This window comes from Lepidochelys olivacea (assembly GCF_965140295.1).
Source record: "Lepidochelys olivacea isolate rLepOli2 genome assembly, chromosome: 2".
Classification (NCBI taxonomy): Eukaryota; Metazoa; Chordata; order Testudines; family Cheloniidae; genus Lepidochelys; species Lepidochelys olivacea.
In genome coordinates this window covers 207,933,267-207,994,214 of record NC_140412.1, presented here as the reverse complement: position 1 = coordinate 207,994,214, position 60,948 = coordinate 207,933,267, and the positions used below count along the sequence as shown (strand labels likewise).

At 37.8% G+C, this 60,948-nt stretch overlaps 4 protein-coding genes across 4 annotated transcripts; all 4 read right to left on the bottom strand.

Annotated features, from left to right (window-relative positions):
* Window positions 1–243: 243 nt before the first annotated feature.
* HOXA9 (homeobox A9) lies at window positions 244–3,466 on the bottom strand. The gene is made up of 2 exons (XM_084618977.1): window positions 2,534–3,466; window positions 244–1,703 (listed from the first exon to the last, which is right to left on the bottom strand). The coding sequence occupies exons 1-2, from the start codon at window positions 3,084–3,086 to the stop codon at window positions 1,465–1,467; spliced, it is 792 nt and encodes a 263-aa protein (XP_084475103.1). The 5' UTR covers window positions 3,087–3,466; the 3' UTR covers window positions 244–1,464.
* A 5,165-nt stretch (window positions 3,467–8,631) lies between these two features.
* On the bottom strand, window positions 8,632–12,009 carry HOXA10 (homeobox A10; the record flags this gene model as incomplete). Its single annotated transcript, XM_084618973.1, has 2 exons — window positions 8,632–10,024; window positions 11,184–12,009. The coding sequence occupies 2 exons, from the start codon at window positions 12,007–12,009 to the stop codon at window positions 9,750–9,752; spliced, it is 1,101 nt and encodes a 366-aa protein (XP_084475099.1). The 3' UTR covers window positions 8,632–9,749.
* Window positions 12,010–20,137: 8,128 nt separating this feature from the next.
* HOXA11 (homeobox A11) lies at window positions 20,138–23,719 on the bottom strand. Its single transcript, XM_084618975.1, has 2 exons — window positions 22,994–23,719; window positions 20,138–21,511 (listed from the first exon to the last, which is right to left on the bottom strand). The coding sequence occupies exons 1-2, from the start codon at window positions 23,673–23,675 to the stop codon at window positions 21,279–21,281; spliced, it is 915 nt and encodes a 304-aa protein (XP_084475101.1). The 5' UTR covers window positions 23,676–23,719; the 3' UTR covers window positions 20,138–21,278.
* A 15,022-nt stretch (window positions 23,720–38,741) lies between these two features.
* On the bottom strand, window positions 38,742–40,361 carry HOXA13 (homeobox A13; the record flags this gene model as incomplete). The annotated part of the gene is made up of 2 exons (XM_084621403.1): window positions 38,742–39,011; window positions 39,689–40,361. The coding sequence occupies 2 exons, from the start codon at window positions 40,359–40,361 to the stop codon at window positions 38,767–38,769; spliced, it is 918 nt and encodes a 305-aa protein (XP_084477529.1). The 3' UTR covers window positions 38,742–38,766.
* Between the last annotated feature and the right edge of the window lie 20,587 nt (window positions 40,362–60,948).

Here is a 60,948-nt window from a genome sequence, read left to right as displayed (position 1 = left end):
CATATGTTTCTAAGCACTAGATTACATAACTGTATCTGGGTGTTTTTATGCACTCTCTAGGTTAAACAAAGAAAATTAGTACATATTATTATACAGGTTTTGCACTCATATATCTGTGCATTTAACCTGGATCAAATAAATGCCTATTCCCACCACAGTTGTTCTAATCATGCAGTTTCTACTGTTTTTTATGTTGCCTTATACAGATGAGCGCCTTCTTAATAATGTTAAAACATCACAAAGTATAAAAGAATCAATATATTTTATTTGGCAAAAAGTTAAATATCATTTCAACACAACAATTTGGTCAGTAGGCCATGAGGTAACTTGCAAAATATACAGTGTATGTTCTGCATAAACATAACTTCCCAGATTTTATACTCGATACAAATCTACAATAACCAAATGTAGCTTTTTATAGTGTATAATTTATTATCAATAAAATTAAACTTCATTACAATAAGCTTCAAATTACTTGATTAAAATTAAAACGTAAACCATAGGTAGTTACCCTTTTCACATATATGTATAGCTCCGAAATCTGATAACTGCTTACTGGTGCAAAAACAATATTTAAGCTAGTCTGATTATTTACTTTTTCCTTAATATATAGATTATATATACAGCTGACAAAGACAGTACTATATATATCAAATTTTCATACTAAAATGACCTGCTTGATAATAGTTTGAGAACCATAATTCTTAGATACCCCGGAGATTTTATTATTATTATTTTTGTTTGTTGAAATTGGTATATATAGATATATATCTATATATATAAGCTGGGGATAGATAGATAGATAGATAGATAGATAGATAGATAGATAGATAGATATTACAATCAAAGGTTTACTGTCTAGTTATACAGAAAAGACTTATTACACTACAGAGCTATACTCTATGTAACTTTTATAATAAACAACCTGAGTTCAAATTGAATTCTAGCTTTCACAATCACATCTGGTACAGCACCCAAGCACATAAGTTGAGTCACAAACATAATTACCACAATAAAACACAGTGTTCAAGTATTACAGCAGACCTCTCTCTGCCGCGCAAAGGGCAAATTAAATTAACTACGTCGTCTAAACTCTACAGTCCGTAAATAGTTGTGCATTACGAAAAGGTAGTTTGTTTTTTTTGTTTGTTTGTTTTTGTTTTGTTTCTTTGTAAGTGAAGAACAGGTAGATTTATACAAGCCCACAAACAGTCTTCCGCACTAATGCCCCCTTTTTCTTTCCTATTATAAAATTAAAAGTAGTACCGTACCTCCGCAGTAGCACTGGCAAACCGACATCTCAATGCCACTGTTACAAGGTACAGTAACGACTAGAATTTGCCATGACAAAAAACAAAAACAAAAAAAAACCCGAGGCCTGAACACAGTCGCATTGTGTGGTGAGGTTGGAGCGGGGGCAGGGAGGGTTTTCTTTTTTAAAAAAAAGTAACCTGTGTGTCCTCATTATTCATCCTTTGCTCTGTCTTTGTTGATTTTCTTCATTTTCATCCTCCTGTTTTGAAACCAGATTTTCACTTGTCTCTCAGTTAAATTAAGGAGTCTCGCCACTTCGTATCTACGGTCCCTAGTGAGATACATATTGAACAAAAACTCCTTTTCCAGTTCCAGCGTTTGGTGCTTGGTGTAAGGGCAGCGCTTTTTCCTGGTGGATCTTGCGTGCAGCCAATTTGCAGCGGGATTATCTGCAATAAAAGAGCAGGAGAAGTTCAGGGGACGGAGGAAGCCACGTCGCGCCACTGTTCGGTGCCCTGACTTTAAAAGCGTAGGTAGCCTGATATTAGGGTTTACGACTTTCCTTTCATTTCAGCAGACATACAGGATGGTTAGGCACAATGGAATCAAAATACAGACACATGGAGAGGTCACACAGAATCGCACGCGGTAAAAGCCCAGCCCCCGCCTACTCTCGCCTGGATATTGTTTATAGAATGTGATTTTAAAATAGACTGTCCCTCCTCCTCACCGCCCGGGAAGGACTAGTGGGCTTACGATGTCATCGGGAAAACGTTTCAGTTTTTAATTTTGACCTTCTCCCGTGTCACCACTGGAAGGTTTCAAGGAGATAGCGAGACACTATACAGCTGGCTCAATTAAGCCGCGGTCGCTTATTCGCCTTATTTGCATACGCATTATTTTTTGTGCGTTAACATGGAGCCGATTGTTCCGTTAGATTTACGGCAAGAAAATGAAGTAAAGGAAGAGGTCTCTGTTTCCATCCTTACAGTAACCACCCTGGGCTGTTTCTTGCAAGATACTCGTGACAAAAGAAGCCCATGCTTCCCAAGGATTTCCCAGAAGTGCGTACAGGGGAGAAACCACGCCTGGCCGTGTTGTGCCCGGACATTCAGGCATTCTAGTTCACGTTTTAAGAGCTTAGACATGCACAGTTCCCTTTAAGATCTAACTACACCCGAGCAGCGGCAACTTCGAGTCATCTAGTTAGCCCGAGATGCTAACCTCCCTGCAGCCTGCTCAGAGACCTGAAGTCCATTACCCTTGTAGTTGCACTTACTTGGATCAATCTGTGGTTTTTCTCCGTTTGTCTCATTTTCTCCATTGGTTTCAGAGAACGCACCTTCGCTGGGTTGCTTATCTCTATCAGCTGGAGGAGAACCACAAGCATAATCAGACAGAGACAACGTGTGAGTGTCAAACGTGGTACAGTCACCCCTTCTGGCCGAGAGCGGTTCAGGTTTAATGCCGTAATGCCTGCTGGAAGGTAACCCAGGGAAAGACAATGAGCCCGGCATAGGCTCGAGCCACGAACGCATGTACCTGCCGTCCGGCGCTGCCATTGGTGCCTGGTGATGCACATATGGATGGTACACAGTGGGCACATTATTAGCGCTCGGAGGGTGAACGGGGCTCCAGGAAGTGCTAAAGACTGAAGTTTTCGACTGAAAACTGCATGGGGTGAATTCAGGGTGCTCGCTCAGGACTGGCTGTCTCGTTGGCGGTGCCAGTGGAGCAGAGGCATATCTGGACTGCACCAGGTCTTCACTCTCGTGAATTATGAAAGAGTCCACATAATAATTGCTGAGCGTCCCTGAAGTCGACATTGCCATTCAACAAACACAGAGCAGGACCTACTGAAATTATGAAACTGCAGATTTCATGTAACTACTTGGTCCTAGCAAGAAGTACAGTCACCTAATAAGTTGAAGGCTGCCTGTCAGCCCATTGGTTGCCGGAGTCACATGGCAGGGTAGCAGAACAATAAAGTATAAATCACTCCGCAGGCTATTAATGGGTCAGTGTTTTCCAGTCATAATTTTTATAGCAAAGCCATATGTTTTTATGCAAAGGGATATTTGAGTTATACGATAAAGTTTGTTTTAATTGTGGCCAACTGAGATTAAAAGATCAGATTTTGTATTATTACCCTTTTTAAACGGACTATTTTATATCATAATTAATCATCCCATCAGTGGTTCGTGTTCCCAGCAAAAACCTTGTGATCGGAGACCTTCACATAAAATTATATAATAATTGAAGTAATAAAAAAGCAAAATAGCAGTTGCGGTATACTGTATTTAAATATATATTTATTATATTTCATAAGGAGTTATTGTTTCAGGAGCCACAGGCATGTTATTAAGTCAGTAACTATGAGCATATTCATTTGCATCGCTGTGTTTCACAGCAGTAAAAATTTACGAGTGCTTGGAAAGGTTAAATTATACTATTGTGTTTAGTTTGGGAACTAACTGTAAATAATACCGTTCCGTTTAGTTCCGAGCTAACTGGAGCTGGCAAAGAAAAGTCAAATTCATCTTAGTCTCTTACCGAAACTGATCTGCAGCGTAGTTCCTTACCACACAGACCAGAGGAGGAATATATAAATATTTTAAATCGATATTTAAATTTGCATTTTTATATACTAGTCTTGGATCTTGGACTTTTCTAAATAATTGTTTTTCACATTTCAAGACAACAAACTCCAGTTCGAAATCCCTAATGCACCAGATTCAAAACCACAAGAAGAATCTCAAAAAAAAAATCATATAACCAGATACAGAAGAATTAATCGATGCATTTGCATTATACTGGGAACACTGTGTTCCTGATAAATTTACCGGGTTTCAAAACTATCTTTTAATAGAAGGTGTCAAAGGAAATTTCAACGAATATGCACCCCGGAACCTTGCCAATGACATTATATTAAAACACCTCACACACACACACACACACACACACACACAAAATTATCATAGGAAAAGTATAATTAAAGCGAGTGAAGTAAAATCGACTTTAATAGAACAGATACAGTGGTTGATTTCGCTACCAAATTGTTTGAATGTATTTAAGCTGTTTGAATCTATTTCCACTTTTACGTCTGTTTGCAAGGAAGAGATTTTTAGACCTGCCTTCCTGAAATGTAGCTAATACTATATCTAGAACGGATCTAAACCAGAACAAGAGAGGAAGAGAGGGGAGAGGGGAGGAGGGGGAGGAGTGTTTATCAAGACGATTAATTGTTAAATATGCACCAAACCAGCAGGGGAAAAAGCATTCTCTTCCTCATCGCCGAAAGGCACCCTTCTTCTCAGTTGTACTGTAAAAAGGGCACTTACATTATGTTGTATCACATTCTGATTAATCAAATTTATGTGCAAATCTAGGCTGGCACGTTCTTTGACTTCTGTGCACACAGTACAGCATGAAAACTAAGCGGAGGGTTACAGTCCTATCCCCCCCCCCACACACACACAAAAAAGTGATACGGCTCTCAGATCAAGTGCAGTATTATGAATTGAACTAATGGCTGAAATTTTTGAAAGTATGAGAATTGATTTCATTATCTTCTTCTGTTTATGTGTGTGCTGCTTATCTCCTGTTGTTGCAAGGGAAAAGAGACCAATGGGAGAGGGAAAACATCTCTGTCAACTGCATTTGAAAAATCTTATTCAGCATAGAGACCAGCAAACGGCAGAGCAACTGCATAATAATTAAATTCATGTGTGAATATTCTGCATGCAAAAATATGTTTCTCATTAGTTTTACATCACTATGTGGTCTCTCTAGCGCGCTCTATTTTTGTTTCTTTTCAACTTTTCCCAACAACTACATCAGAAAGCTTACTGAGATGTAATTTTTCACAACAGTTTCTATCCTGATTTGAAATCACAAGGTATATATGAAACTATTATTTAATACATTACAGTCAGAAAAACTAAAATAAAAAAAAAACCCTAAAGACAGACCAGGCGAATAGCAATCAGTTCTTTTCAAACCATTTTTTAAAATGCAAATAAAGGTCTATATACGCCTTAGAGCTTCTTTTTTTTTTCATGCGTGTACTGACATACCGCAATAGAAAAACAAGTCTATGTCTATTACTGAAAGACGGAACTCCACGTCATTTGTATTTATTATTGAGTCAACTGGGGTGAAATGTGATTGCAGAACTTCCTTTTTCCATTAAGAAAAATAATCTTAACTCCAGGAGTCCTGGATGTTTGTGTTAGAATTTGGGTTCTGAAGCTGCAGCGTGTTTCATTTTTGATTACTCACACATACACAGAATGCAAAAGAATATGGGTTAAACACCCTATGTATTCCGAAAATTGCTCGCTGCAGGATTAAAGGAGCATTAGGAAACTTAAAGACACCTGGAGTTACAATAATAATAAATAACGCTATTTTCAGGTAGGTTTCTGACTAAAACACTCAGTATGATCTCCTTTCTCTCCCCACCCCCCTTTATGGTGAGTTTTTCTTTAATCAATTTTAAATTCTAATATCTACTGAAATTATTAATTTAATATAGTTTGCATCACAAATAATTTTAAACTATAGGAAACATAATCTCGTAGACAGATAGTCACCACCAGAAAAAGTTAATATAAAATTCGCCTGTGTATATGGTATCTCGGGATATTTAGAAAAGGAACATTTTATCTGTAGAAATTTTAAAAAAATGGTTCTGTCCTCCGTATCTGTATAATCACAACAGTAAAGCTGCAATTTAGATGCGATTTTTAAACCCAGTGTAAGGGAAAGGATATTGCTATTTTTAACTGAAGGGAAATAGTAAATGCAATTTATCTGCTAATGCACTATAACGCTTGCATATACGCTATCGCATTTGGATAAACACTCTGTAGGAATATTCAGTCTTGATTGAATGGAAATTGCTGGATCGCCTCTTAAATAACTTATTTCCATTTAAAACTAACCAGTTCCAGAAATTTTATAATGGAAATTTGTATAGAACTTGGGATAAGTTCTCATGAAATTAGAATTATACATTAAAAATTTTAAATAAAGCAGAGGCAAGCCTATGTACACACACTATAACTTGATAGATTGATCGATCGATCGATAGACTATGCTATATATATATATACACATATACATATATACATACATACGTATACATCGCCATACATACAGCGTGTATACAGACATATACACTCAGAGTCATATGTCTGCAATTTAAAGGTCTGACGCTTTCTTTGTAAATGCATCCCTTCATATGAGAATCTAATTATAACACATCTACATAATCAGTGAAAACCCAATTTCCAGACTATTTTTATTCACTGTAGCCTATCTGAGCCCTGAATAGTTTAAAAACGAATGATCAAAAAGGATATTCAATTTTCAAATACTTCCCAGGTCCTTGCAGCCAGAAGAAATCTTGATCATGTACGTTAAGGATAAATGTTGTGCCTGTGATCTAAACAAGGGCTGCAGCTCCTATTTCTGTTTGGTCTATGTACACAATAGCCGGCAGCCCTAGATCCCCTGCACAAGGCCCAATGAGGTCGCTGTTGCTCATTCAGCCTCAATGGAATGTCGGCGCCTGGACACACTGTAATAATGATCGTAACCGAGGCCTTGTGAGCTATAGGGAAATGGGTTTTGGCTGATTTTAAATCACTTCTAGTTACCGGTTCACCTCCGGTAAGGTACTTTTGTGTAATTTATGATTAATCCCTGGACATATGTAGAAGCAGATTTAGATTTTAGGAACACTCAAGGCAGAGATGGACACGGAATAACACAACAGAGTGCAGGCAAAAAAATAAAAAAAAGTGACACAATGACATAAAATATCTTAACAAAAAAACCGAGACTCTGTCTCTGGTCTGGTTGCAATCGGTCCCTTCGTTTACTTAAATTGACGCTACGTTACAGGGACTCGGGATAACAGAGTGTATGAATATTGCCACGCAATTAAACTGTAACGCAATTTAAAAATCCAGCCCCCCCCAAAAAATAAAATAAAAACAGAACAAATGCTGAGCAGAATGTAAAGCGCACCTGACCTTGAATGGAGTCTACAAGATACATTAAAAAAAATTCCATAAGCAAGCAGGCTTACTCAAGAACTAGCTAACCTTGAAGAACTCCCCAAGATTTTCCCCTTGGCTGTTTATTGGGAAGTGAATGAAGCCTTCGTTGTAGATAGGAAACAATGGCATTGGGACTTGACGCCTACAGATAGCTTCAGCTGTAAGATTTCTTCGGTAGTAAGCCAACTCGCACTATTATACCTGGTGATGATTTCAACTGAAGTAATTAAGGCAGTTTCGTGCTGCAGAGAGAAAGGTGGAGCCCCAACAACATGAAACTACCTAAATCACAGAACAGTTCTCAGTGCTCTAATTATTACGCTCCCCATAGCCGTGTTCCTTACGCAAGGATCCCGCTATAAAAATAAAACCAGAAATGTGACCAAAACATTCCACCTCCCCTCGTTCCCCCACAGCCTACACCGGTCACCGACTCCAATCTGGATAGGATTCTTTAAAATGTGTGTGTGGGGGGGAGGGAGATAATCTCTTGTGAGTTTTTCTTCTAATTCTCCATGCACATGAAAAAGTGAAGAAAAGCCGTGAGCCGTAATGGTACATCATAAAAAGCTAAAGACTCGCCATAAGCCCGGGATAAGTCTCTCTCTCTCCTCCCCCCCCCCGCCCCCGCCCAAAAGAAAGAATTAGCTGTAGCCCTTATTCAGGCCCCATATTTTGTTTCGCCCTAGTGCAAAACTCTTTAATACTTAAACATGCAGCAAGAAAAGAGAAAGCATTTTAAATAAGCCCGACAACATGCAGCCAGGTAGAAAGGCAAAGGATACTGATGTGTAAATATGGCTAGAACCTATTTGATAAGAAGAACAAGACCTTAATAATACCCTCATTTACATGTGCTCACCTTTATGATTTTCTTCTGAGCCATCTGCTAAAGCTAGATTTTTCACCGTCCTTTGGAGTCAAAGACGTCTGCATATTTCAAGGTGTTTTATTTTTCCAAAAAAAAAAAATAAAATAAAAAATCAATACGCTACACTCAAGAAATAGTAATTTGCTTCCTCTGTCTATGCAGCTCCTCACTCAACTGAAACCACTCGTCCAAGACAGCAACAATCCAGATATACTAGCAAGTCATAAAACTGAACAAAAGCCGACAAACCTTACTGCACCATTGCTATATGGCCCAGACAAATTACGACCGTCTAGGTAATATTTAAATAGATTCCTAAAGTAATTGCAGGGTGTTTAGGCAACTATTCCTGTTGTAAAAGTTCTTGAAGACATAAAGTAGAACCTGAGGATAAACAGTCACAAAAAGAGGTAAAATTAAAAGGATTCATTCCACTTCTTTTATTCTTCTATGAGAACATAAACATCGTCTTTTCACGCACAGCAGCATTACAATATTAATTTATTCCGATTTAAGGTAAGTACTAGATAGAGCTAGAACTAACATTTATAATAATGATAGAATGCATTTGCTTAAACCAGTACCGTCATTTTTATAATAATAGACATTTATACATATCTGTATTTATATCCCCCCCCTTTTTTTTGCACCTACACGTTTGACCTTTTTAATGCATGTAACTTCACAGTATAAAGGATAGACGGACACATTCTCCCTTGCTCTTTGGCTCAGCAAGTCCTTCTGATGTTCAATGAACTTAGCTAGCAAAAGGGACTATTTTTTTCTCAAGACGGGGGGGATTGTTGTGTGCTTGTCATGCGTTACCAGCGGTAACGTCATTTATAGACAAAAATCCACTAATTCCACATATTTAAGCAAAACTACATTATGGTCAATATCTACACCAGACAGAGTGGGTGAAATTCAGAGGTAAGTGTAATAATTTAGTCCATAAGCAACACGAGATCTTTTATATCCTTAAAGAGAAGAGGTCTCATTTTCCTGGCCAATTTTAAAGCTTCAGATACTGGTTGTTACGTTAAAGGAAAAGAAAAAGAAAACAGAGCCTAACACCAGTTCCCCCGAAGCCCTTCTTTTAAAGTATGCCTGCATTTAATTATTGGAACTCCTGCCATTGAGGGGGGGGGGGGGAGTTTAAGTCCCTTTACATAGAACTATGGTAAGGCTTCAGTTATTCGTTATTAAGCTACACACGGTCCACATATACCCTTTATCGTTTAAAATTGAAACTCGCCTTTAACCGGGTTTGCTTACTTTTTCAAGTGGAAAAAAATATTTGCAGCTCTTGAACTCATATGTCTCTGTTTCATGGTTAAAGAAGCAAATAACATCAAGGCAATTGTAATGGAACAAGGGCGGCACACACACAGAATTTTATTCATCATTATGGCTCCCCCCGCCCCAGAAATAGCTATAAAGAAGTTATGGACACACTGAGAATGTATAAAATCCTTAATCCATACAGGTGCAGATTACTAAAGCCTAGGAAAATGATACTGGCTCTTTAAACCATAAAAAATGTGTTAATAGGTTTATCAAGAAAAATTAAAGTTGGCTGTGAGCTCCCGAATTCTATTCTCTCTGTTCATTTTCTTCAGTTTCATTCTGCGGTTCTGAAACCAGATTTTAACTTGTCTGTCTGTTAGGTGGACTGTGCGGCTGATCTCTAGGCGACGCTCACGAGTCAGGTACATATTGAATAGAAACTCCTTTTCCAGCTCCAGAGTTTGGTGCTTGGTATAGGGGCATCGTTTCTTTCTGCCACTTTTTGCGGTTAGCCAGTTTGCTGCATTTTCTCCTTTTGAATTGCCTAGTTTTAAGAAAGTAAAAAAGGGACATTACCAGATGACACGAGGCAAAGTGGTTCCTCAAGTTGGCCCCCTGGTCATAGTTCTTATTTAGGGAGTCCTTGTGGGCACCTCAGCCTCTTGTTTAGAGTAGCTGGCGTTTCCTTTAAAAATCTAGCCTCCAAAAGCCCGCGGAGATCATTAAAACTGAATGTCTGAGTTTCCATTTTCCTAATGAAACGAACTGTTGGCTCCTACAGTGATAGAGATACGTTAGTGGTCAGTTAATTTAATGGAAGTGGCTTTTTAAATGGCTCCCCCTCCCAACCCTCATATTGCAGTTTAGTTTATTCTTTCTGTTTTTCAAAACTGCTTCAGCAAAAAACTGCGGATTTAAACTTTATAAGCGCGCTTTGCAGCTGGAAGACAAGATGAGCTATTTCGCCTTATTTTCCTCTTAACTAGGAAGCTTCTACCCAGTTTTAAAAACAAACTAAAGTACCTTCGTAGGTGTTTGTTGCTATTATTTAGAGATTGATTTGCTAGTGGGGTAGGTGATGGTTTTGTTTTTCCTTTTTTGTTTAATAGAGCAACTGTATTATATCTAAAAAAAAATCAACTGTAAAATAATCAGCAACTGAAAAGTCTGACAATATCGCCCACTAAGGTTTTATTTTTGCCAAGGGATCACAATAATAAATAATAACAGCCCTGTTATCTGTTGACGACACTGAAGGATATTCGTGGAGCATTCATCAGTCTAATTTGATAGCAGTTCATAGAAAGAACATTTCAACGCGCCAGTTATTTTGAAAAGCATTCTGGATCGTAAAATATAACTTACCCCGTTAATAGGTTTATTTATTGGCACTGCCTATTGCTTATTTTGGATGCTTTACAAACATCTATGTTATCTCTTAGGCACCCTCACATCATCTGGGAAGATGGATCTCTGTTTTTCTATATGTTCAAACCGCATGCAAGTTACGGCTTGCCCAGAGTGGAGGCTTTAACATTTAAACTATAGGATGGACGTTAATTTTTACTACATCCCCACGCCCAAATATTAAAAAGTTCAGAAGGTCAGTCTGAGCGGCGCTTCTTGCCAGCTCTGCAGGCTGCTCAATCCTCCTTTCCATTTGTGATGTAACTATCATCCTCACACGGCTTTTATTTGCTTACCTATGGGTTCTTTCTCAGGAGAGTGTTTGCTGCTTTCTGACGGAGCTGGGGAGAGTTCTTCTGCGGTCGAAGGCGAAGCCTGAGCGTCTTCCTCCCTCTGGGAGACGCAAGCCAAGGTGTTGGGGGAAGCCTCCTCGGTCTCTGTCCTCCCCGCTTCTGTTGGGACTGAAGGCAAAGATGGAGCCGCATCAAAACGAACTTGGGGCTGCGGTGTGAACTGGGAAGCAACAATTTGCCCAGCATTGTAGCTCTTGGAAGTGCCATAAGCTTGAGACAAGCGGAAGTAGCCTGGGACAGGAACCCCACTAGCGTTGCTCATGGGACAGACCTCAGCGTTTAGCCTTGGAAAAGTAGATAGATCTGTGGCAGCTGCACCTTTAGGACATTTGTCTGAATCATAGAGGCAGTAAGAGTTCTCCTCTTTAATGTTTTGAGCAAAAGAGCAGGATGTAGCCTGCTGGCTTTCAGGCTCTTCCAGGCGACAGGACCTTGGGGGCTCTAGCCAGACCTCCATCCCTGACATGTAGGGATGAGAAGTGGGGACCATGCTTTGAGCAGTACCTTCATTGCGTTTGCTCAAAACTGGGAAAAGTCCGCAGCTTTGCAGCCCATAGGACAAATCGGACGCCTGTGGCAAAAAGACACTACTGTTGGGATAGTAGCCGCCGCCGCCTCCGCCTCCTCCGCCTCCTCCTCCTCCTCCTTCCCCTCTGCCTGAGCTGATCAAGGAGTCTACCAAAAAAGAGTTTGCAGCTGGGCTCTCTGAGCATGACATTGTTGTGGAATAATTTGGCGAAGGGAGCCGATAGCCCTTTCTGGCTGACATTTCTTGTGCAAAACATGCTGAATATGATTAGAGATACCCCCGCACCACGGCAAATGCTTACAGCCAATGGAAACCCAAGCCCTACTAGCAACCCCTCCCAGTTTGGTTTCGTATGCAGAGAGCTGGTCTCAGGTCGACCTCTGTATTTAGAATATATATGTATATTAATGTGTAATATCTATTTCCATATAGACCCACACCTAAATCTACCTATATCTATAGGTAGATATAGGGTATACGTGTATGAGGAGATACAGTTGCACACTGAAAAGTATACAACCATTTCCCACCTTATTTTAGTGTTCGCATACTTTATACTCTTCTATTATCACATTCACTGCTATAAAGTAGCAGAGCAGTCTGATGTTTATTATTACCTAACATGAAACGGTATATAAATGAACCTTTTATTATCACTTCTTTTCCTACAGTTGGGCTTTCCGGAAGTAAGGCGTGCTCGCCTCGTTGCACAGCATGTGTTTGTGATGATATTAATAAAGCCCGGAATCCCCTGTTTTTACTGCTAGTCTATGACATTTTATTTGGTTGTCTACTTTTTAAAAATTATTCTTATTTATCTCGCACCATTTGACGCTATAAAGGATTCTGGCTCCTGGAGCCTTAAATTATGAAGAAATTAGCAATTTCCAGAATAACATCTACACCAATGTGAATTACTGTAAACTAATCGGAAATGTACTAGAGATAAACATTTGTTGGCCAGAGTACTGAAGAATCAGTTAATAACTAATGCCATTGGGTCAGAACTGGTATTGTGATTGCATCTTCTCATACTATGGTTCACTTTGGATTTTTCCCTAAATCTGGTTTACATTTCAAATGAAAAGATGGTCGTCACAGAAAGAATCCAAATCTACACAATGAAAATGGTTTCCCACATACCACCCGCCCTACGTGTTTATATGTTGGTAATTATGTTTTAAATTTTCTCATGTGGATGATTCGCTATGAATCTGTGAAAATGTACCGTCCATTTCCTCAGTAAAATACTAAGACAACTAATCCTGGGATATTAGACAATGCTGTACAAGCCAATATGTAATTGTAGCGGAGCCCCTAGGCAGAGCGCAGACAGACAGGCATGCAGACGGAGCGTTAGATAGACTTTCTAATGAAATAGCTGGATGATGGTTCACTTAAAGTTATATCATCTCTCATTTATGCTATTTTAAAATCATACAACTGACTTGGAGAAATTATGGTATTTTGTGCAAGGTCTATGGCTGCGTGGGATTTTTAAATATTTTTAAAGCATTCGGTGACACATTCCCGCTTAGCATATGGGTCTTCTGTGTAAAACACAAAGCTGATTCTCAGATCCTAGAAGCAAATGATCGGTTGTCTTGGCTTCCCGATGAGTACCAATAACCGTTTGAAAAATAAATATTGCTCGTTAAATCTTAATGCTCGCCTCATTCTGGCACCCAGCTCTGCCATAAAGCCAGCCGTAACCAATAAGAATGCCAAGGAAACAGTTAAAGTGGTCATTTGGCTTCCTTTCTGACCACGCTTGACTGTGTCAGTCAGAACCGGCAGGCGTTCAGCCATACACTCCTGCAGCGCATACCCTTGGCGTTCAAAGCATCTAGGAGAATATTACAAGAATAACAGTGTCAACTGTACTCTGTACATTTCCCCTTGATCTATTGATCTGTCGAGCCTCACGTGGTTTAATATTTCAGTGTTTGCCCACAACGAGGCAATTCCTTTCCACATTTTGACATTCCCCTAGACAAGTAATTTTGAAACGTACAGAAAACAGCGGGACACAAATGTTAGTTTCCATGGGCAAATTAAGCTGAAGGGGCCCTCCTAAGGTTCTTTCCCTGTCAGCTGGAAAAGCTGTGAGCTGGTAGAGGTTGTTACAACTTTGCAGTGCTCATAAAATCTTTATGGAAATGCTGCTTATTTTTCAAATGTTATCTAATGAGCATTATACCGTTGCTTACATACGACTGCCAAGCTGGACGTAATGCAGTGATCTGGGGACATCAAGCAGCCTATCGGAACCCCTCTATTTTTTTTCTTTTCCCGCTGTAATATTGTGTGTATTTCCCAAACTCGACTTACCCCACATTGTGTTAATGTGTGATAGACAAACCCTTATCAGATTCCTGTGAGGGCCATATCACTGCTAACAAAATTAATACCATATAAGGAACCAGTTTATTGGCTAGTATACAGGAAGGTTATTATCAATAGGCTTAAAGTTATAAATACAGATCTAAATAAAATGAAATGTGACCCTTAATTCCACGTTCCAAAGGTATTTCTCTTCACAAATCAGGTATAAAATTTACACCGGGGGAGTCTGCTCTTGCCACATGTTTATTTTGTATTTGCCAAATTAAATAGAAATGGATTGCAAATCTATAAACTGTACTAATAGAAGGGTAACGCTTGAAATCCTTCCAAAATTGGTTTTTTTTTAAAATAACCAGCTAGCTTTTAAAATTAAAATTAGCTTTGGAATAAAGTGAAAAAGGATGATAGAAAAAGTATGTAAAATCCTTTTCAGCCTAAATAAAATAATTGCACATTTTATAACAAGAATTGGATTTGCCTTTTTAAAAAAAGCTAAAGCAAAGAAATCAGGGAGATGAAATACAGGACAGAGACTAATCAAAGAAAGAAAACAGGTTTTAAACCAACTCTTTCTTTTATCCTTTGTAGCAAAAGATCTGCCACAGAGGGATGGTTTTTTAGCATTAGTAATGCTGATTACTTTAACCCAAAGGATAGTTATTCACGAATAACTTGCAACAGGAAACAGAAATCTATGCCCTTTATTGTTTTGTTTATAGTAATGAACAGTGTTGCTTTGATGGTCAAAGCACTTAGTCTAGATCATGAACTCAACTCGGCTGTGTATTATCTGTGCTTTCTTTAATCGCTAACAAGGCCAAGGCAAATAGTAACTAACATCATCAAACCCAGTGAAGTAAAACTAATAATGTTCACTTGATTCTTACCTATAAAAGATAATGGCCAATTTTGGATAAACTAAACTAATTTGGCATGCATCGTGTGTAGCTACTACATTTTAAACCCTTAACAATGTGTCTCTTGAAGATTAACCCCGACTTTAAAAAAATTTTGAATAATATTGTGTATTCCAAGGGACGAGAAATAGTTTCTTCTTAATTCTGTTTATATAAACAAAACCATCTGGAGGTAAATACAAATAAGCAAGTACAGTTTAATAAGCATCAAAGCAAGTAAAGTGTTGTTTGGTGGAGAATCTAAATTAATTGCATACACAGACAATGAGATCAAAATAAAACTTAATCGATTTAAGAAAAGTGTAATGGATGTATTAATAGAGTCCTTAAACTCTTTTATTTGTTACACTAAAAATTAAAAACTAAAAGAAATAAATTAAAAAGGACAGCTCACCCACATGCAAACTCTGGTTCGAAATTTTGAAATGTAGCAAGCTAAATAATGATTTATCTCTTTCTTATTTCCTAGACAAAGCAAAAGGTACAACACTGTTAATCGTCTGATGCTATTTTGTATGCTAATTAAAATATGCTTTTGTTTCTGACGTGGGAAAATTGCAATATGCTAAAATGCAAATCTTCCTGAAGTTTGTCATGGGCGTGTGTACGCCGCCTATATGAGTATATGGAGGTAGATTACATTGTATAAATCTCAAAAAACTAATGCAGTCAGTGAATACTTATTTAATATTAGAACTGTCAGTTGTCAGGACCGTGTATGTGTGCCAGATTTACTTTTCTTTCTGGATTTGGTCCAAAGTAGGCGGCTTTCAATCAGGAGGTTTAGAAACCGTGTCTGTGCCAAGAAAGGTGATAAATGGCTAGCTCACTAATTTTTATCTTTACTAGAAATTGTTTCACGTTGTAAGGGACAAAATGAACCTTGGGATGTTTTAGCAGGTTATCCTTTTTGAAATTTAGGTTGCAATTTAATTTGTATTACAGCCGTCTGAAGGCCTTCTATCATCTGAATATATTTTATATTTTGTGTGCCATTTTACTAATTTTGATTAGCAATGTATTTTGCACATAACTCTGATGAGTCCTTTCCGAAGTTTAGACCCCTATGATTATTATACAGTATAAAAAATTACACCAGAACCATTTTTAAGGATTTACCTATTCACTAACCTGCGTGAGAACGCTGCCTTCTAGTGCTTTCTAACGTCTATGTAGCCCTTAACAGGGTACAGAAGTAGATATCTGACTTTTAATGTAGATTTAGGACAGACAGTAATATTAAACATTTCAAGTTATATAGCTACTGTCTTTTTTTGTGACTACCTTATCTTTAAATACAGTTTTGATGTAAAGTATAAATATCCCTTTTCGAGGTGGAGGCAGCTTGAGAGCTAGCTAGCTAGATGGCTAGGTGGATATTGGCCTCATATTGCAATTTTAGACCATTAGATGAAAAGGGTGTGACAAAACATTATGAAAAACCTCGCCTTAGTAGAGGAAGTGGTAATCACTAGCACGCGAAATAGAAATGTGCCCGTGATTAATTAACGCAAAGTAAATACTGAGCTTCTTTTAGACTCTTTCCTCCAAAACACGCTATCCCAAACCATGTGAAATAATAAACAGTTATTGTAAGAAGCAAGCTTGTTTTTTTTTAAATATTGTCCTATGACCAAGACCATCAGTAAACAATTTGTAACCAGAGGGCGCTTTAACTACGGCTGGGGTCTCTTTGATTTATTCATTTGAGTACTGAATGGGGGAAGGGAACAACAAGGAAAATATTTTATCAAATATGCTGAGCCTAATCTGAGTGGTGTAAAATAGAATTTACTAAAAGGGCTTTCGGTATTCCTCCTGCTTTATTTTGAGGTGCCTTTTTAAGCATTGACGCCTATCCGCGGAAGTAAAAAAGAGATCAAAATTCTTGTACTTTTAATGTAATATATTTGCTTAATTAATACATAGATTCTGATAGTGATCTAAAATACACTCTATAATGATTGCATGTGGGTTTTTAACAATTCACTCAACATTTCTCTAACTACTTTTTAAATGATCTTTTCGTGTAATATTGCAGACCAGGTTCATTAGTCTCTTTTTTCGATTGCATAGTATTACAGTATCAGAAAGCAAAGTGTAAGCTAACTGTGTTTGAATCTGATATTTAAAAGCAAAGTACTCAGACTATGGTGCCATGTGTATTGAAATGTGCGGCTAAACTAGTGAATTCACATAGAGCCACACATTTTTCAAATACAGCCTTACTAAAGACTCGTGGAACTGTAGAAACAGGAGAAATAACCAGAAGTAGCTGCTAAATTACACGCTGAAGATACTTTAGAGACTACATCCCAACTCATGCCTTAGAAAATGGGGATGTTTGACCTATATCCCTCTGCAACAGTGTTCTATCTGCGATAGCTAGATAGTGAATATTTTAAAGTTACTCTTATTCACACACTGACTTAATACGCAATCAAATATTTTATTCCTTGTGCAAGTGACTTTAACTATATGTTTACCAACATCTATTGCCAGCCGCAACTAAGAAAAGAGTAAAGTTTGCCTCAGAATAGTGACGTTTTTAAACATTGTCCGAGCCATTCCATTAAAATTTTGACCAATAAGCAAACTACGATTCAAGTCCAATAAGAACATCAAAATTACCTGTCATTTTCAATGTATGTTATCATAGCTCTATTTGACTGAAGACCCTTAGTGTTCTACACATAAATGTCAAGTTTCATATTTCCAGTGCACCTATTTGTATAATTGGAAGAAATCTACAGGATTCTTCTGAAAATTTTTCCCCATAAAGTGGATTTTTCATACTGTTGGCCAAAACTTTATTAAGTAAAAAAAAATTGTCAACTAAAACTTAGAAAGTCTCTTAAATATTCTTTAATGTATTAAGTTTAACCACCAATTTTTTGGAATAGTTTTCCTCCCTATAGTTTTCCTCCAGAATGCTTAACGGAAACAAAACAAATAAAGCTCCTGCAAACTTTTCAAGAACTAGTTTGATAACAGCCCATTCCATTTTAATTTCTGTACATAGGGCAGATCTAAGCACTTACCTTCATGCTTTTTCTAAACCAAAGTCAATCGGGATTAAATTTTTCAGGAATGCCTTGCGAAATGTTTAACTTCATGTGTCAAGTAAGCAATCCACCGAAGCTACTTTTGCCAACCGTAGCATAGAAAGTGCAATAATTTAACGTGCTGCTGCTAGAATGTAAAGTGAACAAAGGCCAAGATTTTTTTTCCAGGGGTTCTCTTCTCCCGCTGCGGCTTTGACATTGATCTGAAGCACGCCATCTTGTGGCAATCGAACACCTGAGGAACAGTGACTGACTAACTAATTCAGACTCACTATTCCAATAAAAGGATGCTAGAGAAGGTGTCCAGACAAGTGTTATTCAGATCTAATTTCTATATCTAAGAAATTGCTGTAGAACCTCTCCTTAGTTTATAGCAGGGCATTCCATATATGCAAATGAACAAGTCATGGACACTTTTTATAATCACACTGTCACAGCAACACAGAGGATGTGTTTTTATTGGGTTAGAAAATCAAATCCCAACCAGAGAAACGCCATGGCTCAACTGCCTCCAGGAGTAGCCATGAATATCAGTTAATTTTTAACTGGGAAAGGAAGCTTCTTGCTAAACACTCATTGCCATTCATCTATTTCTCTCTCTCTCTCTCTCTTTCTCTCTCTCCGTCTGTATCTATCCCTCCATCTGTTTTAAAACTTTCATACTATTGTAGCATTCTAGACAAACAAACAAACAAGCAAGCAAACTGCCCCTTTCCTCCTTTTAAAAAGAAAATCGTTTGACGAGACGTTGTCTGACTGGGTGGGGGTTGTCAACCAGAGGTCCAGAGCCATTTAGCCCTTCACCTCAAGGTTATGGGTGATGTCCAAAGCAATACAGAAGTTCAAAGCCAGTAAACAATTCAGAAACAGTAAGTACTTTCTTTTCCTGATTAAGATTAGGACAAGAATTAGAGATTAAAATGCCATTCTCCATACCACAGTCTCATCTAGACATTGTTTTCCCAACTTTTGTTTTTCCCCCCTTCGAGATCAAGGACAATTTCGTACAGCCCAGTTCCACCACTTTCACACATGGAAGGCTTTTCCAAGAACACAGTGTTCTCACTCCTTTACACACACGTTAGCTAATTTTAAACTTCGCTTTAGGGTTATGGTGATAAAATATTCCCGAACATTACTGATACTAAAAATAATTTTTAAATGGTTTGTCCAGACATGTGTGGTCTGAAATAAACAATAGATTTTTAATTCCTAAAATATAGCAAGTTATCGTCTTGTGTGTATTTTACAGCTGAGAACAAAGGAGTGATAATTACAGTGAATTACTAAACGCATTATTTTTTCCTTTTTTAAAATCCATTGAAATTTAGATTTAAATGAGCCTTGGTCTGCAAGTTTATTCACCAGTGTGAACATTGTGCTTTGGCTGATAGTGAAGGATTAGAAAAAATAGGCATGTAACTTGCACAGTCAATTTTGATTGTAAAATTTAGATTAGCTAAAACAATACACAGTAATGTAGCATCAGAATAAAAATATAAATTTCCATTTTTTTATTTCCTTGTGCGTTGTTCCATTGTATACATGCAACCAAATACTTTCGCATATTAAAAGAAAACTGTATATACATATAGATGATAGATATTGAAAACAGTGATGTAATACAAAGATATTGCATTTTGTGAATGGTGTAAAAAGAAATTACATCCATTTGGTAAGCTGATTGTTCAAAAATAATTATCACCAATTAGTTGCTCATGTAGAGAAAAAAAGGCACCCTCTCATCCCAAAGGAAAAAAATATGTAAAAAATGTATTAAAACAAAATAGGTAATGTTTTTTTTTATTTACAAGTCTTGTAAAACACTGTTCCTGTATGAAATATACATTCACGTACTCTCAACAGCAAATTGCCTTCACGATAGATTATCGTATCCTTTGTAAACTGATATAGAATTTTAAATATTTTTAATTGCATTTTTCTCGCTTTGGTTCCTGCAGGACAATATATATATTTATATATATATATATATATATATGTATATGTATATGTTTAAAATAACTCCAAACAACTATCGATTCTTTGTATATGTCGCCTGAGGGAGGAAGCAGAGCTCATGACATTTAAAATAGACAACAACACACGAAAACAAAATTACCATATTTACATTGTTCGGCTTCTGAATAAATTCCTTACAAGCAACCTTCTAAAGAAACAGAAGATTAAATTATTTTGGTGATTCAATATTAGTGTATTGTACAAATCCAAGTTACATTTAAGTGTTGTGTGGTATTTACCAAACTCTCGTTCTCCACAGGTATTTCCTGAAGAAAGTTTGTGCGCCAGAAGCCAGAATCTTAGTTTTCTATTTATTTTTGTCTTTTAAAACTTTGGAATTCATTTTGCCATTTTTTAACTTTTAAATATGGACATCATACTTAGTTTCTAAAGGATGGCAAGGTATAGACAGTTATTATAAATAAATCGAGAGCTAATATGACAACTGCTAAACATTTTATTTTCAGTGATTGTTTCTTTACGATATATGGCAAATTTATACCTGACATAGTTTTAAAGTAAATAATCAAGTCTTTCATATCATTCCCCCCCGAACCCAATAAAACACGATTATCTCCATCACTTCGTCTGTACTATAACCTTCTTGATTGGCCTTGTAAAGGAATATGTATTTATTTTTATTTAAATCAATTAGTAATGGAGCACTGCTCTAAGGTAGAAATTCTCTTCCTAAGGAAAAAAAATTATTTTGCGAAGCTTTATTTTGCAGTGGTCCTCAGCACGTAAACTCGACATGTAATTTCCACACACACATTCCACAGTAAAACAAAGGAACAAGATAAACAATAGTTAAACAGTGAATAGGCAAAGGTTCAGTTCCCACTTTTAATTACTGAAACCATAACAGAACGAACGGAACTGTCTATAAAGGTAAGAGGTATGAATTTTGCACTCAGAGCAAAGATTGTGGCTGGCCTGTTGGCGCTAGAAGCCATGTGTGTCAACATCAAATCGATTCCAGTTGATACGTAAATATCAAAATTTAAAAAATTAAAAGTCCAGAGTTGATTTACATTTATGTAAAATCATAGTTCTCATAGTCCCGTCAGTTACACACCTCCTTCTTAAATGTAACCCTGTGGCTTGACCTTGTCAAGGGCGAAATTTGAATTTAATCTCATTTTGAAAAACGCTATGAGTTTTAAAGTAGTGGATTAGCTGAGTAATATTGTAATCGGTCCCTGTTAATTTTTTTTTCTTTCATTCTTCTGTTTTGAAACCATATTTTTACTTGACGGTCGGTCAAATTGAGCATTCGGGAAAGCTGGAGGCGTTTCTCTTTGTTAATATAGACACTGAAGAAGAATTCTCTTTCTAATTCTCTAATCTGATATTTGGTGTATGGGCATCTCTTTTTACGGGTACGTTGTCCACCTGTGGAATGAAAAAAGGCAGAAGTGTTTGAAACTTGGTACTGGAAAAAGCTCGGTCAAGGAGCAACTATGTAAAGTGTTTTGCCTACTCCATGGGTATAACGGTTAGGTCCTATTCTACAGGCTAGCTCTTTACCTTACCGACTTTTTTGTGGGGAAAGGGTACGGAATATGCAGAGCACACACTTCTTCATGTGAAAAAGCAATGATGGCAAACAAAGGGTCACTTCGGCAACGAGGACAGGCATAATACGGAACAAGTATTAGCGTACCTTGCCTTACTGTTTGAGCCCGCACTTTTCAAAGGCTATATGCGATGCTTGGTACCGTGCAGTGACAGACTAAACAAACAGCTGCACACAGACATTTCTGTGTTAATCACCGGGTTCACTTCAGCTGACATTACCTTAGTAAACACATTTTAGTAAACACATTTTCAACCCCAGTCTTTCTCCAGACCATTACAATTCATCTTTTATTCTGTCTACAGATACTGGCTTTACATTTCCATGAATGTGTTTCCCCTCCTTTTTTAATCAGTGGAAATGGCACTGCGACTAAGGCTGCTATTAAACCACTGCATTCTGCCTCACTCCGCTGTTTTTTAAAATGCAGGTATGCCGCTAGAAGGGCAATGTCGTCTCTCAGTGTGCCACCATAGGCTTAAAGCGCAGTACGCAGAGTTTGGTTCTGTTTGGAAGGTTTTCAAGGTTCAAAAGCTCTTTAAATTAAATATTGGTCTTATCCCTTTTTTTAAAAAAAAAAACAAACCTTCCCTTTCTGGTACAGGCCACTGTAGAGGTATTTTTCAAAGTTGTTTACTTGCTTTGCCTTTTAAAAAACACATATAAAAATCAGACTTTGACAGATTGAATAACAATTGTAAGTAACAGACTGTTGGACAGAAGGCAACACGTAATTGCCATAATGCCTAAGTAAAATGGCTTCCTTTAGACAAAAAGGCCAGCTTTAGGTTAATTTGTTTCTTTTAATATATTGCTACAGTTCAGGCAGCTACTTTATCTGCTGAACACTATGCTAGTGCAATCGTTAACATGGTGATGGCTTTGAATTCAGACCCTAACTAGACTTCTGGTGCAACACATGGCTTTTATAAAATCACTGGATTACCTTGATATCAAAGGAGTCAGGATCCCTTTTTGGTGACTTTACAGGCACAAACGTACGTTATTATATTTTCAAGAGTTGACCACAGAGCCCCTTTTTTATTATTATTAAAAAAAAAAAAAGGGAAGGAGAACGCTTTTTTTAAGGCATCCATTGGCCGGTGGGTATTTCACGGCCAATTTCAGCACTAAACACGTGATCTTGCCTTTTATAACAAAGTTTTGTTGGGGGAAATCTAAAGGCCCTTCATAAACCTTGTATGCTTATAAAACAGCATATAAAAATTTAACAGCGGTGGTGCGCTAGATTTCAAACTCCCATTCATAAAGCGCTTGGGCGCTGCCTTTATACGTACTGGAGCTGCTGGATTTCTCCTCATTGTTGCCGGAAGATGACTCCGGGCTGCTGCTGCTCTCTGTCCTCCTCCGCCTCTCCTTCTCCTCCGCCGCTGCCGCTGCCGCCTCTCTGCCGCAGCCGCCTGCCGAACTTGAAGTTGCAGGAGCTGTCGGAGGCATTTTCTCGCCATTCTTGTCTCCCGAATAGTCCGCTGAGGACAGGTTTTCCGTGGTGCCATACGCCGTCTCGAAAAACTGATCGAAAGCCTGGGGCAGGACCCCGTTCCTCCCCACCGTGCTATAGAAATTGGAAGAGACGTTGGTGGTGGGGTGGTAGACGTTTGCTGTGTTTTTGCCGAACATCTCGCCCATGCTAGCCGTGTTGGTGGCAGGCAGGCAGTCTCTGTGCATGATCTCCTCTGCTGAGTAGCAGTGGGGCAGATTGTTCCTGGGGTGCCATTTACTGGAGGGGTCAATGGCATACTCCCTGAAGGTAACTTCTCTCACAGGTTGGACCTGGGGTAGGTTGGAAGAGTAGGAGTATGTCATAGGGCGAGAAGACGGGGTCTGGGGCAAAAAAGAAGGGAGGCTGGAGAAATCAGGACCCGAGACGTAGTAAGTACAACTTGGCAAATACATGTTAGAGGAACAAGGAACACGCTCATCAAAATCCATCATTAGGCTACCTCGGGTTCTCCGCATTAGCTGAGCTTAACATGATTCTCTAATGCAGCTGCCTCTTTGAAGCAGATCCGTGAAGTAAGAAATTTGGAGACGTAAGCTGACGTGGAAATCTATCCCCATCCTTAGCAGGGAGGTGCTGGTCATGTGACCAAATGTTGAAATTGACAAGCTGCAAGTATGGGCCCTTTTTTCTTTGTAGCCATCTCAAGGGAAGCAACAGATCGTCACTTTGGTATTCTCACCAAAAGCACGTAATCTAAAATATAACTCATGTTTGCTTTGTGTACCCTTAGAGGACAAAAAGACGCATAACACTTTTTCCTACTTATTAGTTTGACCAATTGCACCAGGTCGCTGTGGAGTAGAAAGAATTAGCAATTCCCACATGTTAGGTGAGACCTTTTTAATTTGTATATTTGCAAAAAGAAGATCAAAATAAATTAATTGATTTTTTCTTGCTATTTGATTTCTAGCATTGAATGTTTCCAAAGCTATTGGTCGATATTTTTTTGTTTGTGCAGAAGATAGTCGCCCTGCAGGCTTTTGCTTGGAAGAATGTGCCAGGGTCAAGTCTGTACTGATTTTCATAGTGAATAGATTACATGCTCGCATTCATGTTCACTTCCGAAGCGCTTAGTGTCTTCCTTCCCTTTTTAACATATTAACCTCAAATACCCTGTCCGGTTTCACCCAAGTTTTGCTCGAGATATTTAATAACATTTTATTCCCATCATGCAGGTTCCCTTTTTGCCTTTTCTCCAAAGCGTTGCTTTCTTTATTTCAGTGTTAGAAAGTCCTTTAAATTCCAGACCACTGCGTAAAGAGGGCTGATCTCTTTGCCTAAACAGTGCTGCTAAATACATGGGAAACCAATGGCTATCCCGATTTCACAAATATTCTATGTAAAATTGCCAGAAGCCTAGTTAAAAATATTTTATATCCTATTAACCCCTAGAAACAAACTTGCAGCACTCAGATACTTTTCTTTTTTCTTCAGACCATCGCTGGAGGTTGAGATCCAGATAGATCTATTTTAAAAACGTAGAGAAGCTTTTACTATTGTTACATGAAAGGGCTGATATGGAAAGCGGACTGTACAGGGCAGAGACTAAAAGCTATTTATCTGCCAACAAAAATGCACATCCCATCGAATGATCTTTTCCAAAGAAAACAGAGAAATAAGCCAGCACCTTTTGAGGCATGAACAACCTTACACGGTTGGAGGGAGGAAAAAAACATTTTTTTCTATTCTGCTGATCGATATCAGAAGGAAAAGAAATATTTAGGTTCTGGCTCATTTTAATCAAAACAGCAAAACAGAATTACACTAAGGCCACAAACAACTATTGTGAAGTTGGCGTAATTAAGAAATTGGAAATATTTCACCATCTCTGTTCCTGTGGACCTGGGTGAGCAATGGAAGGAAATCTAAAAATAATAAGACAACAACATTTTGAATTTTTCTAGGTCCACAATGTAGTGGAAATATTTATATATAACAGGGGAAAGTTCTATTGCAAATTTTGGAGATCTTCGGTATTTAAATGTCAACATTGATTTGTTTATTTATTGCTTAGCTTATCGTAACTGACTTAATAACAAATCTTATCATGTTGTGCACTGACTAAATATTCTCATTATGTATTTTCGGTAAATTATAGTTAACTGTTACATTTGAATTCAAGCTGTAAATATCAACATTATCAAGTAATTACTTTGTAGTGGAGTAAACTAATTTATTAGCGTTAATGTTTATATGCCTTTTTTATTTTACAAGGGTTACGAATCACAAATCAAATGCTCTGGACATATCCCTTTAATGAACTCTTTATTTTGGTGTGCTGCAAGAACTTTTATGCTCCCTCAGTGTTTGTGATCTGAACTTGAAATTATTAATTAATCTTCAAACTTGACATATTTGCCAGAAAGTGGATGGAAGTAAGAGATATGCATGTCATCAAAGTGCTACCTGAAGACTCCATTGTCGTTTGGGGATTGTAAAAATGTTTTTAAGCCGCAGAAGAACTCTGCAGCATCCATGCTTAGACTTCTTCCTTAATTCTACACTTTTGCCTTTATTTAGTTTCCCCTTTAGCCTTTTTCCAAAAAAAAAAAAAAAAGAGAGGCTATTTTGCTCTCTGAGCCCTGTTCATCTCCCTTCTCCCTCCCTTTCAATTCTTGATATTAAAATCTATTTCCCCCTTTCCCAGACAAAAGGAATGTATAAAGGATTTCAGCGACTTTAAGATAACAAAGGCGCCACCATTGCAGAGGTTCGCCCCGCCTCTGTTTGATGGCAAACAAATTCTTGCACTTGTATTAGGGCTTTTAAGGCTATAATTGAACACGGCGCGTCTAGGAGAACCGAAAACAGTTCTAGACTGACCTGCGGTTTTATAGCACTTTTGGCAGTCAACTTCAGCTTGTGTCAGAACAGACACGACAGAACGGACCAACGGTTAATCGGGAGACACCACCTACTTGGAATCGCTGCAGTCCCCTCTTAATTAAACAAATCTCAAACGTTGGGGATAGAACGGGCTGCAGTTCTGAAGAAAGGTTTGTATGTGCCTATTTCCTGCTCTTACTTACATTCAATTTCTGTCGTGCCCTTAAAGACTCTGACTTGCTGTTTTCATGTATGCCTATCTGAGACAAAGGGAAATCATGGGTTGAAGGCAAGAACGCAATTAAGAATGCAAGTCCAGCTAACATTATATTAAAAGACACTGCACAGCCTATGCAGAATATACTTGCTTAGTTTTGATGGTTTGCTATGTATTTTCCCAGAGAAGTAGGGTACTTTGTTAGAACATGCTTTCACACAAGAGAAAACAAAATGCATCCTGACAAATGATTATATCTGTAGAACAATTAGAAACTATTATTGAAAAGATTTAAAGGTGCAGATAACGTAAGAATAAGCAGAGACCCAAGGCGGAGTTAACTCTCAGCTTTATTTGCTGCTAAGTGAAACAGACATAATGTACGCTTAAAGCCCCGGAATATCTAGGTAATTGCAGTAAAACTGCTATTATGTTGCTGTTTTAAACACAATTATACTGTTTATTATTTTGTCTAATTTTGAATTGCTCTTTTAATACAGTCATTGGGACTTCTGCGTTTAGAAAGCAAATAACACCGTGCATTGCCCCTGCTAACCTCGGTGAGAACAGCAAAAACAAAAGAAGGAATTTCATTTTGAGAAGCAAAATCAATTCATTCCTCCTTTACAACTGTTTCGTCTGGCTGAGAAAGGGCAACGTGTATAATCATATTATGTGCTTTGCAACTGCGCTGCATTACATTGTAGATACATTTTACAATGGACGCAGATATCGCTAGTAGGTGAATAGACTTTATGAGCAGATTGGGTCGTGTCTACCTATACAAAGGGAAGAACAATTAATCCATACTTTGGAGCGATATAAACAAAGCTAGGATGTCACTTCCAGAGTTTGTATATATCTGGTGTGCAGAAGGAACTTTTAAAAACAATACAGGGCATCTTTAAAAGGTCAAGTTCTATAATGTGCAAAATGTTGTCACTTTGTGTTTATTTATGGGGTTTTTCATAAAAACAAATCGCACTATATTTTATATTAAACATTAGGGTGAATACCTGTGTTTCACAGTAGGAGTGTATACTAAGTGGAATTTATGTGTAAAACGAGTTAACTAAAATATTACACTTTTATTGATTTTTGAAAATTAGCATATTTTCAATAATTATGCTTTTTGATATAACGTTGATATCTACAAAATTATGCACTAATTAATTATTACAGCATATAGCTATTGTATGCTTTACTTTCTATATACATGCAGTTACTATAGTAGGACAATATTAGGAAATATGCAACATATTTTGGCCAACGAAAACATCATAACTTCTTTTTTTCTAATGAAAAATGTCTATAAGGTCGCAACACTTCGAAAAATTTGTCTTAAATGTAATTATTTAAATTTCCTGCAGATTGTTTGGGTTAAACATTATTTAAGACTTACTAGGTCTTTACTCAGCTGTTTTTCTCTTTTCCTTTTTGACCACTGTACTACTGAGCTATACAGTAATAACCAAAATATAGTTTGTCACCTAAACACGTCTTTAACATTTTAAGAACAAATAATTGTAACAATATTTTGATAATGGATTTCAAACACTAATACCTCTGCTATTACAGCTAGTAGGGATTTATCGAAAGAGCAAGATGCATTTCCAAGATTATGATATGGAATAGTCTCTTTATTTTTCAAAACCAGGCGCTACGTAATAGTAGTCATACTATGGAGGTGCAAAGTTATATATAAAGAGAAAGCAAATGTAAATACAAAACTGAGTCACAGTTCAACTGTAGTCTTGGTATATTTAACGGCATTATATTAATTCTGACGAATAAGCTTTTTAAAACAATTTTACTTACCAGGTTGAAGATTGTACATGATTGTATTAGCTTTGAAAATGTTGCATGTTAAAGTTACAATGTTTGGAAAAATGATTTTCCTTTCTCGTGGTCTCTTTTAGTACTTAAATAAGACTTATGAAGATATGAATAAAGCTACACGGTTTTAGCATTTATCAAGACTATCTCAAATTCACTTAGATGCTCGATATCGAATAGCTGTTACTGAAAGTAAGGCAACATTCAGATAATTGTAACAAATATAAACACAGAGGTGTTTCTCTTTTAACAAGGAATTTATTCTACTAAAAAGAATAATCAATTTCAAATGTTATTTTCCTGTTCTTTTTAACCAAAATATTAGATATTCTTTATAACATCCCACAAGCACCCTTTTAAGGGCTGCGTCTTTCTCTCAATATTCTGTTTCTGAAAACGTGTTTTTCTGGAAAGCGTTGAGACCCAGAGTGTATATTTGCCTACAGTGTCATGGTATTTTTGTGTACCGTCTGTAAGAGAATCGAGGCAGGGTCAGAAATAAGGTGGGCATAAAGAGGTGTTATCCTGGAAGTCTAGGTGTTTCTGAAATTGTTTTAACTGTCGATGGTACCATAAATATCTTCCCTTCTCTACGTGATTGTGCAGCTGTATTTTTCCAATACATGAAAACATACAGTAACTAATTTATTTCCATGTATCCACATACAGGTGCAAGAGACTTCTGATAAATGTGGAGTGCAGGGAATGGGTGTCTAAACCAGTTACTCTAAAGTGTCTGCGAAAGCAAAATTCTTCGCTTGTTATCCTTTGATATAGAAAGCCAGACACCTTTAACTGAGTTCCACCCATATTCATATTCGCAGATAACTAGGATAATTAACCTCACCTGTAGTAAACAGGTTCCAATCATCTTTCAGGCAGATTTATTTTATGTGGAATTAATCATAGTGGTTTAGTGACCATCTCCAAGATTTATTTTTAAAAAACCGAGTTATAAAACAATAAGACTATACCTCTGTCCTTACATAAAATATACAGACTCGTGATCTCCTGATGCAAAGTCCACAGAGGTTTGACCCCCCAACCATATTTGCTCACAGAATTGATGCGCCGTCTGGGAACTGCAATGCTGTTTATTTAAACAACAGAAACAACCCTGCCAGAACATTCCAGTGCCCACATATATTTAGAAGTATTGCTACAGGTGATGCCTTGAACTTGACCTTAGGTATGTTAATCAATGAAATACATGCTGGGAGAAAAATATGATTGTATTGCCTCCTATAGAAGGTTATATTGTTATATTGGAATTCAGGGTTACAACAACGAAGCTCAGTTCTTGTGGTATATATAATATGCTCTTAATATTAAGATTTTAAAGTTATAGGTAATAAAATGTCGCTATGGGGAGACAAACTCTTTTTATTTTGGTTATTCTTGGGGGCGGAGATCCGCAGTTTGCTGTGCATCCTAAAAAAAAGTCGGTCCCTTGAATTCTCAGCTAAATCTGATTTTATAATACTCAGTGTTTTGGCTAATTTAAGCTGAATTTTAACAGCGATAGATACAAAATTTTAAACAATATTTTGTCCACTCACCAAGGAAAAATATCAGATTCTACTATGCCACTCTGCTAACTGTATAGGAGAGCCCTACTCAAGAATCATGAAACATACCGACCTAAAGACATTTCTTCATCAAGGATTGTTTCAGGGGGCGGGTACAGGAAGTATCATTATACTGAGCCTGTCAAACCAACGACTTCGAACATTAACATATTTTGATGGACGCTAAGAACTGTATTATAATAAAAGTTACCTGTACTATGTAATTTTTAAAATCTTACATTTGTAAAACACAAGTTTAAAAGAAGTTGTGGATTGTAAAATGCAATAGCTTTACCACACATGTTTTATATTGTTCTGTAAGGTCTTCCTTTTGTGAATTTTAGCTATGCAAATAAAATACAAGGGTGCTTATACAAATATTTCCCCAAAAAATCCTAATCTGATTTGTCTTGAATATTCCGGGTTCATCATGTCCATCGTATTGTCAATTTCCCTTTCCTGGCACTTGTTTAGCAATGGTTCAAACATCAGTATAGATATAAATGAAACTATTTAGCAACACAACAATACATTTTATACCATGCACGTATGTAAACTTTTCAAATTCTAACAAAACAAGCAGGGCTGAGATTGTTAAAGCTGTTTATATTTAGACATATGCCAACCATTAGCTACGGCTGAAAGCAATCCAAGCCTTCTTTGTATTAAGACCTATTCATTTTTACGTCTACCCAGCGGCATCCCGAAGGTTAAGAGCAGACTGGCCTAAACCACTGTGCTTTCCGATTATTTTTAACCTAGGCTGGGCACAGCGGCGAATTTCTGATATACTAAACAAATCAAACTATGCTTGGGGAGTTTGAATCAAGGTGATTAAAATTAACTTCGGATTCATTTAAATTGGTCAGTTACAAAATCCGGTGGAAATTTGTTTTCGGACATTCCACATATAGCCAAAACCAGGCAGGTTAAATAACCATCCTAAGGAAGTATTAAGGAAATTCGCCAATGGATGGCTTTATTCTTGTCGGGTTTTTCCCCTCTCCTTAATTCTCTTGCAAGATTAAATAATAACAAAAAGAGGCAAACAATGAAAAAAAATTACTCGGAAAAAAACTCAACCCATTCTTTTTCAATTAAATTTGAGCAAACTCTTAGAGAAACAGACAAACGCAAATCCAATTATTCAGCACCGTCACTACATGCACCCTCTTTAATCTTGGGTTTGACACTCCCAGCACCTTCCATCTTTCTTTAATGCTAAAACCCTTTTGTTGTTTCCACCTATGTGGTGCTCCGTAGCATCTTTGGGCAAGTTGGAGCCTTGCCCCCAAGCGACCATCAGAATTAATACTTTTAACAATGGTTTGATCGTCACCATTAGCGGCACTCTCATTCCCCCAAACTTCTGAAGCGAAATCTGTACTTCTGTGTATATCTTGGGAGAGAGATAAATTAGAGGGTTAAGTAGAGGGAAGAGGAGGAGGATTGGGCAGAAGGCTGAAAAACCGCCGCAAAGGCCCTCCAAATGACATTGCTGTACAAATCACCGGTCCCACACTGTTTTGAATTCAACATCAGCAGCAGGGAGAGGGAAACCATTGAGCAAGATCGAGGAATAGCATTTAAATCTTACCCCAGAGTCCGAGATCTTCTTCCCTTGTGCAAACTTCAAAAACCAGAGACTAATAGCTAGGATCCCGCGCCTCGATTGATAGATCTCAAGACGCCCACTCAGTAGTGGTTTTCCTATACATACAGTACACCTGGTCCACAAAAGTATTTCTTCTGGAACTCGAAAGGTTTTTAATCGCACTCAGGCACGCAAAGAAACGGAGCCGCTAAGGTGCATGAGCTTTCTCACAGACTTCAGCTTAGCCTACTTGGAAAATGCACCAGTGTAACATTCTAAATATTTCTTTTCTCAGTCCTGATAAAATTTCCAACTGAAATTCTAATACAACAAAGTAATTGCAATAAGCTAACTGCAGCATAATCCCATCGCCCTAGAGGAAAAGTCCAAGAGTTTTTGATCACTGGACACCCTGACGTTCCCTCCCCAATACACCGTGGGTCACAGTACAGTAATGACCGTGGATTGTGCGTTGTAGGACTTGACCTTTACTACGTAGAGGAGGGCCCTTTCTTTCACGCTGCAGGAGGAGAGGGGGGAAGGGAAGATGCTCTCTTAGGGGATCTTTAATCACAAATCAGATCTAGGAGCGGCAAAGACCATTGCATTTCAGCACGCCATATTTTCACTGGTGCTTTTTCACAGAGCGTTAATGAACATTTGCATTTCGTAGCTGCAGTTAATGAGCCAAATCCCTACAAAGGGGGCAATTAGCAAGGAAGGGAGAATAGGAGGCTTCCAGGAAAATAAGCAATAATAGGCTAAAACACCCAAGCCAATCCCACATTTTGGGGGAACTGTCCCGTCAGAAAATAATTGTAATGTCAGCAAAACTGGCCACATGTGCAAGGAGTCAACGTGGTCCGAAGTTTATTTGGGAACAAGTATAATTTGGGAAAGAAAACGACTATCCTTCACATTTTTTCTACTCTTTAACCACAAGAAAATCTTTAAGGACAGCTCTTCAAATCATCATTTTAAGTTCATTTAAAAGTTCCGAATGACGACAAACCGCCTTTTTATAGCATATCTGTTTTTGGTTCTAAACACTGTTTTGATTTCATTGCTAACGCTGCCTACACAGACACTGAAATGTGTATTTTACTTAAGACACAGCAACATTTTGTAAACTTAAATTTATAGTTTGGAGGTCTAAATATTTACCGCTTGTTCAGATATGCAAAAAATAAAGTCATTTCCGTAGAAGCCTGACATAATTTTATATCCCAATGAAGTACAGTTTTAAGCACCACAGTTGGTTTCTTTCGAAATGATTTCTTAGAAATCCAGTAATTTTAAACGGAAGTATTTTTAAGAAAGAGGAAAAAGACATACTTTTGCCGTTAAACTAATTCCTTTTAGGAAATATGTTGCTGTCAAGTTTTATTTCCCGTTGCAAACCACCTTTGTTATTGCCAGGAGTTAAAGGCGGAGATAGATTAAATGCCATCTTATTCTCTTGCTGAGGAAAAAATACAAAACATTTGTTTTACTCTTCCGTCCTCATCAAATATCATAAAACATTTCTAGTCTTTGGGAATTCTAAATCCAATGTTCTAAGGACGTCAGGCATTAGAAGATTATAAATCAATATATTCAGACACTTGGAATTAAGGTTTATGTTGCTGAATCCTGCAAGTATGAGGCTGCGCTAATCTTTTTATCTTTAATTATGTTTTGCATTTTGCACTGAGACAGAAATATTACCTTCACATTACAGTTGCCATAAATGCTCTAAATATATAGCATTAGCTCGTCTTCTTTTTCTTCTATATACAGCATTTTCCAGGGATCTGGGAAAGCAAAGTTAAAACCTCTAGGTGTCTTTTATTTGTTCTGATTTTAAAATAAATAAAATAATAATAAATAAATAACAACAACAACAATCTTCCCAGGATATTTTGGGTTATATTTAAATGTAGGCAAATACAATGTTGAATGTGTATAACACTATCAAACATTACAGATACAATAACTCCTCCCTCCCCCCAATGGTAATATATTTCTGGTAATGTTGAGAATATAAATAATGTTTTTTCTCAGATCTATGTGCATGGGAGTACTTTGTGAAGTACTGTATTGCGTTTGTTAATTATTTTCGTTGGTGATATATTTACCTATAAAACACATATTACGGACATATTTTAGAACGTTGGCGTCAGATTGATGAGACGGGAATATATAATACAACAGCAATTTGTACTTGAAAATGTATATGCCAACAGCTTTTGGATGGTAAATTAAGGTAATAAATAACACACACACACATGCATATATAGGTGTGTTTATGTATACTCAAGAAGACAGCATAGATAGAGAGATAGAGAGATAATCGAAAATAAAGCAGATGATCATATGTTTCACAATTAAAAAGAATAAAATGTAATCAGTGAAGTGCCTTAAAATCATGGCCTTAACCTATACCTCTTCATGTTTGCCGGCAGATTATTCGATAAGTAAGATACAGCGAATTTCCCTCTCCCTACATTTTATAGCGCGGTCAATTTTAAATAATTATTCAATTAATAAATCAATAAGCGCAGCTCATTCTTAATTTGTTATTAAATCAGCTGACGCATTGATAAGTAAAACAATTACCAAATGATCATGCTAAATCCGTACGTGAGGTCAGTTATTGGCCCAATTCTGCAAATCCCTAGCAAGTAAATAATTTTACTCGAGTGAATAATCCCAGCAAGATCAGTAGAACTCACCTGACTATTAACTTTCCCCTGTATAAAGAACAGGAGGGACTTGTGTCACCTTAGAGACTAACCAATTTATTTGAGCATAAGCTTTCGTGAGCTACAGCTCACTTCATCCGATGCTGTAGCTCACGAAGGCTTATGCTCAAATAAATTGCTCAGTCTCTGCCACAAGGTGCCACAAGTACTCCTTTTCTTTTTGCGAATACAGACTAACACGGCTGCTACTCTTTCCCCTGTATGTTTGGTAGAGTCGGAGCCTAAATCGGAAGATGGCTTGCCAGACACTTAATGGGGGACGTAATGTGCCTTAAAAAAGAAGAGCATTCTGTCTTGCTAACTACGCTTACTGTGATAACAATTCTTAATAAAGCACGATCCTTCCATTTTTAGGTGTTGGCGTATTCCCATTAACTCAATAAGACTATATAAGAGCTAGACCCTGGTTTGAATTATTGTCATACGTCTGCGCCTTGGGCCTAATCCCGCTCCTGCTGGAGTCAATGGGATTTTTCTATACTTAAACGGGAGCAGGAGAGGAACCTTTATTTGTTAGGAAAGAGGACCTTATCCTTCTTCCTTTGAAGTCAATGGGAACTTGCCATGCATTTCAATGAGAGCAGGGTCAGATCCAAAATGTTATGTTGCTCCTGTAAGCATCACAATTGAAATTGCACACTTTTTACACTATAAAATACGTACACTGTAAAATATATAGACACCAGTGGAAATTTAAATCCAGTAACCTAGTTTCAGCACAGGGATACTTAGCAGATTTAGCTGGTAGGTAGTCAATCTGAACAAAATCTCCCTTCATTAGTTCTGATAAAGAGTTACTAGAAATGATTTTAAAGTTATTTTATTAAACCTATTCACATTTTTAAACAATTACTCTTGGGTAATATGTCACTGCTACTGCTTTTGGAAGAGTTTGCTAAACTATATATTAGTATAATATATTTAAGTGCAAATTATATGCAACTTGAATTGTGCAATACATATATAAATTACGTGTAAATTATATGTAATTTGAAGCATGTTGTATACACAGTATATAACTAAAGAAATAAAAATATACATACAAAGTACATACGAGTGTAAATGTGTGTGTTTGTATTGGTACTTCTTCAGTCAAACTAACGATGATAACAAAACCGAGAAAATATGCAGACAATTCAGTATCTAAACTAACACTTTTGATCACCGAAAATATATATAAATGTAGTAAATAAACGCTAACTATATATATAGTGAATGAGTGTATGTGTGTATATACATATATGCGCACATACACATATAATTTATTAGATATAGAAATAGTTACGGTTATATATATATAATTACTGTTTATTTACTACATTCATATATATTTTCGGTGTTCAAAAGTGTTAGATACGGAATCTGTCGAATTCAGAATTGTAACTAATTCCAGAGTATAGTGAACGCTTTTACATTTCCTTTCACTACATCTTAGAGTGCTACAAAAACAAATTAAAAATTATGACTCAATTCAGCTTTAGGGTGAGATTCTGCTCTCAGCTACACCAGTGAAAAGCTGGAGAGCTCCTGTGAAGTCAATGGCATTGGTCCAGAAATACTCCGGTGTAACCGAGCAGAACTGGGCCTTCAGATGTTCCCCTGTAAAATGCAATGGTAGGCCATTCTGATTGCTCTCTTTCTTAATATAGAAGCATAAGCATTCCAGGGTTTATTAGGTAAATGTATACAGTATCATTAGATTGATGCATCAGTAGATGTTTGTTTTCTCCTACCCCCTTTCCCCGTTAACAGACACCCACTCCTGCAGTTCTTAGTCAAACAAAACTCACATGGACATCAATGGGACCGCAGAATACCTCCCTAATAGCCCAACGCAACAAGATGCTGAGCTCGCTTAACTGCCTTCTAGTTCAGTCGGCACTGAGGGACCACAGTACATCTCAGGAGATGATTAGAATTTTGCACAATCCGAATCTGTGCTTACGAACGAATGGATTGCAACAGCAGTATAACTGTCCCAGACCCTTAATAATTCCGTCTGAGCAAATCATAAAATGAAACTCTTTGATACTTTGCAATGACAGGTTCTTCCTTTTGGCCTGTTCTCCTAACCCTTAGCTACAGAACACTTTCACTTCATTTCTTATGTAGTTATTTAAAAAAAATAGAAGTCAATATAAAACGTTGTAATTGAAATACTGTATGTTTTTATTCTCAATGATTATCTTAGCACCAGAGAAATGTAGGTTAACATATTTTTAGTAAGTGTCACGTAATAGTGGCTGACTTGTGAAGAGATACAAGTGACCGTAGTAATTATTAATTTTGTTACTGGATTGTTGTGTGATTTAGTCTTATAGCATTTCAAAAATACAAAAATTCACTTCCCTAACACACTATAGGAACCTGCGAGAAAAACCAAAATAAAATCCTGCAGGTTTTCTACACAAGTTTGAATTCTTAGAAAGTCAGCTGATATTCTGAAATATCAAAACCTATTAAGTGAAATCTCTCAGACACAAGAAGTTCCTGGAAAACAGACATTTCTGCCCTGTATACTTATCCAAGATTTGCGTTAAAGTTAGACTTGTAGATCTAAGCTCCAGAAAGGCCTCTATTTTGACCTATGAAGAGGTAGATTCCTTTGAATTTCTGAACTGTAATCCTAGAAGTCTATAGTTAGTACGGTATAGGATACTTTTATTTGCCGTAAAGGTTTCCCAATAATTCTAATTAGGGTAGCAGACCACCTTAGGAGACAGAAAAAAAAGTTATTGAAGACAATTTTTTTGCATATCACAAGTCTTGTCAACTGGCAAAGACATTCACAAGAATCAAAGGCTGGTATGCAGCTTCTTAATAGAAATTATGGTCTTCTAGACTCAGATTAGATGAAAACTGATTTCAGGACAGTTCAGTCTATAATATAGCTCGATAAATATAGATATGAAGTACAATATCATATACAACATAATATGTTCTATTTTCTTTCTTACGCTTGATGTGTGTGTGTGTGTGTGTTCCATCTGGACAAAAAGAGGTAAGACATGTAAAATAAAGGCCAGGTGACCGGCCTTGGTTCCACTGGAGCTCTCTCGCTACAAGGACGAGTTGGAAACGCGAGGTGGCGCCCTTGATCTACTAATCCTAGAGACGACTATTCATGAGCTGTCAAAAGTCAAGGTCACAAATTGTCTTTTTTTCGTCAAGGTCAAGGTTTAAGGCCTTCCTAGTCCTGGCACTTCAACAGATTCCAAAACCTTCCCGCGTAGACATATCCAGTCCTAGCAATAAACCTTAAACACTGCCATCTCTGCGTTTGTAGGTTTTCTAACAACTGTTTTTCATTTTCATTCAGGGGCTCCGGCACTACACTGATGTCATTTTTTCCCCCATTCAAAATACCTGACTCTTTAACCTGACTGAAACATTTATAGTTTAGTAAAGCTAGTTAACAAGAGTCCCCACCCCCAGCTAAATAATTTACAGGAAAATATATGAACTATTTAAGTGATCGAAAAGAACGTTATTACAAGACAGATACATTATTTTTCAGGAAATGCATGTAAATATGGAAAAATAAAGAGTATTTCTTTCAGGTTTTGTTACAGTGACTATTTTATTAACAGTAGTAATACTACTAGATCTATCTACACGTCTTGAATTTTCATTTTCAATAGAAATGTAAAAAATAAGGGTGCACAAATACATTTCCACAGTGCGCTTTTTTATTATTATTTACAAGATAGCATCTTATAGTGAATAAAAACAAAAATAATGTGCTGGTTGAAATAACTGTTTGGATTTAAAAGGTGCTGTAAAATGAATCCCTAAACTTCTTAATGTTGCCTCAGAATAGACAATAAAAAAGGTAAATGACTAATTACTTATAGATCAAAATATAGAATATAGAAATCAAAATATTTTTGGGAACACAAAATGTATTTTCAGTTTGGAGTTCTCCGAGATTTTTTTTCCAGAAAGGACTTTTTTATTATAACAAAATGCCAATGTTCACGTATTTGCATCCACCCAAGAGTTAAACGTTTTAAAATTTACTGGGGTTTACCTATTTAACACTTCTTGAAGACCATTTGAGGTGTAATATATGTACAGTTCTTTTAGAAAATATCTGTCATACTGTGTGCAGGAAACAGTTCGAATGCCAAAAAATCAGCTATTGAAAAAGAACTCAAAGAAAGCTATTTCCAAACAAGTATTAGCCTTTCTATCCCCAATAGTTTGCATTGTTTTTAATTTGCTCCACAGAGTTTCTGTCATTACTGATGCCTCTGAAATTCTTATTCAGTACCTTCTCTTCATACATAAAATGCATTTCTTGAACATACAGTAATTGTATATTTTCACTATGATTTACCTGAGCAGTAATTCAACATGCAGTTTGGATTGCAATGGAAGAAAAAATATGTTTACCTCGAACTTCTTATTTGAACCAGCTTTCAGATTATAACCATTAATAGTGTTCTAGAATACTAAGGTCACAGAAATACTTACAAGATATTCAATAAAATGTGTATCTTAATTGAAACTGAGCATTTGAGAGGTGGGCATTTGGGCTCTACAGTTTATCATTTAAACTGTCTGGTCTGGATTTCGTTGGAACAGTCAGTCTTAACCATTTCCTACAATAATATTTTTTTAAATGCTATAATTCCAAAGATACAGATCTCTTGTTATGAAATAAGAGGTTCATTGTCTTTTTTAATTATTATTATTTATTTTAATCTGGACAAAAATAGTTCTGAAACCTGTGAACTGCTGCCTCTCCATTTTAATCCATTAACTGGTAGTCTTCAATTTGTTGATAACTTTTTTCTCTTTGACCCTCCTGTTTTGGAACCAGATTGTGACCTGTCTCTCTGACAGATTTGTAGTTGCCGATATCCGTCTTCGTTTGTCTTTGGTAATGAATTTATTTGTAGCATATTCCCTTTCGAGTTCTTTTAATTGAACCTTTGTATAAGGCACTCGTTTCTTTCTCCCACGTCTGTACGAGCTCGCATCTGAGGGATGCGAAACGACGTCTGGAACAAAAAAAACATATACGTAGGCATTATAAAATTATTACTGATTAGGACATCTTCAAATTGCACAGAGGTTAAATCTACAGCGAACTTTTACTCTACCATGCTCAACAGGCTTGGACACTAAGCGACCGTTAATGATATGCGATTTTTTTTCTATAGTAAACAGCACTCAACTGAAAAAGTCTTGATTCTCTCCCTCTCTCTCTCTCTCTCTCTCTCACACACACACACACACACACGTCCTGAAGGGACTTTAGGAAAAAGTATACACTGTTTCAATAATTTATGAAGTGTGCAAGTTGCACTATTTATGGAAAATTCTTGTTAAGCGTGAATGAATAATACCCTTTTTAGCAGACTTTTCCACCTATTTCCCTTTCTAATGCCATAAGTAATTCAAGCAATCATACCTTGAATTCTGGAGCAAAGTCACTCCTGATCATATTAATACCCACCAGAACTAGTATAAGTGTATGTGCGCGAGGGGATGCGGGAGGAGGTGTGAAGAGGTCAGTTTTAAGGTTAGCTGGCATGTTTCAAAAATATAGCACAACCAGCAAACCAAAAGCAGCAGCAGCAGCAAAAACAACAGCAAGAGCTCAATACTACTTCTAACTAGGTCTAAGCGATAGTAAAAACATTGCAGGAGGACACAAGCCATGCAGGTGCATTACCCGGGAGAGTGGATTTCCAGAGGTGGGGTGGCTGGGTTTGATCTTTGGGGCAGTACACTTGCCCATTCCACCCACTGGTGATTGCCCAAGGCTGATAACTCTCCATGGGGAGTAAGGGCTCATGCCTGGGCTCTCCAGGACCTCCAATTGTGGGCACCACAGGCATATCCAAATAACTCGGCACGGGTTGGTAGGGGCCAGCAGCATAGCCCTGGTAGAAAGCCAGTTCCTTAGCCCGGGAAGTGAACTCTTCGCCCGAGACCGAGGTGTCCATATATTTATCCGCAAAAGTGGAGCCGGGCTGCGCGCAGGACTTGATGCCGTTGTGATGGGTCATGCGACAGGGGTAGTAGCCGCTGCCAAAGTAGCCGTAGGGCAGGGCGGCCCCGGAGGAGCTCTGCACGGCCGCCGAGCAGGGGCTGCACTGTTTGACAGCTGACTCTGCCATGCCAGAGGCCGGCGCTTCGCTCGACGTGTAGGCAGCCGTGCTGGGGGCGGCCAGGGATGCGGGATGAGCCATCAGATTCCGGCACTGGTTGGCCGCCGCCGCTGCCGCAAAGTTGCTGCCTGCATGAAAACCTTCCATGTTCTTATTGATCTCCTCCAGGCTGTTGTCGTAGAGGAACATGACGGGCTCGATCCAGCGGGGATGGAGGAGCACGGAGGCTGTCATAGCCCGATCAGCATTGAGACTAGTGGCTCTTTTTTAAAAGCCCCAAAGACTGAAAAAAGAGATACTAAATCTCCGAGACTTGACCAGAGCTGACGCGCCAGTGTCGCGCCAGGCGAGAGCCCATTGGCCCGCCAGGCCCCACGTGATATGCAAAGCAGCTGATAAACATCTGAGGAATAAAATGAAGATAATTAAATAATGTTATAATCGTGCAGGGGCTGGAATTCCAGCAGCGGGCGGCACAGACCCGGGGCTACCCTTTCCACTTACAAGTGTGCATGATCAGGGGGAATAAAAGGTTTGCAAAGAAGAACAGGTATTTCCCCGCACCCCACCCCCAGGCGTGATTTCCCCTCAGTCTATTCTGTGAAATAATTTCAGCATGATCTCCATGCTATTTACAATATCTCTGAAATTCAAAGCCCTCTGCATTTCAACTGTTCTTTGCCGACCAGTCCGCTGGTAGGTTTTTGGTTTTGTTTTAAATCTCTCAGACCCACATCTTAAATTCATCCAGGTGTCGTCTCACCTGACGGTGACATAATATTGGTTTCTGAATCTTTAAAAGAAAAAATGTTAAGGGTCACACTGTCCTTTGGAATAGCATCAGAATAGATAAAATATTTTAAGAAAAGTCTGATGTCTCACGTTTTCTTCCTGCCCGTTTAAACTCGATTACACTGGGTTTGGCTTTGTTTTTTTATTCATTTCGATTTTCTTTTCTGGAGAAAAAAGCATCAGAAGTAGGATTAGAATAAATAGATCAAGAAATACAGATCGGCATCACGGGTTTTGAGAGACAAAGAGTTAACCAGATCTTAGTCTTATTTCGTATTCTAATTATAAAACCTGGGGCCTACCATTCTAATTGAATCTTCTCTGGCTGTAAAATATTACCGAGGATTATAGATTGTGCGTTACTGTCCACAATCCTCTTTTTGTTGGAAAAAAGTTGCTATGCTAAAGCTTATTTTTGTCTTGCCAATGTTAAAAGTAAGTAATGCGTAGAAAAGGAATTGCGCTTTCTTTTTAATGCAGAACACTTTATTTTCTAAAAAAAACACCAATGGTACGTTTTAATATACACGGCTATTGCTAACACTTTTGTACTGTATTTGCACATAGCTGCATAGTACATATTAATATATAAACCCTTTTAGTCGAACTGTTGTTCAGTGAGTGAGTGAACTATAAATATACAGTTATTTAAAATAATATGTCTCGAATTTACGTATATGGACAAAAATAACAAAGATGTTCATAGACTGAAAACTAAATTTTTAGCTGCATGTTTCCTTGTTGCATGTCTGACAGCGCGATCTATTGTTAGCTATTGTGCTAACGATTGACGTTGCTGCATTGTTTTCAAAGCTTTGCTACAAGCATAGCGTTAAGATATGCATTGTTTTGGGGCTGCCTTTTCCTTGAACAATGCAAAGAACTGATTTGCTAGCTAGTTTAACTATCACTTTGGTGATTATCTATTTTCAAAGGCAGACACAGAGAGGTATGTATTGGGTGCATGGAATGATATGTAACACATGGGACTGTTGTCGTTTGTCTGGTTATTTAACAATATTGAAGCGATTTCTATCAATTGTAGCCAATAAATAGTTCCCATTTTATTCCCTAAGATCTTTTCCGCATTCCTTTTGATGATCAAATGCAAATATTTATTCCCCAGTATTTTTTCCTTTCATTCAGGCTATAGCTTTGAAACCTGTGGAGTCCCAAAAAATTGCTTAGCTGGCATTATTTGTGCAGATTTGTTTCCCCTGATTTCTTTATCTCATTCTTAAAAACGCATTGCAACGAGGGGGAAAATAAGAAAACACAGCTATATGGGCAGTGCTGTTTTACATACGGGTTAGACACGGCTAGAGGCCAAGGTCAAGTTGAAAGTTGTAGTCTAGCCAATGTGAGAACTGTCATTCAAAGCTTGAAGACCCTGTCTGATTTATTAAAAAGGAGCAGCCATGAGAACACTAATCTCCCTAGCTGTCCTCTCACCCCTCCCTCCCGCCCTTTCTTCTTTAGTTCAGCTTTAAAGCTTTTTCCGCCTATCTGCCTCTGGTTTTCAAGTCTCTTTCTACAGTTATAGAGAAGCCATTTGAAATTGTAGCTTTGAGACGCGATGCAAACTGTACAAGAAGGGTGGGGGCATCCGGTATGCTGTTTTTGTTTACCCACTTGGCTTTGCTCCAAATCCCTGTGCAAAGGGGAGAAAAGAGATTAAACTAAAATGATCACACACACACACACACACAAATTGTAGGCTGGAAATGGGGGCATGCATATCACGGCTGATAAGCCCAATAATATAATTGCACCCATCTGTTATTTGCAATGATATGGATGAAAGTCATATTTAATAGTACCCTCCCCTTTCCACCTCAAAATCGTCAAAATAGCATCTTAATTGTATATGCTCAATCAAAAAACAATATTCCTGTTTGTTCTGGTTACCTAATTGTTTTGCTAGCACTCAAGTTTAACGCGTATTGACACTGAGAAAGGATGAAGATGTCAGCAATTTCCAGCTATATTTTTAAATAATTTGCATTCTCATCTATATGAATAGAATTCCTTTATGTTTTAATGAGTACCTGCAACTAAACAGTAAAACTAACTGTTCAGTCTGAAAGCTGTCAGATATCGAGCAGAACAAATGGTATTCGAAAATAGTGGACTTTGTAATGAACACTGGGTATAATAATACGTTTGAATTTCTTTCCAGGCTTATATATAAACTATTATCTAATCCTAACTGAATACCTTTTGGTGTCCCAAAACAACGTATTTGGATGTATCAACTAATTCCACCAGAAATTATTAAATTATTACTTTAATCCGTTTATTTGATTTGACCATCCTCTACAACACGCATTATTGGAAACGTAATAGGATCATTTAAATGCACCTATATATTCAACGGAAGGACTGGTCAGAAGCTTCCACTAACCTGTGTCCCTTTCAAATCAGGCAAGGTCAGAAATATACTAACAAGAGATAAAGTATCATTATTCTTCTGAAATTTGATGGCGAACCTCCACAGTGCTTTATAATTTTGGAACGAAATAAATCTCCTGAGAAGTTTCCTCTGAGATGAGTATTCATTCTATAGGGGGATAAGGGTGAGCACTATATTCACCAACAGAATTTATAATGTGCTGAACTTTTTCAGTCCCATTCAGCTTTTATTGATCAGAAATTGTATTCATCTAGTGAATGGACGCCCTGCCTCATCTCTACAGGCAACAGTATTCTATTTCAGCTGTGCCGGATACTCACTGAAGACCAGTCTTCTCTCGGTTACACCGGGGTAAATCTGGATTAACTCCACCAACTCGCAGATGTAAATTAAAGCGGAATTTGGCCCTTATCACTAGCCAGGACCACATCCTATATTGCTCACACAGTCAAGACTTTCACTGAAGCCAATGAGTTTTGTCTGAGTAAAGACTGCAGGAGTTTGGCCTTACACCAAACATTATTAATAAACTGGTTTCAGAGTAGCAACCGTGTTAGTCTGTATTCCCAAAAAGAAAAGGAGTACTTGTGGCACCTTAGAGACTTAGATGCATCCGATGAAGTGAGCTGTAGCTCACGAAAGCTTATGCTCAAATAAATTGGTTAGTCTCTAAGGTGCCACAAATACTCCTTTTCTTTTTATTAATAAACTGTACAAATGCTACTAAAATGGCCATATGGTCACTTTTTAAAAAATTCTCACAGCTTCTCTTGAAGTCACACACAGTACTTTCAATTAAATGTCATGTTTTGCAAACAGGGAATTTATAGGCACAGAATTCCTAGAAACCGAATGGGAAAGGGCTTCCTTAGAACAGTTCCTTTGTGTAGTAGCACACACACGTCAACAGTGCAACAGGTACGGCCGCTTACAAATACTTTTATTTCTTATTACATAATAAAAGCCAGAGAATCGCTCCACCCACAATCTGAAACTATAGGAATTAAAAGGAAATCCAATATTATTTTCCCACCTTTTTAATTGAGCTAATTAATAATCTTAAGGGGAAACGTGTGGGTCTTAACCCAAAAATATCGGTTAGTCACAGTTAGATCCTTCTAAACAAGCTAAAATAACTTTGTGGGTGTAGGATGATGTTAATAACTAATAATAGTCTCCGTCTTTAAGAGACCAGAAGTCTTGGAAGACACAAGAGTAAAATGATAGTAGGAGCAGATCTTTAATCGAATTTGATTTTCATGAGCAAATGAAATTTACCTGCCATAACATTAATTTGGAGGAGGGCTGTCAACTCTGGCTGCTTCCATAATTTCTTCGCATTCAGTATTAAGATAAACATTGCTCAGTTAGTTTTAAAGACACTTTGTATTTCAGGATATTCATGTGTTTCTAATGTAACTAAGCAGCTTTACGAGCAGCATTTGCAGGACATCTTAACTCTCTCCCTCCCACTGCGTGCTGGGGGTTCTGAGATAATTGCAAAATAAGAAGAATTGTAAAAGAACATGCAAAGGGGGGAATAAAGTTTCCTGAAAAACTGTTAAGGCATTAACAAATACAGGTCCATTTCTCTTCAATATGATGATGATAAAACTCCCTCGGAATACATTAAATATTTGTATAGGTCTATCAATCCATTCAGGCTTAAAGCTACCGCCTCAGATAAATAAGATGTCTTCAAAACTAGTATAATTGTTTTCTTTCATCCACAATGTTGGACATTGTTTCATGTCTAATGTTTATTAACATAAGTGATCAGAATCACACTCTTTCGCTGATTTCTCTGGAGGAATAGGAGAAAAGGTGCTGGAAATATTATTTAAAGAGAGGCTGGGGCACGCGTCAGGTTTTGTTTGTGTGAATGGCCATGTTCCTTCTTGTCACTTTCTGATTTTTCTGTAATTTTTTCATGCACAGTAGCTTCAGAGAGAGCCGTATTATTTCTTGGTTGTACTGGGTGGATTACCCCCAACAGAAGTTTTTTGGTAGTAATGGAGAACATTTTCTTAAACTGTAGTATAAATACTTTGATAAACAGAAATATACGCTTGGAAGCTTTCCGTAAACAGTAGTTCGGACTTACGGTATGCAATGATAAAGTCCCACCTACAGTTTCAATTAATTTTGCCTTGCCATGTAAACTAAGGCAGATTCCTCCACAACCGGTTCAACCCGTTTCCACAAGGAAAACAATGAACTTCTTCTTCTTCCTCTTTTTTTTTTCTTTTTAAGTAAATCATGATGAAGATGCCAGACTGTGAAGTGTGGAAGTGGAAAGTAGTTTTACCTGGTCAATTACATCTTTCTGCTAAAAAGTTCCACCATGACCAAGTATTAGCAGTAGATAGCAATATGCTAATCAAGTGCTAATCTCTTCTATAATTGTTCTGGTAGCCATTGGCGTTCATAATCTAACATTTGGGGTGTACGTCACTTTATATCTTATCTACTAACTGGTCACAATTTTGGCAAACTAAGTAAAACTAGAGTGTACTGAGCTCCAGTTGCTTATACTTTCCACTTCTGCTGGGAGCTTGTATTAATTGCTACCACATGATTACATACTACATTGTTGCTGATTACAATTAAATGTATCCCTCAACCTTTCTCCTAAGTAGTTCCCTAGTTTCAGGCCCCCCGTGCCATTTATTTCCATTTTAAAAGAACGAGAAGAAGAGTTTGAATATAAAGACTTTAGGAATACAGGAGAAATATTTATCACAAAAATTTTATCGCTATAACATTCCTTTAATAGCGTGCCATTTACATAACATCCTATTAGCGCTGATCAGTAACCGGGGTGGACTTTCGTTCTGCCTGCAGGAGAAGCAGTTTCTTTACTTTTTGGCGTTAATTCTTAAACCAAATCTTCACCCATGAAAACACTGAGATAATTAGAGGCAAAAGGGTTGTATACAGCATCGGGAGGAGAGAAAAATCACACATGAAATATTGAAGCCAGCAAATTTCACACATGAAATTTGCGAGCCAGCAAAAATTGAACACATTCTCCTATTGTACTTTTTTATTCCCCCTTCAGAGGTGATTTTAAGGATCAAAATGTTGAGCTGAGGAATAGACTTTACCTGTCATTTCTGTGCTGCTCAACTGAACTCCTTTCCTTTCCTTTCTTGAACTCTGGCTAGATTCTAGTGCACATGGATTGTGATAATCTCACGGCATCTTTAAAGCGTATCCTCAAAGAAATATGGATCACTAACGCGAACGGAGTGAAAGCTGACTAAATCCTCCCACTAAACTACAGATACAAGCTACCTGATACATTAATCGATCTCTTATGTTGCTATAAACGCGATGAATCCCGTTAAACCTGTAAATTTTACTCAAGGCTCTGCATCTGGCAGGAGAGTCACAGCCCTTCTGTTTTGTGGTTAGAGAAGTATATGATTGAGTAATAATCCCATCATGTAAATCTGCCCTCAAACAATCAGACCTTATATTTAACCTTTGATATGGTGAATATGGGTGCTGTGTGCAATTAATTTCCCAGTCAGGCTGATGGGCCACAAGGCCCATTGTGCTCTCAAATGCACTCGGTTCAACACTGATTAAAATCAATGGGCTAAAATCTTGAATTTATTATGCTGGCAAAGTTTCTATTGAAATCACGGGTTGCAGGACTTGGCCCAAAGGGAGCCGTGTTTGCAGATCTGAGGGCAGAGCTGGGCCCATTATTCCTGGCAGCTATATACATTTATTCTTTACATTTCTGTGTTATAGTCTATCCTTACGAATACCCTCAGTGGCTACTATATTTCAGCAATGAGAATTGCGTGTAAATACACCTGCACCGTATTAAGGTGCACTGGATTTTCTGCACGCCTTTATCTATTACCTGTCGCTTGGTGAGTCCAAGCTTAACAGGGCTATTTTGTCTTACTCCAGGTGTCAGGAACTGGTTGTCTTGAAGGACTCTTTCCAGCTCTGCGATTTGCTGTTGACTGTGTGGATTGCCCTTTCCCCTTTGTCCAGTATGTAGCGTTTCCTGAGCAGCCAGGTCGAATGAAAACCTAACCATGTTTCAATAAAAACTTCTGATATTAGATTGTGTTGGTATTTAGTAAGAACTGGCATCCAATAGCAACAGGCACAGAGCTTTAATATTATTAATTGTATGAGTTTTGAAAGTACACACAGATGCACAAAATAGGCATTGACGATAAGAGCTCCCTTCCCCAACAGAGGATATTTAATATCCAGTTGACAGTAAACGTGTTACTTATAGCCTCACGGTAGTTGTTCTTTACTATAGGTCCTTTTCTCCTGATATTTTCATTTTGACTCATTAAACACATTTATTTTTCAAGAAGGAGACTTTATTCAAGTCTGGTGTTGAATGAGCAAATTTAAGAGGATCTTCATAAGGAGACACTTCTATAAGGGGAATTTAAATAGTTACACTAACCATACATGTCTAATCTGTGAGCTGCTGGTGTAAGATTATGCTCCACGTGAACTTGATCCTATAAAAATCATGAGAGGAGATGGTTTAAAAAGTGCAGTTACCTTATCTGCACATTTATTGTCATTATCGAAACAAATAGGTTAGAGAAAATATGTTGGTATCTTCTTACAGATATTTTGCTTTATTGTTAGGCATGCTTCAAATGATTAATTATACATCAACCATTTCCCAGAATAAAATTAAATTAGACCAAGATATTAATCCATCCATTAGAATTAGTTTTATATTTCACCACCTAGACATCTTTACTAAACTTTATTATACATGATCAGTATATAACTAATAGAGCAAGAAAAGGCCCTAAATAAGTGTATTATAAGGTATTTTACACTTTAAGTTAATACATTACGTGCCACGCAGCATAGCTGTGTTCACTTTAAATGCAGACACTAATGTCTTTATGTTCGTAGTATAATAAGATATTAAATAAAGTTCCTAAAGTTGAAATATATATTTACTGTGAACATAATATGAGACAAAACAAGTTCATAGTATTGAATGGCATGCATTTCTGAATGAATACTTTACTCTCTTTTAAATTTTATTTTTTCCATAGCTTATTGTCTGTTACGTCTCCTTTATTAGATGAGACAGTACATCTATTGGTGGCTATTACATGAAAAATTCTGCTCTAAATATACAACCGTTTATAGTACTTGCCAGAGATTATTTACTCTGTATTTTGTAGAGAGTGTATGGAAGTAGCTTCTTAGGCTACATTTGAAACTCCTAAGGGTCAACAAACACAATAACAGTCGGCACTGAACTAACAAGCAAACTGTAATATAAGGCAACTTCTATTTTGTTTCCTCCTCTTACTGCCTGACTTGTCTGAACTCAAGTTTGTATGCACTTTGTGGGAGGGACTTTGTCTACTTATTTCCTTGCACACTTTGGGACCCATCCACATTGGGGCCTTTTAATGTTAACATCATATAATTAAATAATAATGTATTATATTATATTAAGTGTTAATATATTTGCACTGTATAGAGTGCTAAACATAAAAGAGCGCTCACACCCACAGTAGCCCGGATCCCGCTGCCACTAAATTGAATGCAAAACTCCCATTGACTTCAGTGGGTGAAGGATGAGTCACAAATTTAAATAGCCTTAGGCCGGCAAAAGTAGTTGATTTGGAGCACAAGAATCTCTCTATGCAGCCCAAGAGATGTCAGACCAGAGAGTCTCGCCAAGTGGTGAGAATGGAGTTGCCGATATAAGCCAGAGTAGCCATACTAGGTGACAAATTCAGATTGGCCTATTAGTTTGTGTCCAAAATATAGTATTTGGCACAATAGTGGGACAGACAAAGGAGGTGTTTTTAATGCCAATATTTCATGTAATTCTTCATAATAACCCATACCCCATGCAAAATAATGAAAGTCTATCCAATAAGGTTTCAGAGTAGCAGCCGTGTTAGTCTGTATTCGCAAAAAGAAAAGGAGTACTTGTGGCACCTTAGCGACTAACCAATTTATTTGAGAATAAGCTTTCGTGAGCTACAGCTCACTTCATCTGATGCTTATGCTCAAATAAATTGGTTAGTCTCTAAGGTGCCACAAGTACTCCTTTTCTTTTTATCCAATAAGGGTTAGTCTGCAGATAAATGCACCCAGTAATTCTTTAGTACAGATACCTGAAGGTAGAAAGTATCAGAGGGGTAGCCGTGTTAGTCTGTATCCACAAAAACAAGGAGGAGTCCGGTGGCACCTTAAAGACTAACAGATTTATTTGGGCATAAGCTTTAGTGGATAAAAAACCCCACTTCTTCAGATGCAACATAGCTGAAGATAGAGAATTCTACAGTTAACATGCACATAACCAAAGGCCCCCTTCCTGCAGATTTAACTACGGTTGTGTTAGCAGCTGAATATCCGCCACTTATTTCTTACTGTGAAGTAGCAACTCGGTGCCTGCTAGTAATTACCTGCTTTCATCCACTTGAAAAAAGCCATATTTCTTTAAAATTTCTGGTGTAGAATGTGGTGTTATGTCAGGACATATGTCATCGCCCGGTGCAAGGGTAATTTGATGTAACCTAAAGTAAGGAATCATGTGTCACATCACATGAGAAATTTAAAGGCTGATCTGCCTTAACAAAGAGTAAGTTTTAATTGTCTTTGGAAGCTAGCTGTTCATACAGTTCTCAGGGCAGTCAGTACCCAGCCTTGTTCCATGCAGTATAAATGAAAAGTTTTGCCAATGTCATGTACGAAACCTGTTTGGACTAAGGTAATATGGCTATAATATTCCCTGAATACCGGAGTGCTCCATATCAGCCATAAGCAAATCAACAATTTGAACAAGTAAAACTGGCTACAGTACATTGCTGTGGGAAGACAGCACGGGACAAAAGCACTAGGAACACATGTCCTGAGGACAAGTATGTATCAACATCCCGACAGCTGAACTCTGAATACTGCAGTCTATGCCATAACACTTCAGGAAATCTTACTAAAAAGGAACTGTCTGTGCACGAGGTGATGGAGGCATAAACTGGTATGTCAATATCACTTTGGGATGACGTGGATCTAAATCTGTAAATATTTGGCAAATAAGGGAAAGATGACTTCGTTGTCCTATTAATTTTAGCTGGGGGGGGGGAAGATATTGCCCCCAGTTATCCTAGATGTGTCTAAAGGAAAGATCAGACATTTGTACTGAAATTATGTTGTTGTCCTGCCACCTAAAAATCATGACACAATTAATCTTTGGTCGGTCCTTTGTCTTCTACGGAAGGACTCAAGAGTCATAAGGGAAGAAAAATTGTGTTTGACACTTTAGCTGGGAAAGGGACACAGAGTAAATTCCAACCGGGGAGCGTCTTGATGTGTACCTGGGGGATTAAAAAATGGAAATAGGATCTGGCTCTTAAGAAGTATGCAACTAAGAAGAGTATCATAGCGAAGATGAATCCCCATGCGTATAAGGAGATGGGACCCAAACAGTCAATTATCAAGGTTGCTGTGCCAATTTGATTGGAAACATCAAATGCTGCTGTTATATGTACAGTATATAGATGCATTTCCAGCGCATAAATCTTACTTGCATATATAAAAATCATATTATAAAAAAGTCATAAAGGACCTTCTAATAATTCTGTGCATAGAAAATTTTCACAGTTGGGTTAAAGGACTTGACGACAAGCAATGCTGTCCTCAATGACCGAAACACTGGAAATTTTCTCAAGGAACAAAATAGTAAATTATGCCCAGTTTTTTCAAAACTGTGCCCCTAAAATTAGACTCCTAATTCGGTCTGCGGGCACCTAAATATAAATGATCTGATCTTCGAGGTGTGGAGCATCCATAAATCCCACTGGAGTCTTTGGGAACTGCACATACTCCACATCTTTAAAAAGCAGGTGGTTTTTATTTGGGTGCTTATTTGAATTTAGGAGCCGAACTTTTGGCACCCAGATTTGAACATGCTGTCTTCGGGCCACACCAACTGATCAAACCGAACAGCAGAAGCAAGGTTCTGCAAAAGAGGTTGAAGATAGGTCCACTGATGAGAGAAATGGCGCAGCTGATCACAGAAGTGCAAGCGTGGGAAGAGCCTTTGGACCTCCACCTCGGCATCATCCTAAAGCCTGGGCAGGTGAAGCCAGCTTTTTGCAGATATGCTGTAGCTGAGATACATCATCAGATGCTAAGTAAGAGATGGACGTGACCTGAGTTCAATAGGGAATGAAAAAACAAAGCACAGGCCGTCTGCGCACTGAGATTGGGCAAATACACCACCAAGCAAAACAGTCAATTCTAGTCAGACCAGATCTGGTTAGAGTCGGGAAAATTCCTGTGTGTCTATGAACAGACCACCGACCACGTGTTCCATTTTTGTTGCCCGAGATTCCATAAAGCACAAGATGGTCATGAACTCGGGTGGCAATGTGTATTCCAAAGCTTAGGGCCGCAGCCATCCAATCATATTTATTCAGCTCCCCATAAACACCAGCATAACCCAAATACTGTTTTTTGTGCCCATGAAATGGAAATATCTAAAGAGTCCGGTATGGACCGCAAAGGTCAGATATAGTGTCATAAGGGTAATTCAGAAAACTTCCAAGTACATCTGCCGACTGGTTAAGACAAAATATGAAACAAGAAATGAGCAGACAGCTTCTCGCCACACAAATCCATCAGATTCCAGCTGCAAAAGTAGATTCAGTTCTTCGCATGCTCCTGCATGTTCGTGTTACTTTGCTAAACACAGTGATACGCTGCGGGCATTTATTACAAATCAATAATATATAGCAAATGTAAACACAGATCTAGAGGCTTGGGAAACTTTTCCTTCCTGAATTTAGAACAGCGGCGCTAAACTGAGGGCTACAACAGGAAGGGTGGCAAATGGAGCTTTTTCCTGGAATCCGGGTCGCCATTGTCCGCTTGAACTTGACCAGGGGGATGGTTCGGTCTTGACACCTCTAGGGGGCTGTGCTGCTTTCGACTGGCACCTGAGCCTTCCAATCGGGGGAAAGTGGAAAAAGAAATGCAGGGGGCAAGCTGGTCTTCCTCTGTCCGCAGATGGCAAGAAAGGGAACTTCCAGAAGACTCCACTTCGTAGGGTGGATAAATGAGGTCAAATCCTAAATCATCAGAATGGAAAGGAAATGGCCTGGAAACTTGTAAGGAGGAGAAGGAAGGGATGGAAGTTGTGCATCCACAATTCCTGGGAAAGATCATTGCTGGCTGATGGATCAACCTGAGCTGCAATTGCAAGAATTTCCCACTAGATGTCTTACCAGTTAATGATAATGGAAGGGCTCTGTCCTCAGAGTTTCCACAGAAAGTCCGATTCTCCGGACTCTTTGAAGCCTTCTATCCCGTTTTGAAAGCAAACTCTTTTCTTCTTTTCTTTTTACCCCTTTTTTTCTTTAAAGAGAATTCTGGAGCGCAGTAGACTAAAATACGGATTTCTCCGCAGACAGTTTCTGGTGTACGGCTCATGCAATTGGAATCATTTTATTAACTTTGATATGTTTAAAAAACTTAGCGAAGCTGTGCGCATACCTCGGATTAAACGTTAAACATCTGAAGTCAAGGACGTGCGGGTGGTAAATGAGTTTACTTTGACATTTCTACTTTAGAGCAATATATAGTACAAGGTTCATTTTAGCAGGATATACTGTGCTCTTTTAAAGCTTTAAAAGCACAAAGTTCTTAACAATAGAGATTGTGTATACAGGCTGTTGCTACCTTAAAGCATAAAGAGTCTCAAGAAATTGATTCTAGTTGACTATATTACATATATGCAGGCACCCAATCTAGTTATGAATGCCTTGCTCGCTGTTAAACTCTCGCTTTCGATATAAATATGTACACACATATATATAAAACACTAAAATATGTGTGTGTGTGTATGATAGAGAATGGTATATAGGAAAGTATATAAACATTATATTGATATATAGATATTTATATACATATGTTTAAAATACAAAAAAAATGCTCAGAGCTTTTCCTTTGAACATGAGGAATGATTTAAAGTTATTTGAAAAGTTAATCTCAAATTATCTCATTAAAATTCCTTCATTTAAAATTGTATTGATTGATTGATTGTTGACATTGATGAATTCTCTCTCGTCAATGTGTTTGTGGAGACCTATAATCTGAGATCACAAAATATGTTGTATGAATAATGAACAAAACTAAAAAAAATAATGAAATAACATGAAAGGTAAATCTGCTACAATTTATTAATTATGTCGCTAGTACCTGGTTTTAAATTAGACATTTTCTGGTTAAGACTTACAATGGAGTGAAATCTGGATTGTTTTACTTTGTGTTCTTTTTACCGTTTGGCACTGAAAAGGCTTGTCTTGAATTTTTCTTATAGATTTTGGAGCCTAGGGAGCGAAAGGCAGCATTCCGGCATGGAGTTTTAGGTACTGGACATAAGCATAAGCATAGAAAAGGCCTAACTATCTCAATTCCTATCATTTTCTTTTGTCCCCTGCCCCAGTCTGTCCTCACCTGGGCTTTTCATTCATCTCTGAAAAATATACAAACCAACCCGAAAAGCAACATTATGTACATTGTTAGAAACACTAGGGGTGGGGGTTGGTTTCGTTTGGTAGTTTTACAAAGCCAGGCTACGGAGAGTCAGCTCCCAAGTTCATGTATTGCGTCTCAGACATCCTATAAGCAATGCTTCCCACCGAGAGAGAGGGGCAAAAGTCCCTTTCTCAGGGCTGTCGAATCCCATGCTTCTATTAAACACAATGACAAAACTTCCATTGATTTCAGTGAGTGGAATACCGGGCCTTTCTGAAGTTTGTGACCTACAGGACCTGTATTTATCACTCCTAAGCATGAGATGAAAACATTTCAGATACAAAATTACTGATTGACTTTTCAGACGCATTACACTGTACATTGATCTGATAAACAAGCAAATATAAAATAAGCATATGTGCAAAAACCACTGTGCTACAGCCACTAGTCAAGGGGGAGGTTAAAATAAAAACCTCCGCCTCTTCACTTCCTCCCTCTCCGTTGATTATCTATAGTATAGTATAGTGCAGTAAAGAAGTGCTGCTATTATTTCTTCTAGGAGATTTATCTGAGTTAAAATATTACTTATGATCGGTGTAACTGCATCCAACAGACAGAAAGTGATAATTTATTCTGTGCATTTTCAAGAAAGTTTTCCGAAAACCACAAATCCAGTTATTTTATTGTCCAAAGTGTCTGCCGTTTGCAATTATGTCTCCAGGATGTTTAGGGTTTGAAAATACTTTAGTCGTTCTATACACAGACATAGCTTTTTACTTGTGAAACTGCCTTTTAAAAAATGAATCTGGAACTAATTAACTCGTACTGTTGAGAACGCTCTGTTGCTCATACTGTAAACGTGTCCTTACACCTTTACAAGATGTTATAGCAGACTTACTCAACAAATTGAAACTGTTCTACAGCAACGTTATTAATTCACATACAGGTTACATTTCATCTTTATTGATCTAGGTTTTGATTCCTGGTGATTTTTGTCCTGTACGTTATTGACTCTTTAGGAAAGAGAGATACTTGAATGGTTGTATGTGTAGTGTCTTTTAGCAGTAGGAATGTCACACAGTAGGGTCAGATGGGATCAAGTGGGAATGGGGTGGAGGTTTTGAAAAGGAGCTGACTGAGAAAATACCGTATGTAACAGAGACAAAATACTTTTGCTGCGGAGAGAAATTTGTGAGGGTAGCATGACCAATTATAGACCAAGGGAAAACACTGGCTTCTTCCCTGGGAAACAACGCCCGAATAAGTAGAAGGTTCCATCAACTCCATCTATTAGATGGGAAAGGGACCGGTCAAAATTAGAGATGGAAAGGGCGAGACGTCTTGCAATGGAATGGCGGGCCAGTTAATTATATTAGAGGCGTTGCTCAGAGGAAAGACTGTTGCACTGGAACTAACATAAACAAAAGATTTTCGAGTGTATCTCACCGTACATGAGGTGTGGGATAATGTCAGCGGTTGCTTGCAATATGTGGAAACTGCAAACTCCTCATTAGTTGGGAACAGTGTAAGCCTAGCTATCAGTGTTCTGCAGAATTTCTGATCTCAGAAGCAATCCTTCAGCGTGAGACTCTGCCAGTCCGGCCCTCATGCGGGCACATCTAATCTATCGTGATTGACTTCTGTCATTCACGGCCAGTTCCCTACTAGAGCAATATGAATTTAGATCTCTCAGACAATTTGCTGCCTATGAGGAAATAAAGTCTATCACACTTAACTGTGTTAACTTCTTACCACCAGTGTTATGCCTTCAGGATTTAATTGAGAGTTGTGTTCATTTAGAAATGACTAGCACTCACATATACTCACACAAATGCTTAATTTACTATGAAACTGGAATAAGTACCAGGATGTGGATTGCTCTATAAACTCGGTTTGCACTGAGGACACAATAATGCAATTATTTATTTTTAAAACTTGAAACTAAACTTGCAGAGGCAACTCCAAATGAGTGATGTAATCGCCTTTAGGATCACTAGGAGCCACAGAAGAATATTTCCCACTATTTGACATCTAGATGCCATGACTGGAATTCCAGAAAGTAGGTGAAATGTGAGGAGACAAATCTCACTTTGTACGCCAGCACATTGTTTTCCCGTAAGAATATTTAATTAAAAAACAAACAAACAAAAAAGAACAAATTCTAAAACACATTTTATAAAGAGGTCATTTTTGGAAGGTGGGTTGAAATAATCCAAGTGGTTTTATAGGTTTTTAAGTATGAATAGAAGATAGGACAGTTTACACAAAAGTAAATGTATATACAAATTTCTTTACATAAATTGTCAGAGAAAATAACTGCAGGAGCGCATACACAAACACACCCATACACACAGAGAAAGACACTCACACACCCCTCTTCAGCAAGCACTATTTAAATCTGGTTTTAAGCATTCTGAGCAGCTCTCCGATATAGTTTATTTTATAGTAAGGGAGTTGATTTGTTCACTTGGGAAATTTCCTGGTTCCATCTTGTGATTATGCCCCTGAAGTTACTGGGGATTAAATACGAGGTGACAGAGAACCCCAAGAGAGATCACTATCCTGGCCCTTAAAATTCAACTTTTTTTTTTTTAGAATACATAGTATTCTGCAGAAAAAAGGATCAACCGGTGTGCAGCCGCTGTAAGCTCTATAAAGAGGAAAATTAGGGAAACGATTTAATGACTAAATTAAAAACTAGTCTGTGTTCTTTATCTACCAACCCCCCCCCCCCCACCAGCTAAGTGAAATAGGGTCAAATTTTGCCTTTAGAGACACTCCTGAAAATGTTCTGTTTGCACTGAGAGCAGCTCTTGATCCTATGACTGATCCACTTGGGAAGATATGTGTGTTTATGGGTTACAATATGAATGATTCCGGCCTCCTGCAGGTGTACACTTAAATCTGAGGGTGAATCCGTTTATTTTGGTTTTCTAAATCTCCAAGGAGCAAATCCCTCTCTCACTTACAACAATGTAAATCTGGAGTAGCACCGCTGACTTCAGAAAAATTAATTCGGATTTACACCGGTGTGACAGAGTATGATTTGGCTTCTCAGATGAGGAGGTAAAGACAACTTTGATGACAACATAGCTAAAGAAATATCTAAACTATTTGTTGTGTTCAAAGGATCAGAAGAAAAATCTTTTACATATTATCATTTATCAAAGAATCCACAACAAGTGAAAGAAAGAAAGAAAGAAAGAAAGAAAGAAAGAAAGAAAGAAAGAAAGAAAGAAAGAAAGAAAGAAAGAAAGAAAGAAAGAAAGATGTGCATTGCTCAAGTCAATAGTGTGACAAACTAAATGTGTGATATATGTAGAGACTAACAGATTTTTTTTTGCCACATATCCTTAATTTATTTCAATAAAAGGAAGACGCTGAGCTTTCTCCTACTAAATCTATGGAGTTTTGCAATTGGTTTAAACGGGAGCCAGGTCGGGCCCTTTATATAAATATGTACTTCTGCACTGAACAGCTGATTTTCTAAATAATGAATCTAGGCTCCTAGCGTTCCTAAACTTGTGTTTTCTAGTAAAACAATGACAGTAAAGAAATCAACTCCCACCCAGAAGTGAACCTACCCTCTGGATTTCAGTGAGATTTGGCGATTCTCCCTGTTCTAAGCTAATTAGACTAAACTAATTAGAATCTTTGTTGGAGTCTCCTCCCTTGTGCACGGATGTAACTAGACGAATTTGACTCCCAAGAACAGGAGACTAGGGAAAGATTTATTAAAGATAGCGTGGGACATTTGACTAAAGACTATTATGTTTGAGGTAAGAATGATTAGGAAATAATACACAGGAAAGCAAACGCCTCGCCATGAAGAACATACAGTCTAAAGTATACAAACAAAGGGGGAGGGGAGCTAGGAAAAGCAAAAGGACAATGGTGAAGTTAAGCACGCACCAGGCTAGCTCCACAGTTTTTTGTGAGGGTATTTTGTTATGGCCACAGCTTTTTTCAGACGGCTAAGAGGGTGCGAACTAGGTTTTATAGGTCTCTATGAAGACATGAAACTTGAAACAAGTCCTCCAGGTATGAAATACATTCCAGAAATATAGTTTCTGAATTTATTTGCTAAACTTCTAGTAGATAAACTCAATATCACTCCAAAGGGAAATACTTCCTCTGGCTTATTGTGCACACGTGAAGTCACACACACACACACACACACACACACAGGAATCACATTCATGAAGAGATGGCAGTACCGCAAAGGCCTTTTGAACATTACAGTTGTAGTAACATTAGTTGACTGTCCCCCTTGGAGCACTCTGATTTTTCTGCTGTCTTGATTAGCTGGGAGCACTATTATTTTTATTGCCTCAACCTCAGCCTCAGCTGAAACATTTTGCATGAAAGACGGAGGATTAGTACCCCAGAGCTAGATTTTCTGGTTAAAAGTTTATAGTAGAGTTCTACTTTTTCCTAGAGTTTTACGCTTTAATAAACATTTTGATACAGAATCCGCGTGCACTCTACCGAGGGAAATTCCTGTAGACTACTTTTGCACTACATTTTTACCGTTACGTGTCTATTTTTTAAATCTGAACGGTTGCTCGAATGACTGAAAAATAACTATCCAAAGCGTCATTATTGCACTTTGATCACGCTCATAACAAACATTTTTTTAACCTAAAAATGACTGGTTGCTAACTGGATTATGCAGTTGCCCTTAATCTCTAATACAATATTTGGAATTTAACCAGAATATTTTAAAGTAAATCAGATAAACAAGAGGTAAATAAGGCTTCACAGCCTAACTAGCTTAATGATCTCATTCTGGGTACCACCTCAAAAAGTTATTCTACTTAGGTATTCAGGGCATGAAGAATAAAAATCTTTCATATTCACTTCCGATCACCTGACACTGCTTTTAATTATAAATAAAAGAGGTGCTTGGAAGTAATTTACATTTTGTACTGATAATCTATAGATTAACACAAAGCAGTACATTATTTTACTTTCTGTAAAGTGAATTCCTGAACCCAAGGGCAAAATAGTTCTGTGCCTTTTCTGAAACAGACTGGAGAAAATAAAAACGTCACAATCGGCAAAGAATTTTAATTTTCCTCCCAGTCCCCTTCTGTTTTCGTGTTAGCAAGCATATAAAACAAAAGGGGAGGGGGTGAGAGTGAGAGATATTTGAAACACAGTACTGCAGATTTTCAACCTTACATACACAAAAATGGGGGAAGGGATTATGAAAGAGAAAGCCTTTGGTTTTTTTTTTTAAATCATATATCAACTTTTCATTCGAGTTCGCTGAGTTCCAGGGGAAAAGAGCACGGGTGTGATAATGACTGCCGTGAACTCGTTTTCAGATGGCTCAGAGTGTAGAGACGGGCACTTGTATGAACGCTTCCGGATTCTGCTCCCACTGACGAAGCTTTCGCTGACTTCACCTCATTGAGGACAGGGCTGTTAGCTTTGTTTGTTTTATGTATAGACATTTCTATGGAGTTCATCACCGTAGCATCTGAGCGCTATGGGGGTGAGTCTTGCTTTCCTACATGAGCCACCAAAGAAGAATTCTCTCCAAATTCAGCAGGAGCAGCAATGTTTTGGAAAAGTTCACTAGAGGAAGAATTGGTCCGATTCACGGAGTCACCATGCATAGTTAGAGATCTGGAGGTTTTTTCTCTTCTGGGTAGAGTCTGCGTACCTACAGGAACACAAATGCAATTAAATCGTAGTCTGAAAGCTACTACGAAACTGCAAGCAAGTTAAATGTTTTGCTTTTGTCAAAGGATTTCAGAGAACAGGTGAAGAATTAAGATAGTGCATAATACTGTGGTTATCACATGCAAATGGAATATTTAATCTACCATTTTATCTTGCCTATGTGCTCCAATACCTACAAAAGTCCTTTGAACAAATATTTAGTTTCCAGGCCATAAATTTGTGTTATGCAAAGAGAAAGCTTTTAGGTTCTCCAGTTTAAACTCGTTCGCACTGTTTGCTGTATGTGCTCAGAATGATCAAACCGATGAACTTACCTTTCACAGTAGTGGTATTTTTTTAAAAAAGTAAGGACAGTCAAAATAGATTCGGCCCACATCCCTTCTCAGTATTTAACTTATTGGTTAAATTAACTTCCAGTTGATGATCTTATTTAAAAGTAGCTCTGCAGCTTATCTTAAAGTATCTTAATGCATCCGATGAAGTGAGCTGTAGCTCACGAAAGCTTATGTTCAAATAAATTGGTTAGTCTCTAAGGTGCCACAAGTCCTCCTTTTCTTTTTGAGAATACAGACTAACACGGCTGCTACTCTGAAACCGGTCTTAAACGAGTGTTGCAGCACTCTCACGGCCCTTCATACAATCATTTGCAGAAGAAAAGAAAAGTTTATCTGTTAACGGCGTTTCCTTAAAGTCTAAAGAGGAGTTGTCTACAGTGAAGACTTCGTTACCAGGTTCTCAGCTGAGACATAAGAGCGGCATAAGTTTATTAATTGATCTTTCAGATTGTGTGTGTGTGTATTGCTTTTGAAACACTGCCACAGATAATAAATAGGTTTTCTCCACTTACAAGGAAGAGTGAGCTAGCTTCTGTGACAGTGAGATACTGGATTTTGACTTCCAGGTGAGAGGGCCCTTTTCCCAGCGATATTTGGAAGGGGGAAGGAGCATAACGGGTTTTCAGCCATCCTGCATTGCTTAGCCAGCATTTATGGACGAAATAAAGCTAAACATTGGACAGGACTCGCTGAAGGAAAGGAACCTTTCAGAGAAGTCATCAACCTGTCACCACTGTAATAAAGGTGTGACACACAGGGGCGCTGGTAAGAGGTTGATCTTTTTATTTCCTGACCTGTCACATGACATCGGTGAGCGTTACAAAAGGTTTCACCCCCATCATATGCAAGTGGTCAGTATCCACTGATTTCTGGGGGTACAGTTACATCTTAACTGTGTTGTGTTTTATTTTTAAAACGATAAAAATAAAGCACAAAACAAAAACAAGTGGCCGAGCTCATGTAGCCAATTAATAACACATAAAGAGCAGGTCTGGGAGGGAGGTCAGGGTAGAAAGCCTGAACCCCTTGCCTCATGACAGAAGTACTTTGTCTTTTATTGGACGAGTCCATTACTATCTAT

What these genes read in the sequence shown, in the direction of transcription:
- HOXA11 (XM_084618975.1), bottom strand. Translation starts at nt 23,675, where the DNA reads ATGCGGAGAACCCGAGGTAGCCTAATGATGGATTTTGATGAGCGTGTT. An exon ending in GGAGAAATCCAGCAGCTCCA is followed by an intron (nt 21,512 to 22,993) that starts GTACGTATAAAG and finishes TTCATTCCACAG; the next exon opens with GTGGACAACGTACCCGTAAA.
- HOXA9 (XM_084618977.1), bottom strand. Translation starts at nt 3,086, where the DNA reads ATGGCAATGTCGACTTCAGGGACGCTCAGCAATTATTATGTGGACTCT. An exon ending in AAAACCACAGATTGATCCAA is followed by an intron (nt 1,704 to 2,533) that starts GTAAGTGCAACT and finishes CTTTTATTGCAG; the next exon opens with ATAATCCCGCTGCAAATTGG.